This window comes from Chiloscyllium plagiosum, unplaced genomic scaffold, assembly GCF_037043375.1.
Source record: "Chiloscyllium plagiosum isolate Xiang-an unplaced genomic scaffold, Cpla_swu_hap1 HiC_scaffold_16, whole genome shotgun sequence".
NCBI classification, from domain to species: Eukaryota; Metazoa; Chordata; class Chondrichthyes; order Orectolobiformes; family Hemiscylliidae; genus Chiloscyllium; species Chiloscyllium plagiosum.
Genome location: NW_028270154.1, coordinates 10,573,546 through 10,645,634, shown reverse-complemented (window position 1 = coordinate 10,645,634; position 72,089 = coordinate 10,573,546). Strand labels below are relative to the sequence as shown.

At 46.7% G+C, this 72,089-nt stretch overlaps 1 protein-coding gene across 2 annotated transcripts; it reads right to left on the bottom strand.

Annotated features, from left to right (window-relative positions):
* Positions 1-13,478: 13,478 nt before the first annotated feature.
* Positions 13,479-50,209, bottom strand: LOC122556880 (protein NDNF-like). Of its 2 annotated transcripts, XM_087995034.1 has the most exons (5): positions 50,029-50,209; positions 36,953-37,495; positions 28,776-29,030; positions 25,211-25,335; positions 13,479-16,691 (listed from the first exon to the last, which is right to left on the bottom strand). In XM_087995034.1, the coding sequence occupies exons 3-5, from the start codon at positions 28,976-28,978 to the stop codon at positions 15,316-15,318; spliced, it is 1,704 nt and encodes a 567-aa protein (XP_087851160.1). In that variant the 5' UTR covers positions 28,979-29,030; positions 36,953-37,495; positions 50,029-50,209; the 3' UTR covers positions 13,479-15,315. The 2 variants fall into 2 exon arrangements, with proteins under 2 accessions (XP_087851160.1, XP_043560074.2); XM_043704139.2 differs by lacking the exons at positions 36,953-37,495; positions 50,029-50,209 and adding an exon at positions 33,963-34,148.
* Positions 50,210-72,089: the final 21,880 nt, after the last annotated feature.

Here is a 72,089-nt window from a genome sequence, read left to right as displayed (position 1 = left end):
GTCTGGAGGGAAGGTCTTATGAGGAAAGGCCGAGAGACTTGAATCTGTTCTCATTGGAGAGAAGAAGGCTAAGAGGGGATTTGATAGAGACATACAAGATGGTCAGAGGATTAGATAGGGTAGACAGTGAAAGTCTTTTTCCTAGGATGATGACGTCAGCTTGTACGAGGGGGCATAACTACAAATTGAGGGGCGATAGATTTAGGACAGATGTCAGAGGCAGGTTCTTTACTCAGAGAGTGGTAAGGGCGTGGAATGTAGTCAACTCAGCCACATTAAGGAGATTTAAACTATCCTTAGATAAGCACATGGATGATTTTGGGACGGGAGTGTCGGGAGACGAGCTGAGAATAGTTCACAGGTCGGCGCAACATCGAGGGCCGAAGGGCCTGTTCTGCGCTGTATTGTTCTATGTTCTATGTTCTAACCTTCCTGCCCTTAGCATGTATCCCTTGATTCCCCAACTGGTCAAGAATTTATCTATCTCAGAAGACCTCTTTATGATGTCCTTAAAGCCAAGCTCTTTGACCAGGCTCTTGGTCACCTTTTCGAATCTCCGCTCCCTTTCGGAACACAATCTAAAGATATGGGTGAAGGCCATTGAGGACTGAGACAAGGAGAACTTTCTTCATCATGAGACTGGTGAGCTGGTGGAATCCTCCACCACAGGGACATTGTGTTTTCAAGCAGGAGTTAAATATCGTTCTGAGGACTAAAGGGATCAAAGGGAATGGGGAGAAAGTGGGACTGAATTGGATGATCAGCCATGATCATATTGAATGGTGGAGCAGACTGGAAGGGCCGAATGGCCTACTCCTGTTTCTATTTCCTATGTTCTGTTTGTCCTTGTGTGGCTGTTGCTTCTCTGAAGTTAAAGGTGCTATGTGGGATGTAATAAGGTTTACAAGGATGTTGCCAGGGTTGGAGGGTTTGAGCTATAGGGAGAGGCTGAACAGGCTGGGGCTGTTTTCCCTGGAGTGTCGGAGGCTGAAGGGTGACCTTATAGAGGTTTATAACGTCATGAGGGGCATGGATAGGGTAAATAGACTAAGTCTTTTCCCTGAGGTGGGGGAGTCCAGAACTAGAGGTCATAGGTTTAGGGTGAGAGGGGAAAGATATAAAAGGGGCCTAAGGGGCAACTTTTTCACGCAGAGGGTGGTACGTGTATGGAATGAGCTGCCAGAGGAAGTGGTGGAGGCTGGTACAATTACAACATTTAAAAGGCATCTGGATGGGTATATGAATAGGAAGGATTTAGAGGGATATGGGCCAAGTGCTGGCAAATGGGACTAGATTAGGTTAAGATAGTTGGTCGGCATGGACGGGTTGGACCGAACGGTCTGTTTCCGTGCTGTACATCTCTATGACTCTAAGTGGTTGGTGTTTGTTTTGCCCCGAGTCCAGAGCCTGTCATCTGGAGAGTAGATGATTCAGTGCAGCTGGTCTAGAGCACAGGGCTGTGGTGGGGAGGAGCCAGGAGGTGAAATGAAATCCATAAGATGTTCGAAATTGATTAATGTGCATCCTTCCAGTTGCTGTAGGCTGTGGAATGGATGTAAAGTTGAAAAGATAGACAGTCCCAGCAAGCCAAGTCACTGACCCAGGGTGTCTCTGCACTGCTCTAACTGGTTTTACACTGAAACAGCGAGCGATCTGCTCACGCAGCCGTGCACATCAATTGGTGCCAGTCAGAGACCGTGAAAGGGCGATCTTACACACCTTGTTTCATGCGCTCCCGAGTAACCAAGTGTGAAAAGGAAATGAAAGCAAAGATTTCCATGGCTCTGGCGGAATGCCTTTGATCTTAACTTTCCAAACTTTGTTTTGACTTCTGTGTTCAGGAAGCTGCCAAATGATTCACCCTGAGCTGATCTCTGCAGCACCAAGACTAGAGCTCAGCAGTTCACCCCCACATCCTGCAGTGCGGGGGTTCTGATAGAATGAGGGAGGCCATTCAGTCCCATTGTCCTGCATCCCTGAACCAACTAACCAAAGTCACTGTCCCTGCTCTTATTCCACACTGGGTGCCAAATCTCTCTGCTCCGCGTGCTTATCTTTTGAAAAGCATCATTGCGTCTTCTTCCCCAGCCATTCCAAATTACTGCAATTCACTGCTTGGTTCTGTTATTAATCCCCTTCCATCCATGACCCTCTGGTGACTAATCCTCCCAGCAGTGCAAACTATTTCTTCTTTATTTATCCAGCTAAAGACCGTTGTGATTAATTTTATGCATCTCTGTTGAAAATGGCACCTGCAGCAGTGTGTCACACCCTCGATACCAATACTGGAGCGGGGTCACCCCGGACTTCTCTACTTCAGCTCTCTCTGATTGGGGGCTTGAACCTACAACTCTTTGATACTGAGGAGGCGTTTCTTAGAACATAAAATATAGAACAGTACAGGCCCTTTGGCCCTCAATGTTGTGCTGGACTTTTACCCTACTCTAAGATTAGACTAGGAATGTGTTGCTGGAAAAGCGCAGCAGGTCAGGCAGCATCCAGGGAACAGGAGAATCGACGTTTCGGGCATAAGCCCTTCTTCAGGAATGGGGAAAGTTTGTCCAGCAGGCTAAGATAAAAGGTAGGGAGGAGGGACTTGGGGGAGGGGCGTCGGAAATGTGATAGGTGGAAAGAGGTCAAGGTGAGGGTGATAGGTCAGACTGGGGTGGGGGCGGAGAGGTCGGGAAGAAGATTGCAGGTTAGGAAGGCGGTGCTGAATTTGATGGATTTGACTGAGACAGGGTGGGGGGAGGGGAAATGAGGAAACTGGTGAAATCCGAGTTCATCCCTTGTGGTTGGAGGGTTCCTAGCCGGAAGATGAGGCGTTCTTCCTCCAACTGTCATTTTGTTGTGGTCTGACGATGGAGGACTCCAAAGACCTGCATATCCTTGGTGGAGTGGGAGGGGGAATTGAAATGTTGAGCTACAGGGTGGTTGGGTTGGTTGGTCCGGGTGTCCCAGAGGTGTTCTCTGAAACGCTCCGCAAGTAGCCGGCCTGTCTTCCCAATATAGAGGAGGCCACATTGGGTGCAGAGGATGCAATAGATGATATGTGTGGAGGTGCAGGTGAATCTGTGGCGGATATGGAAGTTTCCTTTGGGGCCTTGGAGGGAGGTGAGGGGGGAGGTGTGGGCGCAAGTCTTGCACCTCCTGCGGTTGCAGGGGAAGGTGCCGGGAGTGGAGGTTGGGTTGGTGGGGGGTGTGGATCTGACGAGGGAGTCACGGAGGGAGTGGTCTTTACGGAATGCTGATAGGGGAGGGGAGGGAAATATATCCTTGGTGGTGGGGTCCGTTTGGAGGTAGCGGAAATGACGGCGGATGATGCGCTGTACATGGAGATTTGTGGGGTGATAGGTGATACGGAATGCTGATAGGGCGGCTGATAGGGGAGGGGAGGGGAGCATCTGCAGACCTCACTTTCTCCTCTAAGATTAGACTAACCTACATACCCTTCATTGTATTATCTTCCATGTGCCTCTCCAAGATCACTTAAATGTCTCTAATGTATCTGAGCTGAAAATGTGTTGCAGGAAAAGCGCAGCAGGTCAGGCAGCATCCAAGGAGCAGGAGAATCGACGTTTCGGGCATGAGCCCTTCTTCAGGAATGAGGAAAGTGTGCCAAGCAGGCTAAGATAAAAGGTAGGGAGGAGGGACTTGGGGGAGGGGCGTTGGAAATGCGATAGGTGGAAGGAGGTTAAGGTGAGGGTGATAGGCCAGAGTGGGGGTGGGGGTGGAGAAGTCAGGAAGAAGATTGAAGGTTAGGAAGGTGGTGCTGAGTTCGAGAGTTAGGACTGAGACAAGGTGGGGGGAGGGGAAATGAGGAAACTGGAGAAATCTGAGTTCATCCCTTTTGGTTGGAGGGTTCCTAGACGGAAGATGAGGCGCTCTTCCTCCAGCCGTCGTGTTGCTATGGTCTGGCGATGGAGGAGTCCAAGGACCTGCATGTCCTTGGTGGAGTGGGAGGGGGAGTTGAAGTGTTGAGCCATGGGGTGGTTGGGCTGGTTGGTCCGGGTGTCCCAGAGGTGTTCTCTGAAACGTTCCGCAAGTAGGCAGCCTGTCTCCCCAATATAGAGGAGGCCACATCGGGTGCAGCGGATGTAGTAAATGATGTGCGTGGAGGTGCAGGTGAATTTGTGGCAGATATGGAAGGATCCCTTGGGGCCTTGAAGGGAAGTAAGGGGACAGGTGTGGGCGCAAGTTCCCACTGCTGGCAGTACAAAGTTACAAATCACACAACACCAGGTTCCTGTCCAACAGGGTTATTTGGAAGCACTAGCTTTCAGAGCACTGCTCCTTCATCAAGTGCTTATGGAGAATAAGATCATAAGACACAGAATTTATAGCAAAAATTTACAGTGTGTTGTAACTGAAATTATATTTTGAAAAATACCTTAATCATTTGTTAAGTCTTTCATCTTTTAGAATGACCATGTTGGTTTCAGTTCTTTCATATGTAAATCGCAAAACTTTTTTAAAGTTACATTCTCAAGTGAACTTGAACAATTGGTGTCATGTCAGCCCAGATAATGTATTGAAGGTGTGAGCTGCCCTGTGCCACAATGGTCAGACTGATTCTAATCTAAAAAACGGATTTACAGAATCTTACATGGATTCATGCAGTTTTTGAGCAAAGTACAGTGTAACTCTGCAAATACAAATTCACCCCACAAACTTATATGTGTGTGTGAGTGTGGGGGGGTTATGAGTGTCTGTGAGAGAGTGTGTGTACCTGTGTGAGTGTGAGTGCAAAGGGGTACCCTGTTACCCAGTTGTCTTGGGTAAATTCACTTTATACCAACCTTTCTGATTGGTGTGATTCTCAGCTACTAATGCCCAGTGGAGAAGGATGCCAACTCAACAGCTCAGGCTTGGTCTTCATCAAACAGAATATCTTTACTACCTACTACTTAATGGCTAGTTACACTTGACCTGAGAGTGCTTTGGGAGATCTCAAACTCAACTTAAAGGTTTAGTACGGACCTGAGTGTCCTTATACATCAGCCAATGAAAATTGATAAGCAGGTACAGCAAGTAACTAGGAAGGCAATTGGTACAATGGCTCAGTGGTTAGCACTGCTGCCCCATAGCGCCAGGGAACCGGGTTCGACTCCAGCCTTGAGCGACTGTCTGTGTGGAGTTTGCACGTTCTCCCCGTGTCTGCATGGGTTTTCTCTGGGTGCTCCGGTTTCCTCCCACAATCCAAAGATGTGCAGGTCAGGTGAATTGGCCATGCTAAATTGCCGATTGTGTTGAGGGATATGTAGGCTAGGTACATTAGTCAGGGGAAAATGTTGAGTAAGTGGGTAGGGGGAGTCAGTCTGGATGGGATACACTTCAGGAGGTCGATGTGGACTTGTTGGGCCAAATGGCCTGTTTCCATGCTGTAGGGATTCTATGAATATGAGTTCAGGAGTAGAAATGTGTTGCTGCAGTTATACAGGGACTTGGTGAGATTATTCCTGGGGTATTTTGTGGAGCTTTGGTCTCCTTGCCATAGAAAGAATATAATTGTCACCAGGGGAGTGCTGTGGAGATTTATTTGGCTGATGGCAGGACTGTCCTATGAAGAGAGATTGGTTTCACTGGGCCTGTATTCACCAGGGTGCATAAAGATGAGAGGAAATCTAATTAAATCTTGTAAAATTCTTATAGGGCTGGGGGACTAATTATGGGGAATTTAGAACCAGGTATCACAGTCTTGTGATATGGGGTAGGTCATTGAGGACTGAGATGAGGAGAAATGTCTTCACCAGAGAGTGGTGAACCTGTGGAATTCACTACCACAGAAGGCTCTGGAGGCCGGGTCACTGAGTAAATTCAAGAAAGAGATTGATACATTTTAGTCATTAAAGACATCAATAGGTATGGAAGGAAAATGGGAATATAGCGTTGAGATCAGAGGATCAGTCATGATTGTATTGAATGGCACAGCAGGCTCGAGGGGCCGAATGGCCTACTCCTGCTCCCTGTTTCAATGTTTCTAAGTAAATGTTAAAAGGAGTAAAACATTCGAGCACACATCTTAGGGACAATTACATGACACCCTGGTTAGCTCCTCCACAGATGAGTCCTTTATGTTCTGATGGACAGAGTTTATCTCAACATGTCAGTTAACCCCTTCACACCCCACCTACTTTATACAACAATACTGCTACCTCAATACACATCATACAAAACAGACCATCCTCACATATTGCTCTTTGTGAGAGCTTGCTGTGCATGATTTGGGAACTGTGTTTTTGCACAAGGGACCACTCTCCGCTGGTTGTGAAGCATGTTTTAGGTATTTTGAGGTCATAAAAAGTGCTAGAAAAATGTAAGTCTTCCTCTACGGTAAAGAAGCAACAGTACCAGGATGTTTGTGGCACAGTGGTAGTGCCAGTATCTCTGAGCTGCAGGACTTGGGCTCAAATCAGAGGCACATTGGAACAGGTTAATTAGGAAAAAAATCTGCCAAAAGTGATTGTCTTCACTGAAGGTACATGAACCATTGTCTACCATGATCCAGCCCAGTCAACAACTTCATCTCCAGTTACAATCCGACAGCACAGAAACAGACCTTTCGGTCCAACTAGTCCATGCCAACCACGTTCCCAAACTAAACTAATCCCACCTGCCTGCACTTGGCCCTTACCCCTCCAAACCTTTCCTATTCATGCACTTATCCAAAATTATAGACAATAGACAACAGGTGCAGGAGTAGGCCATTCTGCCCTTTGAGCCTGCACCATCATTCAATATGATCATGGCTGATCATCCACAATCAGTATCCTGTTCCTGCCTTATCTCCATAACCCTTGATTCCACAATCCTTGAGAGCTCTATCCAACTCTTTCTTATATGAATCCAGAGGCTGGGCCTCCACTGCCTTCTGGGGCAGAGCATTCCACACAGCCACCACTCTCTGGGTGAAGACGTTTCTCCTCATCTCTGTCCTAAATGGCCTACCCCTTATTTTTAAGCTGTGTCCTCTGGTTCGGCACTCACTCATCAGCGGAAACATGTTTCCTGCCTCCAGAGTGTCCAATCCTTTAATAATCTTATATGTCTCAATCAGATCCCCTCTCAGTCTTCTAAACTCAAGGGTATACAAGCCCAGTCGCTCCAATCTTTCAACATAAGATAGTCCCGCCATTCCAGGAATTGATCTCGTGAACATACGCTGCACTCCCTCAATAGCCAGAATGTCTTTCCTCAAATTTGGAGACCAGAACTGCACACAATATTCCAGGTGCGGTCTCACCAGGGCCCTGTACAGCTGCAGAAGAACCTCTTTGCTTCTATACTCAATCCCTCTTGTTATGAAGGCCAGCATGCTATTAGCCTTCTTCACTACCTGCTGTACCTGCATGCTTACCTTCATTGACTGGTGTACAAGAACACCCAGATCTCTTTGTACTGCCCCTTTACCGAAATTGAATCCATTTAGGTAGTAATCTGCCTTCCTGTTCTTGCCACCAAAGTGGATAACCATACATTTATCCACATTAAACTGCATCTGCCATGCATCTGACCACTCACCTAACCTGTCCAGGTCACCCTGTAATCTCCTAACATCCTCCTCACATTTCACCCTGCCACCCAGCTTTGTATCATCAGCAAATTTGCTAATGTTACTATTAATACCATCTTCTATATCATTAATATATATTGTAAAAAGCTGCGGTCCCAGCACTGATCCCTGCGGTACCCCACTGGTCACCGTCTGCCTTTCCGAAAGGGAGCCGTTTATCACTACTCTTTGTTTCCTATCAGCCAACCAATGTTCAATCCAAGTCAATACTTTGCCCCCAATACCATGCGGCCTAATTTTGCTCACTAACCTCCTTTTAAATATTATAACTGTACCCACATCCATCACTTCCTCTGACAGTTCACTCCACAGACGAACCACCCTCTATGTAAAAATGTTGCCCCTCAGGTCCTTTTTAAATCTTTCCCCTCTCACTTTAAAAAATATCCCCCTTTGTTTTGAAATCCCTCATGCTAGGGAAAAGATCCTTGTCATTCTCCTTCTCTCTGGCCCTCACGATTTTATAAACCTCCAAAAAGTTGCCCCTCAACCTCCTACGCTCCAGTGAAAAAAAAGTCCCAGCCCGTCCAGTTTATTTTCATACCTCAAACCCTTCATTCGCAGCAAGATCAATCTCTTCTGAACCCTTTCCAATTTAATAATGTCCTTCCTATAACATGGCGACCAGAACTCCAGAAGGGGCCTCACCAACATCCTGTACAACCTCACCATAACATCTCAACTCCTGTACACAAAAGTCTGAGCAATGAAGGCAAGCCTGCTAAACGCTTTCTTAACCACCCTGTCTACCTGTGATGCAAATTCTGGATTAGTGGTGCTGGAAAAGCACAGCAGTTCAAGCAGCATCCAAGGAGCAGTAAATTCGACGTTTCGGTCAAAAGCTCTTCATCAGGAATACAGGCAGAGTGCCTGAAGGGTGGAGAGATAAATGAGAGGAGGGTGGGGGTGGGGAGAAAGTAGCATAGAGTACAATAGGTGAGTGGGGGAGGGGATGAAGGTGATAGGTCAGGGAGGAGGGTGGGGGAAGGTAGCAAAGAGTACAATGGGTGAATGGGGGTGGGGATGAAGGTAATAGGGTAGGGAGGAGGGTGGGGGAAGGTAGCAAAGAGTACAATGGGTGAATGGGGGTGGGGATGAAGGTGATAGGGCAGAGAGGAGGGTGGAATGGATAGGTGGGAAGGAAGATAGGCCGGTAGGACAGGTCATGGGGACAGTGCTGAGCTGGAAGTTTGGAACTAGGGTGAGGTGGGGGAAGGGGAAATAAGGAATGTTGGCTTACTTTGTCTTTCTAAACTAATCATTGTCTGACACAGTGGTTCCCTCCCCACAATTAACCTATCACATTACAACACAATCATCTTCAGTATTAGCTCATCTCCCAGTGATTTAACTATCACAATGCACTACCATTATCTGTTACTGGAGCCCTGTAATATGATAGGCAGAAGTGGGTACTGCAGATGCTGGAGATTGGAATCAAGATCAGAATGGTGCTGGAAAAGCACAGCAGGTCAGGCAGCATCCGAGGAGCAGGAGAATCGACGTTTTGGGCAAAAGCCCTTCATCAGGAATTTGCCTGAAACATCGACTTTCCTGCTCCTCGGATGCTGCCTGAGCTGCTGTGCTTTTCCAGCACCACTCTAATCCCTGTAATATGATCCCAACACTAAGGTAACTACATAACTACCAGAGTAACTTCCATACTACGTCGAGTTTTCTCAATCCCCTTTCGCACCTTATACACCTCCGTTAGATCTCCTCTCAAATGCTTGCCTTGCCATTGTTTTATCAGTGAGGTGGTGGCAGCAGCAGAGATGGGTACTCCTGGTTGTGGGGTGAGTGTGGGTTCAGTGGTGAAGAGATAGCCCCTGAAATGGGGCGATCCTACATAGGTGGGTCTGGCACATGTGGCAGCGTGGCAGTAAAGGAGATCCCTCTTCCAGTTAGCGGAGGCGAGGTGCCACCATGGGCTGGGTTGGAAAGGCTGTTCTTCTGGGCTTTTCGTTTCTTTATTTTTCTGATTTATTCTCCTAAGAATTTGTTCTTAAGAATCTGGTACCTTGGTACGGATATCTGGTCGGCATGGACAGGTTGGACCGAAGGGTCTGTTTCCATGCTGTACATCTCTATGACATAGAGATGGCGCCTTAGTGTGGCAACTTGTAAACCTTTCACTGTACTCACGTGACAATAAAGTTAATTCAATTTGATGCCCACATCCCATGAAAGAATGCATCTTTAGCAACCTCTCTGTGGTAGAACAGCCAGAATATATTACCCAGAATCCTTGCTGAGATGCTGTGTAACATTCCGAAGAGTTAATGTGACCCCTCTCCGGCAGTGAGTGTCCATGTCTTGGGGGGGAAAATGAAGATTAAGCACCATTTCTCCCATTGTGGAAAACATGCCTTTACATGGCAAGACATCACAAGATGAGGGGGCAAGAGGGTTATCAAATAAAATTTGACACGTCAGGAGATTGTGGATCTAGTGACCGAAGCCTTTGTCAAAGAGGGAGGTTTTTTAAGGATTTAGAAAGTGTGGCACTGGAAACACACAGCAGTATTCGAGGAGCAGGAAAGTCAATGTTTCGGGCATAAGCTCTTCTTCAGTGGTTGGGGTTGGAGATCCCATACTCACCATCAAATCAGGAGGGGTGCAATGGTAGTTTGGTGCATCGACCTCTACACCACTGAAGCCTTTTCTTTCTCAGCACCACACTTTTTGACTCTGTTAAAAATCACACAACACCAGGTTACAAACCAACAGGTTAATTTGGAAGCACTAGCTTTCGGAGCACTGCTCCTTCATCAGGTGGTTGATCTGATCTCCAGCATCTGCAGTCCTCACTTTCCCCTGGGTTATAAGGATTGTCTGAGCATTAGAGAGAGCAGCCAACCCATCTGAAACAGACCCCAGTGTGCAGCTGCCGAGAGCTGGAACAGACGTAATGACAACAGACGAAAAGGGAATTTTGTTTCTCTCTTTAAAGAACATCAAAATGTCACTCGCTGGATGGTGCTTCCAAATCAAAAGGTACTGTCGGGAGAGATTGGCCAGATGACGGAGTGAATGAATTACATTCCCCAGTTAAACAAGGCCGCCCCTATTCCCCTGTGAGTAACACACTCCTGCTTTCAGCCTGACAGGTCGAGGGGTTTGAAAGCCCTACAATTAACGGAGCCTGATTGTAAAAGGGGAACATCACCTGCAGCGCACATTAATTCTCCTGTGTTATTATCACATCATAAATCTTCACATGTCTCAATGAAGAAAGGAGTGACAGTGAAGTGGGAGTGTTTCAGCGAGTTAGGTTCAGTGGGTCAACAGCTTTGCTTCCCATTTTCCGATTCTACACTCAGCCAGTTTGGTGTTTAATCCAGCTGATAAACTTGCTCCTGATGAATGTACACACAGTCCTGGCTCAGCAGAGAACACTCTTTGAGTCATGGAGTCAATTCCCACTCCAAAGTAAAATGCCGACCTTTCCTCTGGGTCGGTTAGCTCATTTGGCTGGACAGAGAGCAGGTTCATGATGCTAAAAGGATGGGTTCAATTCCCACACCAGCTGAGGTTACCACTGAAGGACTCTCCTTCCCAAACTCTCCCCTTGACTGATGTGTGGTAACCCTCGGGCTAAACCATCTCTTGTCTTTCTCTGATAGGACTGTAGCTACTTTACCTTTTCATTTGCAAAGAACAAAATCACACAAAAAGCAATGGGATTTCTAAGCTGCATTCGTGGGATGTGGGCATCGCTGACTGGGCCAGTATTTATTGGCCATCCCTAGTTGCCCTTGAGAAGGTGGGGGGTGAGCTGCCTTCTTGAATCGCTGCTGTCTGTGATTGACCCACAATGTTGTGAGGAGGGGATAGGACTCCAGAGCCATAATGGTGTGGCTGACTCTTACCTGTGCTCTGAGCAATAGGGGGAGGGCAATAAATACCAAGTCTGTGACACCCACATCCCATGAACAAATAAGGGAATGGGTTTTGAGGATTCTGACCCAGCGACCGTGAAGAAACAGCAATATATTTCCAGATCAGGACGGTGAGTGGCTTGGGGAGGAACTTGCAGGGTGCTGGTGTTCCCATGTATCTGCTGCCCTTGTCCTTCTGGGTGGAAGTGGGTTTGGAAGGTTCCGTCTCAGGATCTTTGGTGAATTTCTGCAGTGCATCTTGTAGATAGCACATGCTGCTGCTACTGAGTGCTGGTGGTAGAGGGAGTGGATGTTGAAGGTGGTGGATACTGTGCCAAACAGTTGGGGCTGCTTCAATTATCTGACTTCCAGTTTTCGGGACAGACTGAGGTGTAAGCATTGGCTTGGGCATCAAGGAAGATCTTCCACACTTTTATTAAAATTAGTCCTTTTGAGGTCTTTTATTCACTTTTGAGACCTCATATGAAAAACAGCATTAAGACACAAAATCACAGAATTGTTCAAGCACAGATAGGGATTAAAATATGAGGACAGACAGCATTAGAGGTGGCATGGTGGCTCAGTGGTTAGTACTGCTGCCTCATAGTGCCAGGGACCTGGGTTTGAGTGCAGTGGGGTTGAGTGCTCCCTGTGTCTGCGTGGGTTTCCTTCAAGTACCCTGGTTTCTTCCCACAGCTGAAAGATGTGCAGGTTGGGGGTGTGGGGGGTAGACCATGCTCAGTCACCCATAATATCCAGACAAGGTCAGATGCCCCGTATATTTAAACAGCTGGCCAAACTCTTGCCCGGTGGCCCCAAGGGAAATATGGCACCATAATTTGTGAGTTGCCATTGATTATATCCACCTCAGAGTCTAGGGTGAAAAAGTGGCTTTGACATCGAAGAATATTACATAACATGTTTGGAGATAATTTGCAGGTGCCATTACAATTAATACCCTGCACAGAAACAGGCCATTTGGCCTGCTTAGTCCTTCTGCTCCACACAACTTTCATCCCACTCATTACATTAAATTCTCTTCCTCCCTCCCTCATCTTTACCCAGCTCCCCTTTAAACACATTCTCCTCAACCATACCATGGAGTAGGTGAGTTCCACATTCTCACCTACATTCTGGGTATTCACCCAAATTCCTTATTGGATATGTTACTGACTTTCTTATATTGATAGCCCTCAGATTTGGTTTACCTAACCACAGCCCCCACCCAATCAACTTCTTTCAAATCCCTTCATAATGTTTTCAGACCTCTACCAGGTCATTCCTCAAGGGAAGATTCCCAAGCTGTTCATCTTTCCTGATTGGAATGACCCCCTCAGTTCATAGAATGGAATCCCTGCACTGCAGAAAGAGGCCATTCAGCCCACTGACCTTCCAAAGAGTATCCCACCCAGACCCAGCTCCCCCTCAACACTACCCTAACCCCATAACTCAAAATATCCCATGGCCAGTCCACCCAGCCTGTACATCTTTGGACTATGGGAGAAATCTGGAGCACAGAGGGAACCCAGTCAGACACAGGGAGAATGCAAACTCCTTACAGACAGTCACCTGAGGGTGGAATTGAACCCAGGTCTCTAGTGCTATGAGGCAGCAGTGCTGACCACTGAGCCACAGTCCTCCCTGTCAGATAGCCTTATAATCAGAGACAAGAAGTGAAGGATAATCCTATATCCCAGTCCAAATAATGAGCTGGAGATGCTGGTGTACAAAGTTAACTGGGGTGGGGTAGGACTGGGGGAGTACAAAGTTAAAAATCACACAACACCAGGTTATAGTCCAACAGGTTTAATTGGATGCACTAGCTTTCGGAACGCTGCTCCTGCTTCCAATTAAACCTGTTGAACTATAATCTGGTGTCGTGTGATTTTTAACTTTAAACAAATAATGAGCAGTCAGTTCCTGCTCTGCAGAGGTTCAGAGTTGGTAAACTCTGTGTTAGATCTCGGGAATGTGTGACCACTGTCCCTAACAAGGCAGCAGACCATTTGTAAGCCATTTTCAGAAAGTTTATTGAGTTTGCTAAGAAGCAGCAGTTTATGTATAATGCATTATTTAATTGGACAAAGCAAGGAAATAAATGACTTGTCACAGAGAAGAATGCTTTATTACCTTGAAGCTGTTCTGTTGAATGGTTTCGGAGTGATGAAGTATTTGTCCCTGATGTCGCTCAGTCTTTAGCAATAGTCTTCGATAGTAACAATCTTTGATTCTCCCCCTGGGCTAATGTAGGGGAACTCCTGGTCTTCTCTCAAGAAGGAAGGGACTCCTTCATCTGGATCCGTGCACTCCCTGTGTCTCATTCATGTCCCTCCTCCCCTTGTTAATAAATCCTATTTTGGGGGACTGCCCATATACACTGCGTCATAGAGGGGTAATACAGCACAGAAACAGGCCCTTCAGTTCAACTCATCCATGCTGACCAAGATTCCCAATCGATTCTAGTCCCGCTTGTCTGCGTTTGGCCCAACTAACCAGCTGACTCCCTTTTGCCAATGTCCAGGGGCGCCACTCATGGTGCCAGGATGACCATTACCCCTTTGCCTGTCTTCATCTGAGGATTAGTTTAGCATTCTTTCTAAGAACAATGGCTTTTTAATTTCCCGAACAATATCCCGGATAACAGGGTAAACATAGTGCCAACATTGCTACACCAATGCAGCATCATGACTTCAGTGCCTCACACGACCTTTCCTTTTGTTTAGAATTGTTAGAAATATTGTAAAGCCGGTTACGGGCACATGATGACTGTTACCCAGAGACCCAGTTAATGTTCCGGGGATCCGGGTTCGAATCCCACCATGGCAGATGGTGGAGTTTGAATTCCTAAAAAAAAATCTGGAATTCAGAGTCTAGTGATGACCAGGAATCCATTGTCAATTGTCAGAAAAAACGCGTCTGGTCCACTAATGTCCTTGAGGGAAGGAAACTGCCATCCTTACCTGGTCTGGCCTACATGTGACTGCAGACCCACAGCAATGTGGTTGACTCTTAATTGCCCTCTGGGTAATTAGGGATGGGCAATAAATGCTGTACTAGCCGGTAACACTCTCATCCCATGAATGAATAAAAAAACTGCTGTAGGAGTAGCCATCCCAACTCTGTCGACTGATCTCTCATTAGAGACAGACAGAGAGAGAGAGAGAGGGGACTGCTGGTGAGTCTGAGCACCACCACAGCTCAGGGCAAGGGGCGAGATTGAGAAGGTGGAACCTTCAAGGTGACCTCAGCTGGTGCAGGAACTGACCCGTCGCGAATCCACTGTCCCACCCACCGAGCTGAATACCCGCTCGCCACCCCATTAACAGCACTTAAATGAAATCTCAAGCTACACAGTAAATACTAAGATAATTCAGCTTTAGCGGGACCCCAATCTCCAACACCAGCTTCAAAACTAGAACGAAAGAAAATAAATCAGGAAGGTTCATAATAAAATGTCAACTCGTTGTACACAACACCAAAGCAAGGCTCTCCTAAATTATTGCACAGTCTATTTATTTTCTGTAAACCCTTGACCAAGTGATTGAGGTGATGGGTGAACACGTCTCGTTGGAAACACTGGTGTTTCTTGAGGTTTCTCTGTTCATGTGAAATCGAGATCACTTCATGATATGGCACAATATTTGTCTCTCTTTTCCTGAACAGAGGACCCTTAGGTGACTTAACCTAAGGTGGAAGGTCACTGCCTGAATTTGAAGATAGCAGGTGATAGGACAAGATAAAGCAGATGGCTCAAGGGTCTCCTCATCAAGCCCACTAACCTTCCAAACCTGGGGTTTGAAATTCCTCAAGGTAAGAAGGGCTGAGGAAAGTACGAGGGTGAAGACCTCACTATCCTGTACATCAGCATGTCATCCTCGTTCTCACTTTCTTGCTCTGGTACTTCACTGAATGTCTCCCTTGGCCTATCACATAGACGTCGAGCTGGTAAGTTGTCCCAGGCTCCAGACCCTCAACACGTTCCGTCATCACTGCCTTCTGAGGGCTCGAGCCGCTGAAATATTGGCAGCTCACTTTCTCCGACTTGCTCCGTGTTGTTGGATCGAGGCAATGGTTTTGCAGCTCGCTAGGGTTTTCGCTAGGGTTCTCCCGGTCCGTGACCCGCTTCCTGTAGACACAGTATTTGTTTGGCTCCCGCGTGGCGAGCCAGGCGACAGTTAAAGACGAGCAGCTCCGCAGTCGGTCGAAGACTTTGAGTCGGGTGTCTCGGGGCAGGCTGGGGAAGGGCTGTTTGTCACGGTGAGTGGTCATGTGAACTTTCAGTAAGGTCCGGCCCGTTTTGTCGGCTTTGAGACGGAGCTGGTACCTGGCTTTAGGCTTGCCGACGAATTGGAAATGTTTCACTCCCTCCACATGCTGGTTTGCCACTAACCTTCGGTTCTGCCTGATTTGGACATGGACCGGCTGGTAGCAGGAATGAAGGGAGACAGTGACCGCGTAGTGAGAGGACGCTGGTCTGTATTGTAAGATTCTGGAAGCACCTGGTTTGATGGGGATCTCCATCACTCGACCACCTTTCAGCTCCAACACATTGTGTTTTACCTCATCTTTGGTCTTTACAAACGTCCCCATGTAGGCCGCACTGATGTTGGTCAGCAGATTCACAATGAAGACATCTACATAATACTGGGTGCTGGGCCTGAGCTGGGACACAGTAAAGCCATGTTTGGTCCCAGTGCAGGTTTTCCGAATTTCTCCCTGGCGACTGGCTGAGAACGTAGTGGACCGAGCACTAAAGGTTGGGTGATTGACCATAGCATTGAGGCGCAGAGACTCTGGCATCCCCCGGTCCATATCAGGCCACCACACCCTTTTGGAATGAGTGCTTTCTCTGAGTTTAGCTTCAACAGCACAGAGGCTTTTGTAATTGTGCTCCCGATTGATGACCACACAGTACTGAGCAGGCTGCTGTAAGCAGGAGATAGTTGGACTTGGCTTCCACACCAGGGACATGCTGGTGTGCCGTACAAAAGTCACACCCAGTCTCGGGTCGCTGGGTAATTTGGGGTACGCTTGATCAGATCCAGGGGTGGTTGTGGCATAGATATTGAAAATGGTGTCCCTCTCGATGGACACCAACTCCAGGCTGTAGATACCAGCCGGACTTTCAGCAGCAGCATAAGATTCAACGTCATTACCTCGATAGGAAAACAATTCCACACTTTCTCCACTGACAGGAGGCTGGGGATCCATCTGTAAGTGAAGATGCTCGGACTCACCTGTTCACAGAAGAAGGACTGAGGTTAAAAGAATGTTCATTCGGGGTCAGTTTTTGTGAATCTTGTTTCTGAGTCTGGGGTACAAAATCCAAATTCCAGATTAAAGACAAAAATCCAAGCAAACATCACAGTGCAGTACGAGGGAGTGCTGCTCTGTCGGAAGGTCAGTACTGAGGGAGTGCTTCACTGTCAGAGAGTCAGTACTGAGGGAGTGCTGCACTGTTGGAGGGTCAGTACTGAGGGAGTGCTGCACTGTCGGAGGGTCAGTACTGAGGGAGTGCTGCACTGTCGGAGGGTCAGTACTGAGGGAGTGCTTCACTGTCAGAGAGTCAGTACTGAGGGAGTGCTGCACTGTTGGAGGGTCAGTACTGAGGGAGTGCTGCACTGTCGGAGGGTCAGTACTGAGGGAGTGCTGCACTGTCAGAGGTCAGTACTGAGGGAGTGCTTCACTGTCAGAAAGTCAGTACTGAGGGAGTGCTGCACTGTTGGAGGGTCAGTGCTGAGGGGTACTGCACTGTCAGAGGTCAGTACTGAGGCAGTGCTGCACTGTCAGATGGTCAGTACTGAGGGAGTGCCGCACTGTCGGTGGGTCAGTACTGAGGGAGCGCCGCACTGTCAGTGGGTCAGTACTGAGGGAGCGCCGCACTGTCAGAGGATCAGCACTGAGGCAGTGCTGCACTGTCGGAGGGTCAGTACTGAGGGAGCGCCGCACTGTCAGTGGGTCAGTACTGAGGGAGCGCCGCACTGTCAGAGGATCAGCACTGAGGCAGTGCTGCACTGTCGGAGGGTCAGTACTGAGGGAGTACTGCACTGTCGGAGTGGCAGTACTGAGGGAGTACTGCACTGTCGGAGAGGCAGTGCTGAGGGAGTGCTGGACTGTCAGAGGGTCAGTACTGCGGGAGTGCCATACTGTCAGAGTGTCAGTACTGAGGGACAGCTGCACTGTCCGAGGATCAGTGCTGAGAGAGTGCTGCATTGTCAGAGGTTCTATCATTTGGATGAGATGTTAAATCAAAGACCATTGAGCTCTCTAAGTAATCCCCTGATGGTATTTTAAAGAAAGCCAAGGGTTCTCTCCTTCGGACCTTCAGTTACGTAAATCGATTGAAGAAGCTCAAACTGTTTATTTAATGAAGAGAAGTCTGTGAGGAACTTTAAGAGGGGGTCAAAACCTGGACTGAATCAATTGGGGGAAACTGTTTGGTCTCAGCAATGGTACCAAGTTTGAATTGGCTATCAGAGGCAGCTCAATAAATAAAGATTAGGGAATACTGAGTTTGGGGTTGACAGATATATTCTGCCAAGCAGTTATTTATTGGGATTAAACTTGAAAATTGGTTAAAAACAGACTTTTAGCTAAGACCTTTCACCTTACACTCTTTAAGACAAGTGCAAAAATCCCAAAATTTCCAAATAATCACAACAGTTCAGAAAGCAGGGGAGAGGGTGCAGAGGGACCCATTCTTTGCGGATAAAAGGAATGTGTTCAAACCTTGCATCTATTCTGAATTTCCCAGAAGTGTGGGAAACCCATTGCTTTCTCTATTGTAATGTTTCAGCCAACTGGACTTTGCCAACAAATCATCACCTTTGCTCCCTCTAGTATAAAAAGTGGGACTTGTCTGAAATTTGGCATTCTTGTGTTTGTCCTGATGAGTGCAGGTTGAGATGCATTGATAGCACGTCTCTCTTTTCAGTTACAGTCAGTTCTGCTATAGAGCGTGTTTCTTTAACACGATCGAAAAATTTAGACCAATATTTGTAGAACTTGAACTTTCCTTATCTGTATTAGTTATCACGTGATTCTGGCCCAATCGTTTACATGACGCTGCAATTATTTGATTTTATTACAACGCGAAATTGCATGAGAACTGGACTATGGTGTTATATCGGAACGACTGTATATTCTTTCAAACTTGAGGCCATGGTGTCTAATACCAGAATCACAACCCCCCCCCCTATTGGAATCGGTGCCCTTGTAATCAGTCCCAGCCTTCTCTGTGCGATTATTGTCCAATCACTCATTCAAATTTGGTGGATGGTTAGGTAATAGAAACTTCTCGGAGAAAGTGAGGACTGCAGATGCTGGAGATCAGAGCTGAAAATGCGTTGCTGGAAAAGCGCAGCAGGTCAGGCAGCATCCAAGGAACAGGAGAATCGACGTTTCGGGCATAAGCCCTTCTTCAGGAATGAGGAAGGTTTGTCCAGCAGGCTAAGATAAAAGGTAGGGAGGAAGGACTTGGGGGAGGGATGTTGGAAATGCGATAGGTGGAAGGAGGTCAAGGTGAGGGTGATAGGTCAGACAGGGGTGGGGGCGGAGAGGTCGGGAAGAAGATTGCAGATTAGGAAGGCGGTGCTGACTTCGAGGGATTTGACTGAGACAAGGTGGGGGAGGGGAAATGAGGAAACTGGAGAAATCTGAGTTCATCCCTTGTGGTTGGAGGGTTCCTAGGCGGAAGATGAGGCGCTCTTCCTCCAACCGTTGTGTTGCTATGGTCTGGTGATGGAGGAGTCCAAGGCCCCTCCCACTCCACCAAGGATATGCAGGTCCTTGGACTCCTCCATCGCCAGACCATGGCAACACGACGGTTGGAGGAAGAGCGCCTCATCTTCCGCCTAGGAACCCTCCAACCACAAGGGATGAACTCGGATTTCACCAGTTTCCTCATTTCCCCTCCCCCCACCTTGTCTCAGTCAAATCCCTCGAAGTCAGCACCACCTTCCTAACCTGCAATCTTCTTCCTGACCTCTCCGCCCCCACCCCACTCTGGCCTATCACCCTCACCTTGACCTCCTTCCACCTATCGCATTTCCAACGCCCCTCCCCCAAGTCCCTCCTCCCTACCTTTTATCTTAGCCTGCTGGGCACACTTTCCTCATTCCTGAAGAAGGGCTTATGCCCGAAACGTCGATTCTCCTGCTCCTTGGATGCTGCCCGACCTGCTGCGCTTTTCCAGCAACACATTTTCAGCAGTAATAGAAACTACTGTCTAAAGTAGTATTGTCAGATAGGTATATAGGAACAGGATCTGAGGGTGAGTTAGGAACAGAGGAACAGGAGTCGGCCATTTAGCCCCTTGAGCCTGCTCTACCATCCAATGAGATCATGGCTGATCAGTGGCCTACCTCCATATACCTGCCTTTGGCCCACATCCCTTCATGCTTCCCCTTAACAAAAGTGTATCTATCTCAGATTTAAAATGAACAACTGATTCATCATCCTCTGGAAGAGAGTTCCAAACCGTTCCCACCCTTTGTGTGTGGAAGTGCTTGCTAACATCTCTCTTCTACGGTCTGGCCCCAATTCTCACACTGTGCTTCCTAGTTCTAGAATTTCAAGTCAACATGAATTGTTTATTTTTATCTAGCGTATCTTTTGCTATTAATACATTGAAGACTTCACTCCTTAATGTTCTCTATTCTGGAGAAAACAGATCTAATTTGTATAATCTTTCTCATAACATAACCTCTCCAAGGCCCATATACCCTTCCTGAGGTCTAGTGCCCTGGTCCGCCCACAGTACTCTAAGGTTGGGCGGGGGGGGGGATCTAACCAGGATTTTGTACAACTGCAGCATAACTTCTACATCCTAGTACTCAGTGATGGTGACCATTAAACTATTGTCGATTGTCAAAGAGAGCCCATCTGCAGAGATCTGGAGAAATCCTTACCTGGTCTCCAGGCCCACAGTGGGTGTGGTTGACTATTAACTGCTCTCTGAAACAGCCTGTCAAGCCACTCAGTTTAAGAGCAATTGAGGATGGGCAACAAATTCTATATAAGACAGAAGTTCACCTGCCTCTTCTCCAACCTAGTTTACTGCATCAGGTGCTCCCGTTGTGGTCTTCTCTATATCGGGGAGAATAAATGTAAACTCAAGGTACGGTTCACCAAGCATTTCAACCGGGGCCAACTGGACCCCACAGTCACCACCCATTTTAATTCCCCTTCCCACTCCCTTTCTGACATGACCATCTTTGGCATCCTCCATTGCCACAAGGAACCAAACTGCAAATTGGAAGAAAAACATCTCACCTTCCGCCTGGGCAGCCTACAGCTCAGAGGACTCAACACTGAGTTCTCCAATTTCAAATAACCTCCCTTCCTATCCCCCTCGACCTCCTCCCACCTCCCTTCCATGGCTCCCTGCCACCAATTGGATTCATCCCTCACATTGACCAACCAGGTCATACCCTCTACCTGTCTTCACCTATTCCCACCTCACCCCCTGCCCCCACCACCCTCTTTATCTGCAGCTCCCCTTACCCCCACCCCAGCCCTGAAGAAGGGTTACACTGGAACGTTGACTTCTCCACCTCCTGATGTTGCCTGGCTTGCTGTGTTCTGCCAGCCTCCTGCCTGTCTACCTCGGATTTCAGAATCAGCAGTTATTTTGTCTCCAAACAACGCCCATGCACATTCAGATGAAAATATAAAAGCATTAAATTTGAAAATTTTAATTAAAGTTAGTTAAAAAAAATCAGCAAAGCCTAAGTTGAAACACAAACGTTGGGAATTATAGAGTCATAGAGATGTACAGTGTGGAAACAGACCCTTCGGTCCATCTCATCGATACCGGCCAGATATCCTAAATTGAATTAGTCCCATTTACCAGCATTTGGCCCACGTTCCTCTAAACCCTTCCTATTTTAATGGGAATAACAGCAGAAATGGAGAAGCTGGGGATATTTGTCGATGTTAATAGGATATTTAATGAAGCAGTTCAAAATGACAAAACAGTTTGAGGGAGCAAATTGGGAGAAAATGCTGTTCCAGTAAAGAGGCCCGGTAACTAAGGAGTCAGAGTTAAACCTGAGACAGAAGGGAAATGAGGGAGACTTTGCCACATAGAGCCTTCTTTCCGTGAGAGCTACACAACCTGAAAGGCTGGTGGGACCAGGTTCTATTGAAGTTGGATATTGACGCAAAGGAAACTAGTTTTGTCGGGTATAGGACTAACTTGAAGGCCTGCCTTTCACTTCCTGTCAGCATGTGGGCTGGTTGGGCCTGCACTGATTGCCTGTGAGTCCCCTGCTACCCTTGAACCGCTGCAGTCCATTTGATGCAGATGGTCCCACAATGCCCTGAGGGAGGGAATTCCAGGATTTTGACCCAGCGACACTGTGAGAGTTAGAAGCTCCATGTTCAAGTCCCACCCTGGGTTCTCTGACCATGAAAGGAGTATGGTTGAAGGGGTTGGTTGTCACTGCGTTAAATCCTTCCAATGTCTCCAGTGGCAAGGAATAAGAGTAGGAGAGGCTTTGGGTCAACCACCCCAAAGAGAGCAAAGGCAAACTCTGCAGCACCTTGTCCACAAGCATGCGCCAATCCAAGGAACGTCCAGGTCCCCAACCCTTGGAAATGTGGACAAGAGAAGAGATGGACCGATACCTAGAGGATAACAAGAACCTAGAGGAGGCCACTCTGCCCTTCAATCCTGTTCCACCATTCAATAAGATCACAGCCGATTTGATTTCAACCTCAATTCATCGTTTCTGCTTTTCTCAATAATCCTTCATCCCTCTGAGCAAAATAATGGACAGTTTCTTTCAAAGAGATGTCACAGGTGTGTTGGGCTGAATGGTCTTACTCTATACTGTAAAACTCTATGATTCGAAATCACTGGTGTGGAGCTTGAACTTTCTGACTCAGGTAAAAGTGATCGCAAAAAAGAAAATTTGAAATTGCCTGCTCGCTACTCCCCAGTCTTTCCACCGCTAAATATTGCCTTAAATCAGATAGAAATACAGATATTTCACCAGGACTTACAATATCTGCATCAATCACCATTTCACTCTTTGCTGGAACAAGTGTGATAATACTTACTTTTCATAAGTAATGCACCTTGACACCTCTATTGGAATCAAGCCATGAATGATTGGACTTACAAATAACACTTTGCAGGTGTGTTTGTGTTACCTGGTTGCCATAGTGTTCAGACTGACGTTGTAAATCATGCCTGGATTATGGTGTCTCTGCTACTTAGTGTCTCCTCTGGGTTCTGAATCCAAACCTTAGATCTCACTGAGTGATTTCAGCTCGGGGAGGTTCCAATTCAATGGGATTTAAAACATTAAAGACTTGTCAAGCCATTAATCAAAACCAGTTTGTAAAACATCCACGAAGTGAACTTTGGATGAGCTTGAGATCATAATGTTAGAGCAGAGGACCATAGGTTTTGTGTTCATCAGTGCCTCACTCTCTCCTCTTTGAAGTCAGTTTGAGAATCTCACTCTTTCAGCTTTGATACGGGCACAAGGTATTAATTTATTTCCTTATTGGGGCATTCTTCACAGATTGCAGGTTGGGTACCTTGAGCAGCTTGAGGTACTGATCTAGAACACGGAACAGGGAAAGGTTCTAGGGTGTTTTCTCAATCACTGGGGCTTACACACAAATAGAAACTTTCAGAAAGTTATTAGGAAAACAATCAGCTTTTTGGAATTGGTACAAAGTAAACACGGACAGCTGAGTTTTATCAACTTTTCAACTTCTAACACAAGCTCTCTGCTTCACATGATGTTTATTCACTCAATTAGCCTATAAATGACACTCACTCCCAGTGTCACACATTCCCAGCTTCATTCACTCCCAGTTCACTCACTCCCAGTGTCACTCACTCCCAGTTCACTCACTCCCAGTGTCACTCACTCCCAGTGACACAATCTCTCCCAGTGAGACTCGCTCCCCGTGACACACTGAGTACACTCACTCCCAGTTCTGAGAGATAAGATATATGCACATTTGGAAAGACAGGGTTTGATTAGAAGAGGTCAGCATGGCTTTGTGCATGGGAGATCATGCCTCACAAATTCGTTAGAGTCCTTTGATGAAGTGACCAGGAAGGTTGACGAGGGCAGGGTGGTAGACGCAGTCCATATTGATTTCAGTAAGGCTTTTGATAAGGTTCCACATTGGAGGCTGCTCTGGAAGGTTAGATTGCATGGAATCCAGGGCGAGCTAGCAAATTGGATACACAATTGGCTTGATGGTAGGAAGCAGAGGGTATTAGTGGAAGCTAGCTGGACTGGAGGCCTGTGACTAGTGGAGTGCCTCAGGGGTCGGTGCTGGGCCCATTGCTGTTTGTTATCTACATCAATAACTTGGATGAGAATGTACAAGGCATGATTAGTAAGTTTGTAGATGACACCAAAATATGCGGTATCATGGACAGTGAGGAAGGTTATCAGAAATTGCAGCAGGACCTTGGCCAGTTGGGGAAGTGGGCCGAGAAATGGCAAATGGAGTTTAATATAGATGAGTGTGATGTCTTGCATTTTGGAAAGTCAAATCAAGGCAGGAGTTTCATGGTGAATGGTCGGATTTTAAGAGTGTAGTGGAACAGAAGAACCTTGGAGTTCAGGTGCACAGTTCTCTGAAAGTGGAGTCCCAGGTAGACAGGGCAGTGAAGGAGGCTTTTGACACACTGGCCTTCATCAGTCAGGGCACTGAGTATAGAAATTGGGAAGTTATGTTGCAGTTATACAGGACATTGGTGAGGCTGCACTTGGAGTATTGTGTTCAGCTTTGGTCCCCTTTGTTGTAGGAAGGATGTTATTAAACTGGAAAGAGTGCAGAAGAAATTTACCAGGATATTGCCAGGACTCAAGCGTCTGAGTTTTAGGGAGAGGTTGGATAAACTAGGACTTTTTTCTTTAAAGCGTAGGAGACTGAGGGGTATCTTATAGAAATACATGAGATCATGAGAGGCATGGATAGGGTGAATGCACTCAGTCTTTTCCCCAGGATTGTGGAATCAGTTTAAGGTGAGAGGGGAAAGAATAAAAGGGAACCTGAGGGGCAACTTTTTTACACAGAGGGTGGTACGCATATGGAATGAGCTGTCTGCAGAAGTGGTTGATGCGGGTACATTAACAACATTTAAAAGGCATTTGGAAAAATGCACAGATAGGAAAAGTTTTGAAGGATATAGGCCAAATGCAGGGAAATGGGGTTAACGTGGATGGACATTTTGGTCAGTATGGACCAGTTTGCGCCAAAGGGCCTGTCTCTGTGCTGATCCTATAACTCTGTGACTGTATGACTCATTCCCAGCGACACTCACTCCCAGTGACACTCAATCCTAGTGTCCCTCACTCCCAGTTTCACTCACTCCCAGTGTCACTCAATCCCAGTTTCACTCAATCCAATTGGTGCTCCATCCCAGTGGCATTCAGGGGAGGTGGTGGTGTAGTCACCGGGCTATGGAATTTCAAATCCAGGGCTAATGTTCAGGGGACATGGGTTTGAGTCCTACTGTTGTAGATGGTACAGTTTGAATTCATGAAACCATCACAGTACTGTAAAACCCCATCTGGTTCATTAATGCAGTTTAGCGACGAAACTCTGCCGTCCTAACTTGGTCTGACCTACAAGTGACTCCACAACAATGTGTTGACTCTTAGTAGCCCTTTGGGCAATTAGGGATAGACAATAAACACTGAACTAGACAGTGACACACTCAGCCCACGAATGAAGGAAAGAAAGATAGTGAGACCAAATTTAACTGGTCCCTCACCTGATCCCTCTCGGCGGGGTTGGTCCGGAAGTACTTGAAGAGCGAGGGTCCATTGTAAAGGGGCTTCACATGGTGTGACTGTCACTGTCACAGGAGAGATGTCCTCCTCCACTATGAAATAATATCTTCACGGAACAAAACAGCATTAAACAGGGAAAGGAAAGTTAGTACAGTCAGCAATCAGAGTGTACTCAAATAAACCCTGAGCTTGGAGACAGCATTAGCAATCATGGTTTTACATTTACAATCTGTTCAATTCAAACACAACAGCTCTGAATGGTAAGCAGAGGGAGGGAGGTCTTAGAGGAGACTGAGAGCAGGCACTAGGAGAGAAAGCGAGGCAAGATATGAATGTACAAATGAATGGCTCTGAAAGGGTTAATACTGCAGAGTGCATTAAGCTCCACCCAAACTGATGCCATTGGGGCTTGGGTGAAGAAAGGCTGAACTACTCTCGAAGGAGACATTCCAACCATCTTGAAGTCTTCATTGTCTTAGTAACAATGCCAACTGTACTACTGTAATTTGTCCAGAATGCTATCGTGCAATAAACTACATCATGTTTATGACAAGAGTTTTATCATACTAAATGCTGGGGATCACAATGGGTCAGCATTCATGGAGAGAGAGAGAGAGAGTGAGTGAGCTAACATTTTGAGTCTGGATGACTGGGTTCGGTTAGCTCCTGGTATTCCTCTCCCCCTCAAGACCAAGCAGGCCCGGTGACAACGAAGAGGGATGGAAGTAGCTATCAATTAAACCATATGTCGGGCAGCGGTTGGCATCACATTGTCATACAATCTGGTGGTAGCAGTGTTGCTTGGAATCCAATTTTGTTGCACCGAATGAATCCCAGCGCAGCCTGAAGAAATTTCCAGTTGGAGGTGAAGACACCCGTGTCCATCTCAGATTTCGAGGTATCTCCAACACCTGATGGAGAGGGAGGACCCACGGGTTCGGGAACAATCGGAAAGGCTGTCGAGGAGCTGGGCACGTTTGCTCCCGAATCATTTGTGAGTTTGCAGCTTTCATACGGTCCACGTGCCTCTCCAGGACCATCAGACCGACACGCACATTCTACATCACGGGACCTGACCTTGCATCATCCATCCCTCTTCCCCATGCCGGGCCATTCTTGTGCTTCCTACACCAAACTTCATCCCTGAAGTTAACTATCTCTCCCCAATTTGGGGGAGTCTTGTAGCCAGCATCGACACTCCTGATTCCATTTCACCCTTCCCTAGCTCTGGGAAGATCAGATTTAACCTGGTGTGGAGTCTTCTCTCCATTAGCAACTCTGCTGGAGCTGTCTGTGTAGTTACATGAGGGCTGATCCTATAATCAAACAGGAACTGGGACAGTTTGGTATCTTGTGAAGCTGTAGGCTGTTTCTTTAAGCCTGCTTTCAAAGTTTGGACTGCTCTTTCTGCCGGACCATTGGATGATGAATGGTGTGGAGCTGGTCCTATTATGAATACCTTTTGACTTTAGGAAATACTCAGATTTCCTGCTGGTAAACGATGGCCCGTTATCTGTAACCAACATTTCCAGGAGTCTGTGTATTGGAAAAGATGCTCACAGGTTTTCTACTGTCACCCTCGTGTTTGACAAATGAGCTCTATGCATGTCCAACCACTTTAAGTGGGTGTCCATAATGACTAAGAACATTGAGCCCATGAAAGGACCTGCAAAGTCAATGTATGATTGAGTCCAGGGTTTACCCAGTCATTCCCACAAATGTGGAGGAGTTGCTGGCAGTAATCTTTGCCCCACCAATGCAGCTATGTCTGCATCCAGTCCTGGTCACCAGACATAACCTCTTTGCCAACATCTTTATTTTGGAAACCCCTGGCGGAGTTTAGTCAGTATCTGGCGAGGACCTTTGCTCGGGACAATCACTTTTGCTCCCCATAAAAATATGTCGTACTCGACTGTGATCTGGTCTGTCTGAGTCCAAAAAGGCTTCAGTTCTGGTTGTGATGGCCCTTTGGTTTCCCCATCACCACAGTTTGGCCAGGACTGGATCCTTCTGTGTCCAAAGTCTGATATTATCACCTGTCACTGGAAGAGTGTGAAGAAATTTCCATTAGAAACTCTTCCAGAGGTGGTACCTCTGGTGGTGTATGTCTTAGTGGGAGGCAGCTCAATGAATCCTCATTTGCTACTTGGCGTTCTGGATGGTGTTCCAATTTGCAAGTTCATGTGTACTCAGTATTAGAGCCCACCTCTGAATTCAGCCTGTAGCTATAGGCAGCACTGCCTGAAGGTGAGTGTCACTATATTCTAGGTCATATACCAAGATTGATACAGACCTTACAGCCAACAACAATGGCACAGGGATAGTATGTCTCAAGATTAAAGTTGAACGACAAGCAACTCTGCAACACAAAGGGTGTTAGGGAATAGAAAAAGTATACGTTCTCACAGTCAAGAATGCTCACTCTTGAACATGTGTGTGTGTGTGTGTGTCTCTGACCTTAACCTTATTGCAATGACTGAAGGAGCTTAAATAGTTACAATGTTCAATGGTGTCAAGCCATCCAAAGAAACATCAGTCAGGCAAGGAGCAGCGATTTATAGATCCACATGTTGAGGAAATGTTAGTTATTGAACTGAAAGTTGTTGAGCAACTGGTCAAAGGACAAACCTGGAGAAGATTAAACTGTGTTTCCTGGATTTATGGTGGAATCAATAAGAAAGAGAGAATCCATCCAGATTACTTCTGTTGGCAGGAGGGAGTTGTTTCTTATGGCCAACAGATTAGATACACAGGGTTGGCAGAAATGTTTTCCACTTCGATCAGCGCTGAATGATGCCAAAAGTCAGCAAAGTTTGTGAGAGGTCCAGTTTGTGGGACCAGTGGGACCAATTTGTACTCACTGAGGAATCTTTAGCAGGAGTTATTCAGACAGTGACACAGCCTGGCGAACAAAATGTGAGCACAGATTTGAATGAGGATGATAGAAGCATTTAAATTCTTTATTTTTCAAGGAAAAGTTGTAAGTGCCAATACCAGAGATTAAGCAACAATTCTCAAGTGGCATTACTGAAGAAATATACAGTCAGCTCCTCCAATAAATTAACCACAGAGGTGGGGTAGCTATGGTTAAGTCCCTGTCAAACTCGGACCCTAGTCACAAGACCATACAATATAGGAGCAAAAGGAGACCATTCAGCCCATTGAGTCTGTTCTGCTGTTCACTGAGGTCATGGCTGATCTGATCACCCTCAACTCTACTTTCATGCCTTCTCCCATGACACCTGAATACCTCACTCATTAAAATCCTACCATGGCCTGCTTTTAATTAATATCCCCGCCTGGAAAGCCCCCTGTGGTAAAGAATTCCACAGATTCACTACCCTCTGAGAGAAGAATTTCCTCCTCGTTTCTGTGTTGAATGTGTGACTCCTCAGATGATGCCCTCTGCTCAGTACCAGTATGATGGACTAAATGGTCTCCTTGTGTGCTATGTAATTCTACATGGCCTAATTCAATTGGATTCAATCACAGGTTATACACTGACCAGCCCACCAATCCCCAGTGACAATTCAGCCTCTTTGTTACCTCCTTGGGATATCTCTCATGAGAAACCCAGCAATTTCAGTTCCATCTGGGATGGCAGGCAGGTCCTGGGCTGGAAGCCGACTGTAAAGAGATTGCACAAGATTCGGGTCCCTCCCGGGTAGCTTCTGTGCTGAGGAGGTGAGGCAGAGAAACAGTATGCAGAGGATATCCCTGTAGGTTAGTGACAGCATGTTCCTCTTCATCGTCACCTCTGGAGGCTCAATCAGTCACCAAACTGCCTCTTCAGTACCTTTCCTGTGAAGTTATAGGCACATGTTTCATCAATGAATTGGCTCCTGCTTTGTTGAGGCAAAGATGAATTTAAGATTCTCACTCTCCCGTTCAAATCCCTCCCTGGTCTCATCTCCCTGTTCCTCTAATCCCATCTGGTCCCACAGCCCTCCAAGATCACTTTGCTTCACCTCATTTGGACTTGCATATTCCCAGTTTTAATCACTCCGCCATTGGATAGCTATACCTTCAGCTTCCTGCATGGAACCTAAATCCTGTCCCTAAACATTTCTCACTCTCAATTTCTGTTTTAAGAGCTATTTCTATGACAACCATTGTTATCATCGAATCCCTACAGTGCAGAAGAGGCCATTTGGCCCATTGAGTCCACACCAAACTTCTGAACAGCATCCCACCCAGACTCAGCCCCCCGACCCTATCCCTGTAACCCCACATTTCCCATGGCTAACCCAAATAGCCTGCACATCCCTGGACACTTTGGGCAATCTAGCATGGCCAATCCACCTAACCTGTACATCTTTGGACTGTGGGAAGAAATCCACACAGACAGACACCCAAGAGTGGAATGAACGCAGGTCCCTGGCACTGTGAAGCAGCAAGTGCTTACCACTGAGCCACCATGCCCCCCCCCCATTGTTATTTTGAATAAATACATCACTCAAGGAAACAATAGAGTCATAGAAATGTACAGCACAGAAACAGATCCTTCGGTCCAACTCGTCCATGCTGACCAGACATCCCAATCTAATCTAGTCCCATTTGTCAGCACTTGGCACATATCCCTCTAAACTCTTCCGATTCATATACCCATCCAGATGCCTTTTAAATGTTGCAATTGTACCATCCTCCACCACTTCCTCTGGCAGCTCATTCCATACACGTACCACCCTCCCTGTGAAAAAGTTGCCCCTTTATATCTTTATATTTTTCTCTACTCACCCTAAACCTATGCCCTCTAATCTGGACTCCCCACCCCAGGGAAAAGACTTTGTCTATTTATTCTATCCATGCCCCTCATAATTTTATAAACCTCTATAAGGTCACCTCTCAGCCTCTGATGCTCCAGGGAAAATGCCCCCAGTCTACTCAGCCTCTCCCTATAGTTCAAAGCTTTCAAACCTGGCAACGTACTTGTAATTCTTTTCTGAACCCTTTCAAGTTTCACAACATCCTTCCAATAGGAAGGAGACCAGAATTGCACACAATATTCCAAAAGTGGCCTGATCAATGTCCTGTATAGTTGCAACATGATATCCCAACTCCTATACTCAATGCCCTGACCAATAAAGGCAAGCATATCAAACACCTTCTTTTATGTATTTATTTTCCTGCATTCACATTACCACAGAGTCATATATTTTAATTCCTGAGTCCCTGTATTCCAATTCCCTTTAATGTCTACTGACCATGAATCTAGTGTTCTGTTGCTCATTGTTTGATTCTGTGTGTCTGTTACCTGTGGACTACTTGCTAAATATGATTAGTTATACCTGGCTGCAGTCACTTAAAAATTCACATTTATATTGCATTTCATGACGCCCAGAACTCTCAAAGTGCTTTACAGCCATCTCAGTGTTTTTAAAGTGACCCACAAGGAATACAGGAAGCACTGTAGTGAATTTGCACTGAGCAAGCTCCCACAACAATAATGTGATTGGTGATCAGCTCATCGGGTTCTTTTTGTTGTTGAGTGAGACATGAATGTTAACTCGGACACAACTCCTCTGTAGTTCTTCACAATAATGACATGGGGTCTTTTCCACCTACCTGATCAGACTGTTGCGACCTCAGTTTGATATTTCACAGGAGAGTGCTCTCCCGCCAATAGTTAGCAAGAACATCGCAAAAACCAACTATCTCGTCATTGTGATATTGCCATTGGTAGCAGAGGGCTGTGCACAAATTGTCTGCCAGTATCGCCTGTTTCACAACAGTGACTACACTTTAAATCACTTCATTGAAATTCACTAAGGATCATAAGAGGATTTGAGCAGAGGATTAGTGAAATCTTGCTTCAATTGCATAGGGGCTTCATAAGACTGTACCTGGAGTACTGTGTGCGGTTTTGGTTTCCTTAATTGGGGAAAGATATTACCATAGAGGGAGCGCAACAAATTTATTCCTGGGGTAGTGGGACTGTCATAGAGTCATATAGCACAGAAACAGACCCATCGGTCCAACCAGTCCGTGCCAACCATAATCCCAAACTAAACTAGTCCCACCTGCCTGCTCCTGGCCCATATCCCTCCAAACCTTTCCTCTTCATGTACCTATCCAAACATCTTTTCCACATCCACCACTTCCTCAGGAAGCTTATTCCATACATGAACCACCCTCTGTGTAAAAAAATGATCCCTTATGTCTCTCTCCTCTCACCTTAAAAAATGTGCCCCCTATTCTTGAAATCCCCCATCCTAGGGAAAAGACAACTATCATTGGAGAGATTGGGCAAACTGGATCCATGGAATTTTGAAGAATGAGGGGTAATCGCATTGAAATTTACAGAATTCTTAAAAGGCTAGTCAGATTAGATGCAGATTAGATGTTTCGTGTGGTTGTGCAGTCAGGAACCGGGGTGCCATTTATAAATTACGTGGAAACCACTTTAGATCTGAGATGAGGAGAGGTTTATTTTCCCTTCCAAAGATTGTGAACCTTTGGAATTCTCCACCACGTAATAACATGGAAGCTCAGTCTTTGAGTAATGTTTAAGGTACAGATCGATAGATTTCCAATTACCAAAGGGTTGTGGGGATACAGAATTTGCAATCGGCCATGGTCATATTGACTGACAGCTGACAGTGACATACTCCTGTTCCTGGGTTCCTGAGAGACTTTCCAGTCAGTTAGCATTTGCCCTTGAATCAGCAAGTTGTGAGTTCATAGCACCATCACAGGAAAATGGGCATGGATTCCAGGCAGATATTCCTGTGCAGTCCTTGGGGACACAGAGATGCTGCCTTTCAGGTGAGATGTTAAGCTGAGATCCTGACTCCGATCTCAGTGGAACCAGGAAGATCCCATTACTGTATCGAAGAAGAATAGATGAATTCTTGCCAAGTGTCCTGGCTAGTGTAATCCTTCAAACAACATCCCCTGAAACAGATTATCTGATCATTTTCACCTTGCTGGTTGTGGGAGTGTCTCAGTGCACATATTAGCTGCTCCATTTCCCTTGTGCATGAATCACAAAAAACTAGCATCTAAGTTCAGTGGGTGAAAGCACAGGGAATGCTGGCCTTTACTTCAAAGAGAAAAATAGAACAGACAAGAACATAGGGACATTTCAACCACATTACTGCGGATCTGGGATCACACCAGACTAATGCCATTTACAAGTTCGCTGATGACACCACCATTGTCGGTTGATCTCAGATGGCAACGAAACAGGCTACAGACGGGAAGTGGAAGACTTGGAAAAGAACAACCTAGCTCTCAATGCTGGCAAATTATTGACTTTCGGCGGGATGTTACTCATGCCCCCCTTACACATTAACAGCACAGAGGTGGAACGAGTGGAGAGTGTCAAGCTCCTGGGAGTGGTCATCCACAACAAGCTTTCTTGGACTCTTCATGTGGACGCACTGGTTACAAAGGCCCAACAATGTTTCTTCTTCCTCGGGCAGCTGAGGAAATCTGGCATGACGGCGAATACCCTTGCCAACTTTTATAGGTGCACCATCGAGAGCATTCTGTCTGGATGTATCACTACCTGGGATGGCAACTGTACCATTCAAGATCGGAGACAGTTACAGAGAGTGGTGAACTCGGCCTGGACAATCACAAAGACAAACCTCTCATCTACAGAATCCATCTACCAGGCCCGCTGTCAAGGAAAGGCCGCCAGCATTCTCAAAGATCCATCCCACCCTGGCAATGTTTTTCTATAACTTCTACCATCGGGGAGAAGGTACAGAAGCCTGAACACACGCACCAGCCGGTTTCAAAACAGTTTCTACCCTACTGGAATGCTGAATGGACTCACAAACTCTGAACATTTGCCTGTACCTGTGTTTTTGTTTTTGCCGCTGTTTATCTATTATTTACAATCTGTGCTACGTAACTCAGTATTGCTCACAAGACAAAGCTTTTCACTGTGCCTCGGTACACGTGACAATCAATTCAATTCAATTCTGGGATCACATGTCAGTCAGAAACAGATTCCTTTCTGTAAGAGACACTCGTGAACCAGACGGAACTTTTCAATAATTGTTACATGCTCACCAATAGGCCAGATCTTTGGTGAATTTAAATATCACTATCTACCATGGCATTTGAACCCACTGCCTCAGAACAATACTCTAGAATTGAGAAGGTTAAGAGGTTGACCTGACCAGGTCTTCAAGACATTAACAGGAAACAACGGGGCAGATAAAGATCAACTATTCCCGTTGATTGGGAATTCTAGAGCAAGGGGCACAGTCTGAGAATTAGGGCCAGACTGTTCAGGAGAGATGCAAGGAAGCACTTCCACACACAAAGGATGGGAGAGATTTGGAACTCTCTTCCACAAACGGTAGTGAATGCTGGATCAGTTGTTAATTTTAAATCTGAGATAGATACATTTTTGTTAAGTGAAGGTACATATAGGCCAAAGGCAGGTATATGGAGTTAGGCCACAGATCAGCCATGATCTCACTGAATGGTGGAATAGGTTCGAGGGGCTGAATGGCCTACCCCTGTTCTTATGATAAGCTGATGTGTTGGATTACTAGCACATTGACGTTGCCGCTACAGCACCACCTGATACCTCTATCCCGAGGGCTGCAGAGAGTGATAAACGTGTCACCTTTTCCAGGGCAATTAGGGACAGACAATGCATGCTGGTCTAGCCAGCAATGCCCACATCCTTTCAATGAGACAAAAAAAGGCACAAATTACTGTGTCACTGGGAAACAAGTTGATCGGAGTTAGGGCCTCAGTTTAACATCTTACCTGAAAGGCAGCTCCTCTGTGACCCCAAGGGCTGCACAAGCTGGCCTTTATCTGACGGAGGGGCTAGTACACCAAACCGCAGATGTGAAGGGCCTTGGTCACAGCCCATCTACAGTAACAACAATGAGATCTGAGCTGGAAGGAAATACAGGCCTCAGAGGGTGGGCAGTGCAGAATGTTACTGGAGCTGAAAGGGTTAACTCATCAGGTTTGCTTGCAGAGATTCAGGCTTGTGTTCCTCTGAGCTGAGGAGGCTGAGCAAAAATCTGGTTGAGATGTTTACAACGATAAAAGGATATGATAGGATGGAATTGATCAATTGTTCCCTCTGCTGGGCACAATTTGAAATGATCTGGTACAACTCCAAATGGAGCACAACTTTGGAGTGAAGTGAGAAAACAGGCTTTCACCTAAAGGCTAAGGAAATGTTTTATTCACTCGTGGGACATGGGTGTCACTGGCTGGGCCAGCATTTTATTGCCCGCCCCTAGTTGCCCCTTGAGAAGGTGTGGCTGAGCTGCCTTCTTGAGCTGCTGCAGTCCATGTGCTGTAGGTTGACCCACCATGACTTTAGGGAGGGAATTCCAGGATTTTGACCCAGCAACATATTTCCAAGTCCGGATGAAATGCTAAACCTAATGAGATGTTGGGGCCCATCATCGGTTGAAATGTTCAAACTGAGATCGATTTTTATTGGGTTGGAAGAGGAAGGAGTTGAAGTACAGCTCAGTAATGATCTAAATAGGTTCTGTATGCTGAAGGGATCAAGGGTTGAGATGGTACAGTCCCAGATAAAATGGAACAGAATCGAGGGGCTGAATGGTCACTGCTGTTTCAGTACTCATCCCAAAAACTCTCAAGTTCTAAACTTTCAACTCAGGCTGATCCCTCTCTCCCAGTCCAATATCCGATCCCTCTCTCTCAGTCCAGTATCCAGTCAGTCTGATCCCAGTCTAGCATCTGGTTAGTCCAATCCCTCTCTCCCAATCCTGAATCTGGTCAGTCTGCTCCCTTTCTCCCTGTCCAATATTAAATCATTCCAATCCTCTCTCACAGCCCAATGTCCAGTCAGTCCAATCCCTTTTTCCCAGTCCAATATCCAGTAAATCCAATACCTCTCCCTGTCCAATATTAAATCATTCTAATCCTCTCTCCCAGTCCAATATTCGGTCTGGCCAAACCCCCTTTTCCAGTCCAATATCCAATCTATCTGTGTCAGTCCAATATCCAGTCAGTCCAATTCCCCTCTCCCAGTCCAATATCCAGTCTGTCCACATCCAATCATACTGCTCCTCAAACACCCCCTCCCTCCCAATCCATAATCGGATCAGTCCAATCCCAGTCTAGTTTCAGATTAATGTGCTCCTTTTATATCTGTGTGATATCCAGTCAGTCCGATCTCTCTCCCAATTTTATATCCAGTCAGTCCGATCTCTCTCCCAGTGTAATATCCAGTCAGTTCGATCTCTCTCCCAATTTTATATCCAGTCAGTCCGATCTCTCTCCTAGTGTAATATCCAGTCAGTCCGATCCCTCTCCCAGTGTAATATCCAGTCAGTGCGATCCCTCTCCCAGCGTAATATCCAGTCAGTCCGATCCCTCTACAGCGTAATATCCAGTCAGTCCGATCCCTCTCCCAGTGTAATATCCAGTCAGTCCGATCTCTCTCCCAGTGTAATACCCAGTCAGTCTGATCCCTCTCCCAGTGTAATATCCAGTCAGTCCGATCCCTCTCCCAGTGTAATATCCAGTCAGTGCGATCCCTCTCCCAGCGTAATATCCAGTCAGTCCGATCTCTCCCTCAGCGTAATATCCAGTCAGTCCGATCCCTCTCCCAGTGTAATATCCAGTCAGTCCGATCTCTCTCCCAGTGTAATACCCAGTCAGTCTGATCCCTCTCCCAGTGTAATATCCAGTCAGTCCGATCCCTCTCCCAGTGAAATACCTAGTCAGTCCGATCTCTCTCCCAGTGTAATATCCAGTCAGTGCGATCTCTCTCCCAATGTAATATCCAGTCAGTCCGATCTCTCCCTCAGCGTAATATCCAGTCAGTCCGATCCCTCTACAGCGTAATATCCAGTCAGTCCGATCCCTCTCCCAGTGTAATATCCAGTCAGTCCGATCTCTCTCCCAGTGTAATACCCAGTCAGTCTGATCCCTCTCCCAGTGTAATATCCAGTCAGTGCGATCTCTCTCCCAGTGAAATATCCAGTCAGTCCGATCTCTGTCTCGGTGTAATATCCACTCAGTCCAATCCCTCTCCCAGTTAAATACCTAGTCAGTCCGATCTCTCTCCCAGTGTAATATCCAGTCAGTCCGATCTCTCTCCCAGTGTAATATCCAGTCAGTCCGATCCCTCTCCCAGTGTAATATCCAGTCAGTCCAATCCCTCTTCTTAGTCACTGACATGTTGCTACTTTCTAAATTTGGGAAAACCAAGCTATTGACTAAATTGATTGAGAAAGTGATTGTTCTCGGGAATACTTCACAGATTCATGTTTTTGCATTTTGACACTTCTATTGGTTTTCCTATTTAGCCTTTTGCTGTGTGTGCACTGAAGCCCCAGTAAATATCCCCCTTGTCAAACTTCGGGATTGTGCCAATCGGTCAGCAATGCCCCCTCCCAAATAGATTTTGTGAGAAAATTTAATACCTTTTAATAAAACCCCAAAACACTCCACTCTACCTCTTTAATCTGTGGTTTACGGAGTTATCGGGCTGTTAACTGCTGAGTGTCTGTACAGCAGGAGACTGTCGGATTACTTTCACGTCGCTTTTCGAGAGATCCTGTTCTTTTCACCTGGACTGATGCGGGGTGTCACCCAGTTGTAAACCGGGAGAGAAATGGCAAGGTACCATACATCTGTTTAGACCGCTACACCGAGTGCTAGCCAGGACTGGGAGAAAGGGTTAAGACTGCACCGCCGAGAGAAATGAACAAGACCCTGATGATAAGATTTGCAGTTATTGAAATGAAAAGTGATCTTACCTCAGTCTCACAGCCTTATCCCAGCCGATTTGATCAAGATTTCGGAGCCCCTGTCACAGTGAGCTCGCTTCCCGGAATGAATGAATTGAGATGTGGTGGACTGCGTGGGGGTGGGGTGGGGGGGAGGCGGGGGGAGAAAAACTGAGAGAGAGTTCCCTTGCGAGCCCCCTCCGATGAATTACTGTGTGGTGCGAAGGGTGAACAGACTTCGCCAAAGTGGGGTTGGACCAGATTCTGTTGCTGTGATCCTTCACCTCGGTCAATGTGTCAGTGAACAAGGTGGATTAGCGTTACTACACACACACACATAGACACACCGATATATTCACACACACACAGATATATACACACACACAGATTTATACACACAGATATATATACACACACACTCACACACGGCAGTGATTACAAACTGACTGTGCCTCCAGCCATTCACTCACTTTGGAACTGGGCTGTGGACGTTCCCAGCATTTAAAACAAGGCAATGGGGGGAAATAACGTAGTGAACCGGCAAATCTTACTACATGGAGAGATAGAAACCACCTGCAATGTCAGAGAAGGAACATTAGCCATTGCCCCTCGTCGCAATGATGCATTAATCACCCCTGTTTGTGGATCAAATCAAACAAGTTCCTTCCTTGAGTACAATTACAAACTCCTTAGCTTGGTAACGCCTTGCTCAGTAAGTTGTGCTCAGACTGACCCGGACAGGAAAACTGCTGTCTCTGAACTAAAAGCAAATCTTCCATTTCGGCAGGAATCCCAGAGCAACCCATTGGGATAGGGAGGTTTTCAGGCTGGAGGGGGTTTCACTGGGATAGGGAGGTTTTGAGGCTGGAAGAGGTTACACTGGGATAGGGAGGTTTTGAGGTTGGAGGAGGTTATACTGGGATAGGAAGGTTTTGAGGCTGGAGAGGGTTACACTGGGATAGGGAGGTTTTGAGGCTGGAGGGGGTTACACTGGGATAGGGAGGTTTTGAGGCTGGAGGGGGTTTCACTGGGATAGGGAGGTTTTGAGGCTGGAGGGGGCTACACCGGGATAGGGAGGTTTTGAGGCTGGAGGGGGTTTCACTGGGATAGGGAGGTTTCGAAGCTGGAGGGGGTTACACTGGGATAGGGCGGTTTTGAGGCTGGAGGAGGTTACACTGGGATAGGGAGGTTTTGAGGCTGGAGGAGGGTACACTGGGATAGGGAGGTTTTGAGGCTGGAGGGGGTTACACTGGGATAGGGAGGTTTTGAGGCTGGAGGAGGTTACACTGGGATAGCAAGGTTTTGAGGCCTGGAGGAGGTTACACTGGGATAGGGAGGTTTTGAGGCTGGAGGGGGTTACACTGGGATAGGGAGGTTTCGAGGCTGGAGGGGTTCCACCGGGATAGGGAGGTTTTGAGGCTGGAGGGGGTTCCACAGGAATAGGGAGGTTTCGAGGCTGGAGGGGTTTACACTGGGATAGGGAGGTTTTGAGGTTGGAGGGAGTTCCACCGGGATAGGGAGGTTTTGAGGCTGGAGAGGGTTACACTGGGATAGGGAGGTTTCGAAGCTGGAGGGGGTTACACTGGGATAGGGCGGTTTTGAGGCTGGGAAGGGTTACACCGGGATAGGGCGGTTTTGAGGCTGGAGGAAGTTACACTGGGATAGGGAGGTTTTGAGGCTGGAGGGGGTTACACTGGGATAGGGAGGTTTTGAGGCTGGAGGGGGTTACACTGGGATAGGGAGGTTTTGAGGCTGGAGGGGGTTACACTGGGATAGGGAGGTTTTGAGGCTGGTGGGGGTTCCACCGGGATAGGGAGGTTTTGAGGCTGGAGGAGTTTACACTGGGATAGGGAGGTTTTGAGGCTGGAGGAGGTTACACTGGGATAGGGAGGTTTTGAGGCCTGGAGGGGTTCCACCGGGATAGGGAGGTTTTGAGGCTGGAGGAGGTTATACTGGGATAGGGAGATTTTGAGGCTGGAGGGGGTTACACTGGGATAGGGAGGTTTTGAGGTTGGAGGAGATTACACTGGGATAGGGAGGTTTTGAGGCTGGAGCGGGTTACACTGGGATAGGGAGGTTTTGAGGCTGGAGGGGGTTTCACTGGACAGGGAGGTTTTGAGGCTGGAGGGGGTTACACCGGGATAGGGAGGTTTTGAGGCCTGGAGGAGGTTACACTGGGATAGGGTGGTTTTGAGGCTGGAGGGGGTTACACTGGGATAGGGAGGTTTTGAGGCTGGAGGCGGTTACACTGGGATAGGGAGATTTTGAGGCTGGAGGGGGTTACACTGGGATAGGGAGGTTTTGAGGCTGGAGGAGGTTATACTGGGATAGGGAGGTTTTGAGGCTGGAGGAGGTTACACTGGGATAGGGAGTTTTTGAGGCTGGAGGGGGTTATACTGGGATAGGGAGGTTTTGAGGCTGGGAAGGGTTACACTGGGATAGGAAGGTTTTGAGGCTGGAGGGGGTTACACCGGGATAGGGAGGTTTTGAGGCTGGAGTGGGTTACACTGGGATAGGGAGGTTTTGAGGCCTGGAGGAGGTTACACTGGGATAGGGAGATTTTGAGGCCTGGAGGAGGTTACACTGGGATAGGGAGATTTTGAGGCTGGAGGGGGTTACACCGGGATAGGGAGGTTTTGAGGCCTGGAGTAGGTTACACTGGGTTAGGGAGGTTTTGAGGCTGGAGGTGTTTACACTGAGATAGGGAGGTTTTGAGGTTGGAGGGGGTTATACTGGGATAGGGAGGTTTTGAGGCTGGAGGAGGTTACACCGGGATAGGGAGGTTTTGAGGCTGGAAAGGGTTACACTGGGTTAGGGAGCTTTTGAGGCTGGAGGGGGTTACACCGGGATAGGGAGGTTTTGGGGCTGGAGGAGGTTACACTGGGATAGGGAGTTTTTCATGCTTTGCGGGGTTACACTGGGAGAGGGAGGTTTTGAGGTTGGAGGGGGTTACACTGGGATAGGGAGGTTTTGAGGCTGGAGGAGGTTACACTGGGATGGGGAGGTTTTGAGGCCTGGAGGAGGTTATACTGGGATAGGGACGTTTTGAGGCTGGAAAGGGTTACACTGGGATAGGGAGCTTTTGAGGCTGGAGGTGGTTACACCGGGATAGGGAGGTTTTGAGGCCTGGAGGGGGTTACACTGGGATAGGGAGATTTTGAGGCCTGGAGGAGGTTACACCGGGATAGGGAGGTTTTGAGGCTGGAGGGGGTTATACTGGGATAGGGAGGTTTTCAGGCTGGAGGGGGTTACACTGGGATAGGGAGGTTTTGAGGCTGGAGGAGGATACACCGGGATAGGGAGGTTTAGAGGCTGGTGGGGGTTACACCGGGATAGGGAGGTTTTGATGCCTGGAGGAGGTTACACTGGGATAGGGTGGTTTTGAGGCTGGAGGGGGTTACACTGGGATAGGGAGGTTTTGAGGCTGGAGGCGGTTACACTGGGATAGGGAGATTTTGAGGCTGGAGGGGGTTACACTGGGATAGGGAGGTTTTGAGGCTGGAGGAGGTTATACTGGGATAGGGAGGTTTTGAGGCTGGAGGAGGTTACACTGGGATAGGGAGGTTTTGAGGCTGGAGGGGGTTATACTGGGATCGGGAGGTTTTGAGGCTGGAAAGGGTTACACTGGGATAGGGAGGTTTTGAGGCTGGAGGGGGTTACACCGGGATAGGGAGGTTTTGAGGCTGGAGGAGCTTACACTGGGATAGGGAGGTTTTGAGGCTGGAGGGGGTTACACTGGGATAGGGAGGTTTTGAGGCCTGGAGGAGGTTACACTGCGATAGGGAGGTTTTGAGGCCTGGAGGAGGTTACACTGGGATAGGGAGGTTTTAAGGCTGGAGGGGGTTACACTGGGATAGGGAGGTTTTGAGGCATGGAGGAGGTTACACTGGGATAGGGAGGTTTTGAGGCTGGAGGCGGTTACACTGGGATAGGGAGGTTTTGAGGTTGGAGGGGGTTATACTAGGATTGGGAGGTTTTGAGGCTGGAGTAGGTTACACCGGGATAGGGAGGTTTTGAGGCTGGTGGGGGTTATACTGGGATAGGGAGGTTTTGGGGCTGGAGGAGGTTACACTGGGATAGGGAGCTTTTGAGGCTTTGCGGGGTTACACTGGGATAGGGAGGTTTTGAGGTTGGAGGGGGTTACACTGGGATAGGGAGGTTTTGAGGTTGGAGGAGATTAAACTGGGATAGGGAGGTTTTGAGGTTGGAGGAGATTAAACTGGGATAGGGAGGTTTTGAGGCGGGAAAGGGTTACACTGGGAAAGGGAGGTTTTGAGGCTGGAGGAGGTTACACCGGGATATGGAGGTTTTGAGGCTGGAGGAGCTTACACTGGGATAGGGAGGTTTTGAGGCTGGAGGGGTTTATACTGGGATAGAGAGGTTTTGAGGCTGTAGGGGGTTACACCGGGATAGGGAGGTTTTGAGGCCTGGAGGAGGTTACACCGGGATAGGGAGGTTTTGAGGCTTGAGGAGGTTACACCGGGATAGGGAGGTTTTGAGGCTGGAGGGGTTTATACTGGGATAGGGAGGTTTTGAGGCTGGAGGGGGTTACACCAGGATAGGGAGGTTTTGAGGCCTGGAGGAGGTTACACTGAGATCGCGAGGTTTTGAGGCTGGAGGAGGTTACACCGGGATAGTGCTTGTTCTGGCTTTGTGAAAGAAGCTACCAAATGAATTCCATTGCCCTTACTCCCTCCCCATATGTAAATGTATATGTACCCTGAAGTACTGAACTACCCTGCTGAAAGTTATGACTGTATGTGCTCCATCACTCTTCCCGGCAGCACATTCCTGATGAGGAGAACATGCTGGATAAAAATCATTGTTCACGTCCTCCCCTCAGGCACATTTGGCAATTCCACATCCACATCTCTCTTGTTAATGACTCTCCTGTCATTGTAAATTGTTTCTCCTCAACTGAAGTTTCGAACCCATCAGTGAGATCTCCTCTGAGGACCAGAGGATATAATCTCAGAATAAGGGGTCACCCATTGAAGATGAAGATGAGGAGGAATTTCTTCTCGCTGAGGGGAGTGCATCTGGAATTCTTTACTGCAGAGGGCTGTTCAGGATGGATTGTTAAGCATATTCAAGGCTCTGCTGGTAGCATAACGGCATGGTGGCTCAGTGGTTAGCACTACTGCCTCACAGTGCCACGGTCCCAGGTTCAAGTCCAGCCTCAGGTGACTGTCTGCATGAGTTTGCATGTTCTCCTTGTGCCTGGGTGCTCCAGTTTCTTCCCATATGTGCAGGTCAGGTGAATTGGCTATGCTAAATTGCCCAGCGTGTTAGTTGGAGGGAAATGGGTCTGAGTGGGTTACTCTTCAGCGGGCCTATTTCCACACTTGAGGAAATCTAATCTATTAGTTAAGGGGGAAAGTGGAGTTGAGGATTATCAGGTCAGCCATGATTCGATTGAACAGCAGGGCAAACTGAATGGCCTCTTCTTCTCCTACACCTTATGGTTTTGTGGTTCTAATGACAAAGCAGACACTATGGACTGAATGGCCTTCATCTATCCGATGCCTATGGTCTTAAGGGGAATGGACCCAATTTCTCCACTCTCCACAAAACTGCAGGCCCTCATGGTCATCCCATCCAATAAATCCCTCTCACACTCAGCTTATTCTTGCTCCTGTATGAGTTTGGAATTGGACACTGCTGAAGCCTAACCGGGTTCCTTAAAAAGATTTTGCATCATTTCCATTCTCATCGACACCATGGACCCAAATTGATTTCTGCCCAAGTCGAACGGTTCAGGTTGAGTTAAAGTGTAATACCCTGCACTGGGGCGAGCTGGGAACGTGGTGTGGTGGGGTGGGGTGAGCAGGAAGGGGGTTATCTCATTGCATTTGCAGAGGATCTGCCACTCACGTCTCTCTGCCGTCTGAAATGAGGAGACTCGTGACCAACATTCCCACCATGACACCAGCTCAGCCCCTTGAGGAGGCATCAAACCCATTAACAAAATAAGGGATATAAAGTCAATCTCCGTGAGATTGCTCATCTCAGTGATGGGAAACCGTGAAACCATCATTGGTTGTTGTTAAATTCCTGGTGAGAAGGAAATGAGCCGTCCTCACTTGGTCTGGCCTACACGTTAATCCAGACCCATGGCAATGTGGTTGCCTTTTAATTACCCCCAAAAGTAGCTGAGCAAGCCAATCATCTCAGGGGCAATTAGGGATGGGCCACAAATGTTTCATTTGCCAGTGACACCCACATCCCATTGGACAAAATGGCAGCCTCTTCAAATTGGGGCAACATTTCTTGCCTCCCCTTGTTCTTCCAACCATCAAATCTCTGTCGTAAATTCCATTTGTTGCTCAATTCACCAATGCATCTCTGTCTGCCTCACCACTTAATACGATTCTGAGTGTCTTGGTATCTCCAAAGTTTGGATTTGTGTCTTACATACCAAACTCCAGGTCATTATAGTTCATCATAAGAGCCCCTCATCCTTTTCTTCACATTAGAGATAACCATGGTTGCGAATGAAACACGGATAGAAAATGCTTTTTCACACAGTAAGTCATTCTGCACTACCTGGAAATGTGGTGGTTCAACTGAGGCATTCCAGAGGGGCATTGGATGGTTATTTTGATGTGCAGGTACATGGGGGAAAGGCAAAAGATTGGCACTAGGGGATAGAATGGGTGCAGGAGCAATGGACCAAACGGTCTCCTTCTGCACCTTAACAATGCTGTGATTCTGCAGCTCTGTGATGTTGACAATACACTTGGAAGTTCAGCCATAACCTCCAGGAAAGGAGGAGCAGGCTTCAGCGGGTTGAATGGCCATACTGTTGCCCTGATTGACTCTGAGCTTGCATTTCCTTTGAGCCTTTAACACGAGGCATTCTGTTGTAGCATGGATGTAGGTTTGCTCGCTGAGCTGGAAGGTTCATTTTCAGACATTTCGTCACCATACTAGGTAACATCTTCAGTGAGCCTCCAATGAAGCTTCATCCGGAGGCTCACTGAAGATGTTACCTAGTATGGTGACGAAATATCTGAAAATGAACCTTCCAGCTCAGTGAGCAAATCTACATCCAGAACCTCAACCTGACTACAAATCTTCTCGAAACTCGCTCTGTTGTAGCATAATCAGGTGAAATTTGACATGCGAAGAGATACCAGCTTGAGTGCTCACAGGTTTTCACGAAGAGCTAAGATTATAGAGAGTCTCGCAGGAGGAGAGAGGCAGAGAGTTTTAGGGAGAGAGTTAGAGAGCATGGGGCAGCAGCAACATGGCTGCCACTGGTGGAACAATGGGCATTGGGAAATGTTCAAACGGCTGCATCCCAAAGGCCTTTAGCTAAGGAAAGATAGATTGAAATTGGAGGCAGTCCAGAGAAGGTTGCCTGATATCAGGTGTAGAGGCATTGTCCTACTAGGAGAGGCTCAGGAGGTTGGACCTGTACTCACTGGAATTCAGAAACATGAGAGGTGACCTTATTGAAATGTACAAGGGTCTTAGGGGACTTAACAGGGTAGATATTGAATGGTTGCATCCCGTTGTGGGAAAGTTGAGGACCAGAGGGTATAATCTCACAGTTGCCGGGGGGGTGCAGGGAACACATTTAAGACCGAGCTGAGGAGGAATTTCTTCTCTCCGAGGGGAGTGAGTCTGTGGAATTGTTTACCACAGAGGACTGACCAGGTTGGAACGTTTAGTATATTTAAGACTGAAATAGACATCTTTAATCAGTAAGGGAGTCAAGGTTTAGGAAAAATGTAGTAAAGTGGGTGTTGAGGATTACTGCGTCAGCCACGATCTCAGTGAATAGTGGAGCAGACTCGATGGGCTGAGTGGGCTCTTTCTACTTGTGATTCTGACACAGGGTCAGAGAGGGCCAGTTAACAGTTCAGAGTTGACACTGAAAGAATAAACAGGAGATTACATGGCCAGACAGTGTAATAATGGAAAGCACTTGCATCAATTTCATCGCTAATTGAAGACATACATTGTTTATTGAGAGTTTGATACTGTAGATGTTTTGCTACACTTCACCCCGATATATTGCAAACAGAGGGGTAAAAAAATCCCCAACTGATTGAAAACAGCCGCTACACAGGCACTTTGCTGGATTGCTGTTCACCAAACAACCAGGAAAAATGTGCTTTTCAAAAAGTAAGATATTAGGATTTCAGTCTTAGATTGGGCGGGTTGAGATTCTCTCCTGACTGCTCATCTCGAGAGTGGCCCATGTACATCAAGAACACCCACATACGATGTCTGAGGTGACGTTGGTCTGCTGTGCTCAATATCCTCAAGTCAGCGCTGGTGTGGGAGAGGAGGGGTGCAAATTATCCAGAGAGTCTCCAGCCCCCACCCATCTCAACCTGTTCCCCAGCACATCACGGTCTCTGATCAATGTGCTGCAGCTGTAGGAGTTAATGGAGCCAAATGGGGAAGGTGGTGTGTGGAAGGGATGGTGAGAGACAGGGAGAGGCAGACAGAGATAGAGTCAGAGACAGAGAGACAGAGTGAAGGATGGAGAGATACAGAGAGGGTGGATAACAGGAGCAATAGTGTCAAGGGAAGAGGCTGTACCAGAGACAGACAGAGAGAAAGAGAGATCGAGAGACGATAAATAGATCCTAAGTCAGATGCTGAATTATAAAATAAGACATAAATCCCTTTCTGATAATTGTTTAATTTACAGAATGCATTGTTATATTATTTGCTTCCTAAATCCCAACCCAATGTGAGAGACAGAGAAAGAGAGCCAGAGAGAGAGGGAGAGAGAGAGAGAGAGAGAGAGAGAGGGAGAGACGGAGACAGAGAAAGAGAGAGAGAGAGAAAGAGAGCCAGAGAGAGAGAGAGAGAGAGAGAGACGGAGACAGAGAAAGAGTCAGAGAGAGAGAGAAAAACAAAGACAGAGAAAGAGAGCCAGAGAGAGAGAGACAGAGAGAGGGAGAGACAGAGAAAGAGAGCCAGAGAGAGAGAGAGAGAGAGACGGAGACAGAGAAAGAGTCAGAGAGAGAGAGAAAAACAAAGACAGAGAAAGAGAGCCAGACGGGGGAGACGGGGCAAGGAGAGGGGGAGGGAGCTGGGGAGTGGCGGGGGGGGGGAAAGAGGTGGTGAGAAGGGGGAGGGGGGGGATAGAAGGAAAATGAGACAGAGAGAGAGAAAATGGGAAGGAGATGCAGAGACAGGAGAGGGAGAGAGAGAGAAAAGCAGAACACCTCTTCTGTATTCTATTCCCCCCAATGGTTGCCTGGCTTTGTTTTGCAGCTCATGGTGGACTGTCAGTCCACAGATGCTCTGTGACCTGGTGAGCTATTCCAATCGGTTTGGATTTTATTTCATCTTGCTGCAACTGCAGTAGTTTATCTGGAGCATTCTTAAGGTCATATTGCAGATGTGGATAACTTTTGTCAATCTAGTATTAAATGTCCACTCCCAGTTACTGCAGAGCAGGACCAGTGACGATGTGGACCAGAATGGGTGGAGACAGGAGGTGGTTCCTCTTTGAGAAATGACAGTGCTGTTTGGGCAAAAGTCCAGCGGTTGCCTGATGTCAACAACCAAAAGGACTGCAGAGGCTGTAAATCAGAAACAAAAACAGAAATTGCTGGCCGTTACCCAGTGCTGTCTGTCCAACTGTTCTCTCTCTCGTTGGGCTCTATCCCTACCTATTGTTTAACCCCTTACCACTTCCCCCCCATCCTATCTTTGCATAAAAAAACTTTTTCCGAGCTACAGTACCATCAGTTCTGAGGAAGGGTCACTCAATCTAAAACGCTAACTCTGATTTCTCTCTCCACAGATGCTGCCGAGCTATTCCAGCAATTTCTGTTTTAGCGCCTGGTTTCTGTTGTTGGCTCATTTATGTGGGCAAATGGAATTTTAAAAGGAATGGAGTATAAAAGTAGAGAGGTGATGTAATTGCATTAGGGAGACAGCGCTAGGAGTGCCCTGTACAGTTTCAGTCTCCTTACATGAGGAATTGCCTAGGAGGCAGTTCAGAGAAGGTTCATTAGATTAATTCCAGATTGAAAGGTTTGTCTTTATCGGAGAGGTTGAGCAGTTTGGCCTGATCATGTTAGAGTTTAGAAGGATAAAGGAGATCTGACAACGTTAGACTTGGATCAACCTAGAACAAGGGGTCATTGTTTTAGGATAAGGGGTAACTGATCTAGCTTAAGTTACATCCCCTACATTATGGAAACAGGCCCTTCAGCCCAACAAGCCTGCACCGACTCTCTGAAGAGTAACCCAGCCAGACCCATTCCCCTCCCCTATATTTACCCCTGACTGATGCCCCTAACACTATGGGCAATTTAGCATGGCCAATTCACCTGAACAGCACATCTTTGGACTACGTGAGGAAACTGGAGCACCGAGAGGAAACCCACGCAGACACAGGGAGAATGCGCAACCAAGGTCCCTGGCACAGTGAGCTACTGTGCCGCCCATTTAAAGTAAAGCTGAGGAGGAATGACATCTCTCAAAGGATGGTGAATCTGTGGTATTCACTCCCCCTGACTGCAGCGGACACAGGACACTGAGCAAATCTAAAGATGAGACGAACAGATTTTTAATCAGTCATGTGTTGAAGGGTTATGGAGAGTGGGTGGGAACGTGGTGTTGAGGCCAAGATGGGATCAGCCAGGATCATATTGAATAATGGAGCAGGCTTGAGGGGCTGAATGGCCTAGACCTTATGTTCTTAAATAACTTTATAAAAATTGAAACAGTTTCACTTGTCTTGTGCCAGGAAAGGAATGTACAGTTTTGAACCAGTAGGTGCAGATGGACATGGAAAGATGTGAAATGCAGGCAAAATAAAGCTGACCCAGAGGACAAGGAACAGAGGGAGTGCCGCACTGTCGGAGATGCTGTTTTTGCATTGACAATCCAGCTCCTTTCAGACCCCACAACTGTATTAGAGAGCATATTGCTTTATTATTGAGATACTGACCAGTAACATTCCTTGAAATCAGTAGTTGGGGAATTTAAACATCGTTCTTTACCTAAACCTGGAATAAAACTATTGTCAGTAATTGGGACAAGCTACTAGTTTGTAGTTTAAAAAAATCCCATCTGGTTCATTAATGTTCTAAAGAACATCCCTGCAACCCTGCATTTCCCATGGCTAACCCATCTAACCTGCACATCTTAAGACTGTGGGAGAAACCGAAGCAGCCAGAGCAAACCCACGCAGACACGGGGAGAATGCACAAACTCCATACAGTCGCCCAAGGCAGGAATCTAATCTGGGTCCCTGGTGCTGTGAGGCAGCAGTGCTAACCACTGAGCCACCGTGCTGCCCCTTTTTGCTGAGTTGCATTTGTTTCTTCAGTGATTGTGTTCCGTGGTAAGGAATAGGCCCAGCTCAGAGGTTCTGAAAGGTGTGTTAGAAATTTTCTGGCGATTGAAATGAATGTCGCAGGTAATTCAGATGCCCTCTTCATCATCAGCACTGACTCCACACTCAACCTATCCCAATGACGAATGGACCACGTATCTCCTGAGAGATAGGATTCTCTCATTATAATGGAAAGTGATATAATCCTCACTAACAACCTGCCTTTATTTAGCACCTTTAACACTTTTACATTCTATACAGGGAGTACGAAATGATGCTTGACGCCAAATTACACAAGAAAATTATCAAACATTTGGCCAAAGGAGTAAGTTTTAAGGAGCCATGTGTAGAGAGGAGAAAGGGAGCTGAGATGTTTAGGGAGGGGTTTCCTGAGTTTAAAGTTGAGACGGTTGAAGAGTCAACAGCTGATAGTGCTGGTGAGGTGGAAATCAAGTTGCCTGAAAGGCCAGAGATTAACCAAATAGATACAATATGTTATGACATGGGAACAGGAGAAGGCCTTTCAACCAATCATGTGGTCAGTAAAATTATGATTGCTCTAATGAGACCTTGAGTCTTTTCCTCATCTTGTCTATCTCCCAGAAACCTTCACACCTTTGTCAATCAGAAGTCTGTCCACCCTCAGATACTGACTGACCCAGGCCTCCGCTCCTCGTAATGGGATTAGTGACCACTTTGAGAAGTAATTCCTTCTCCTCACAATCAAATGGGAAATCCCTTATTTTTGAACCTGAGTTTCTGCTCTGGTGGGGAAACATCTCTTAGCGTCAACTCTGTCAAGCCTCCTCTGAATCCTAAAATCAGTCCCAGGGTAGGCCCAACGTTCGCTCACAATACACCCCTTTATTTCAGGAATTGAAATGAGTGAAAATTGAAGGCTTTAAGGAGATTATAGGGAAAGATTTGTATTTATTCATCCACTTGATGTGGGTGTTACTGGCTAGGCCATCATTTATTACCCATAGGGCAGTTAAAAGTCAACCACATTACGGTAGATCTGGAGTCACGTATAGGCCAGACCAGGTAAGGATGGCAGTTTCCTTCTCTCAAGGACATGAGGGAAACAGATGGGATTTGTGAGTATATGTGGTCATCCTTACCATCTTAATTCCAGATTTTTGTTGAATTCAAGTTCTGCCATCTGTCAAGAGTGGGACTATACACCTGACACCTCAGGGATCTCTGGAACTATAGTCCAGCAATAACAGCACTCACCTGTCATCTCCCTCATTGAACATGAGGCCGTCCACTCTCTCATTAAGCATGAGGATGAGCCACTGGAGGTCAGTGTGGATGCTGGCTGCAACCCAACACAGTTCCATTCTCCACAGTAAATGGCTCCAATCAGAGAATCGCAATCACTGTCTCAGTGCAATCAATGACCTCAGGACAGCCTTCACGTGATTGCATGTCAGGATATAGTACATCGACAAGGCACAAGGCAGGGATGTGATGGAATACTCCCCACTTGTCTAGATGGGCACAGCTCCAACAATACTCAAGAAGCTTGACACCATCCAGGGCAAAGCAGCCCACTTGATTGACACCACATCCACAAGCATCCACTCTCTCCACCATCAAAGCTCAGTAGCAGCAGTGTGGACTATCTACAAGATTCACTGCAGAAATTCACCAAAGATCCTCAGACACCACGCTGTACATCTCTATGACTCTATCACCTTCCAAACCCACAACATCCGTCTAGAAGGACAAGGGCAGCAGATACATGGAACAGCACCAATTGCAAGCTTCCTTCCAAGCCACTTACCATCCTGACTTGGAAATGTGTCACTGTTTCTTCACTGTCGCCAGGTCTTAATCCTGGAATTCCCTAAGGGCATTGTGGGTCAGGTGACAGTGCCTGGATTGGAGTGGTTCAAGAAGGCAGCTCACCACCATCTTCTCAAGTGGACACCTAGGGATGGGCAATAAATGCTGGCTACACTGCTCACTTTGCCTGACTGAATAAAACAATTAGAAAAATCAGTTAAATTTTTAAAAGTTCAAAATTTAAATAATGTTTTAATGATTCCAGACACCCTGTGTTCCTCTTCAATTATTTTTATTGAGAAATTAAAAGGGTTTCCTATTTATATATTATTTAATCAGACAAAACATGTCTTTATTAGCAATGGAATCTTCTGGATTTATATGTTTAAAAATGTGTAATAGAGTCATGGAGATTTATAGCATGGAAACAGACCCTTGAATCCAACTTGTCCATGCTGACCAGATATCCTAACCTAAGCTAGTCCCACTTGCCAGCACTTGGCCCATATCCCTCTAAACCCGTCCTGTTCATATACCCATCCAGATGCCTTTTAAATGTTGTAATTGTACCAGCCTCCACCACTTCCTCTGGCAGCTCATTCCATGCACGCACCACCCTCTGTGTGAAAATGTGGCCCCTCAGGTCTCTTTTAAATCTTTCCCCTCTCACCCTAAACCTATGCCCTCTAGTTTTGGACTCCCCTTCCCCAGGGAAAAGACTTTGGCTGTTCACCCTATCCACGCCTCTCATGATTTCACAAACTTCTAAGTGGAAGAGACAGCTAGAGGAAGGAGGGAAAGAGAAAGGGAAGTGTGAGAGAGAAAGAAAAGGAGAGATGAAATTATTTGGGTAGAGACTGAGAGGAAAGGGAGGGAGGGACAGAGAGAGACCAAGGACAAAGGGATGAGAAGAATTGATTAATAAAGAGCAAAAGAGAAAGGAAGAAAGAGAGGAAACACAAAGTGAGAAAGGTGGAGTACAGAAATAGAATGAAATATAGATGTCAGTAAAAGCAGATAGAATGAAAATAAAAGATGTAAGAAAATTACAAGGAGGAAAAGGGGAGATAGACAACAACTGTCTAAGAAAGTGAAAACTGAGGAAAATGGGGAAACGGACCCAGAAAATTCAGAGAATCTGAGGAAAGAGAAACAGTATTAGCAGGACGGGGTCTGTTGGTGGTACAGGTACACAATTCTTTATCCAAAATCCTGGGGAGGAGGTGGGTGGGTGGGGCAGTTGTTTTTCAGATTTTGGAATTTTTTGAATTTCAGAGTAAATGACATTTTCACAGTGAAATAAAAAAATTTTACTGAACACCAGACCCATCTGAGTGATGTGGGTTGAGTGAGTGTGGAGTTGGGTCACCTGTTCGCACGCCAAACAACCTTGTTATGCAGAAAAAAACTTCACAATAAAATCTTCAAATTTCAGCTAAAGGATTGTGTACCTTTACAGGGCTGGAGACTCCAGATTTGGGATTTGTGAGAGATGGAATATCAAATTTCTATCCTGGGAATGGGGGAAGGCGATGTGGGTTGATGGTGCCATCTGATGTTCAAGCAAGAGAGTGCAGTACATGCTGCGCTAGGTAGAAGCTGCAGCATGTAGCAATCCTTCAATATCTACAAGGAGGTCTCACCTCTCCATATTACAGAAATATAACAAGCTGGATGGTGCTGCCTCAGTGAGGATCAGGCTCACATCAGCTTCAGAATTGTTAGCTCTGATTACTCTCCACAGATGCTGCCAGACCTGCTGCGCTTCTCCAGCAATTTGTTTCTGTTTTTGGTAAGGATGGCAGATTTATGGGCAGCACGGTGCCACAGTGGTTAGCACTGCTGTCTCACAGCGCCAGAGACCCGGGTTCAATTCCCGACTCAGGCGACTGACTGTGTGGAGTTTGCACATTCTCCCCGTGTCTGCGTGGGTTTCCTCCGGGTGCTCCGGTTTCCTCCCACAATCCAAAAATGGGTGGGTCAGGTGAATTGGCCATGTTAAATTGCCCGTAGTGTTAGGTTAAAGGGGTAAATGTAGGGGTATGGGTGGGTTGCGCTTCGGCGGGTCGGTGTGGACTTGTTGGGCCGAAGGGCCTGTTTCCACACTGTAAGTAATCTAATCTAATCTAATCTAATTTGTGTCCTGAAGGACCTTTGCAATGGAATTTTTATAGTAATCGTCAGTGGTCATTACTAGACTTTTAATTGCAGAGTTTTGTTTTAACTGACTTCAAATTCCGCTACCTATCATGACAGGATTCAAACCTGGGTCCCCTGTACATACTCTGGGTCTCTAAATTAATGATCCAGTGATAATACAATGAGGGAATTGTCTCCCCTTGTTATGTCTAAATGATTCTGAATGCCTGTCTTTCTTGTTCTAACTTGTGTGCCTTAAAAGGTCTCTGCCCTTTGCATTTGCTGTGCCCCTAAAGGTTCATCTAATTGTTCTTACAGTGTTAGTAATTCCTGTCATCCACAGTTTGGAAATTTTGTCCTGTACTTCCAAGCCTCGGTCATTATTGCACTGTTGAGAAAATCAGCAATGCTTGTTGCGAGTTGTTTGGGAGATTGTGGGTGGCTGTTGGCACTTGAGCACTCTGTGGGACAGATATGATGCTGCAGGTTTGTGTGCACATTTCAAATCCCAGTGAGATATTGTCCTCTGTTTTGGTGAGTAAAATGACCTATTGCCGCTAGGACACAAAGTTCTAGGAAAGAATATAGGTAAACATCAGTCCACAGGCTTCCTGACTCATATCTGAGTGACCAGCAGTTGACCCCCCAAGAGTTTTATCAAAGACTGTGGAAAGTGCCACACTGACAGAGGAGCTGTTTTACAACTGAGATGTGAAACCAGCTTCCTTCTCAAAACGGCGTCAAAGACACAATAGCTTCAAGGCTGAGAGAAACATTTTTAATCAGGAAAGGAATTGAAGATTATGGCGTACAGCAGGAACGTGGTTTTAAAGATTAGGATTAGCCATGACCTCATTGAAGCAGACTTGATGGGCTAAATGGCCTACCTAGAGTAAGAGATGTCCAGCATGGAAATAGACCCTTCGGTCCAATTCGTCCATGCCGACCAGATATCCTAAGCTAATCTAGCTCATTTGCCAACACTTGCCCCATATCCCTCCAAACCATTCCTAAGTATATACCCACCAAAATTCCTTTTAAATGTTGCAATTGTACCAGCCTCCACCACTTCCTCTGGCAGCTCATTCCATACACACACCACCCTCAGCGAGAAAATGCTGCCCCTTAGGTCCCTTTTAAATCTTTTCCCTTCACCTTAAACCTATGCCCTCTAGTTCTGGACTCCCCCACCCCAGGGAAAAGACCTTGTCTATTTACCCTATCCATGCCCCTCATGATTTTATAAACCTCTATGAGCTCACCCGTCAGCCTTCAACGCTCCAGGGTAAACAATCTCTCCCGATAGCTCAAATCCTCCAACCCTGGCAACATCCTTATAAATCTTTTCTGAACCCTTTCAAGTTTCAAAACATCCTTCCGATAGGAAGGAGACCAGAACTGCACGCAATATTCCAAAAGTGGCCTAACCAATGTCCTCTACAGCTGTAACATGACCTCCCACCTCCTGTACTCAATGCACTAACCAATAAAGGAAAGGATACCAAACACCTTCTTCACTATCCTATCTACCTGCAACTCCACTTTCAAGGAACTTTCTGCTCTGAGATCATATGGTCTTATATTGAAGACATTCACAGAAACTCCCTCGCTGGTGCCAATTTATTCCTCCAGTGATATCAGTGAAGCAGATTATCAGGTTGCTTGTGGGAGCTTGCTGTGCTTACAGAGAGAGAGAGACAGCAATAGAGCGAGAACAAGAGCAAGGCAGCACGAGAACAAGAGAGCACGCAGAAAGCAAGCGAGTAGGACAGCAAGTGTCTGGCGCCAGAAAGAGAGACAGAGAGAAGAGAACCTCCTCACCCAGAGGTAGGGACACTAACCCTGCAAAACAAGAACCCTCCCCTTAACCTTCAATACTTAGGTCAAGCGAATCTATGCCTTTCACTCCCCAACGTAAATCTGGCAAATCCAGTGTAAGACAGCTTTAAAATTCAACACAAACATTGAGATTACAGTCAGAATGTTGTGGAAACAAAGTGAAATGATGGGATTGGCAGGGTTAGCCCAAATACAGGCTGAATCTGATCACAGGAATAATGTTAGTCATTCATCAGCCAATGGAGAAGCAGAGTACTAGTTAGCTGTTTGATTCATGACCCACATCACAATACAACTGAATTTTTATCCTTGGGTCAGAATGAGCAGACAGGCAGAGAGACTGCTGTGTGTGGATAAACTGGGTGGTGGACAAAATGCTGTGATTCCTCCCTCCATGGCTCTCATGCCAATGTATCCCTCTTTCACCACACCTCCTGGCCTCACAACTCTGAGTAAATCCATTCTCCTCCCTTCCTGCACCATCAGCCCAAGGGGTTTAATGTAGACAAAGCCTCATTAATATATTGTACTGCATACTGCCGATGGGCCGAGCATCCTCCTAATGCACTGAAACCCCTCCAAATCTGTGTTTGAAATTACACTGCCTCTTGGATCATCGCCCAGTGGCTTCCAGGAAACTGAGAGACCAAATAAACTGCAGCTGATCACAGTGCTCGCTGTGTAAATACTGAGGACAAACACACAGAAACATCTCACCAGCAACAGGGGTGAGCCATTAGAAAATGAAGAATCAAACAACTGATCCAGTGTGTATAAACCCCACCAGCAGACACAGATAATCTCCATTCCCAACTACATATAATCCCACATCCAGAAATGTATAAACCTCACCATTAGACATGTATAGTTCCCAACTCCAACTACATATATCCTGCACTCCCAGCTCTGTACCATTGCCATGCCCAGTTACATATAATCCCCACCTCAAGAAATGTATCAACTCCACCATTAGACACACAAAATCCCCACCCTTAGAAATGTATAATTCCCCATCCTCAGATACATGTAATCCCCACCTCTAGCCAGAAAGGGTTCAGAAAAGATTTACAAGGATGTTGCCAGGATTGGAGGATTTGAGCTATAGGGAGAGGTTGAATAGGCTAGGGCTGTTTTCCCTGTAGTGTCAGAGGCTGAGGGGTGACCTTATAGAGATTTATAAAATCATGAGGGGAATGGATAGGATAAGTAGACAAAGTCTTTTCCCTGGGGTGGGGGAGTCCAGAACTAGAAGGCATAGATTTAGGGTGAGAGGGGAATGATATAAAAGAGACCAGAGGAGCAACTTTTTCACGCAAAGAGTGGTGCGTGTATGGAATGAGCTGCCAGAGGAAGTGGTGGAGGTTGGCATAATTACAACATTTAAAAGGCATCTGGATGGGTGTAGGAATAGGAAGGGTTTAGAGGGATACGGGCCAGTGCTGGCTAATGGGACTACATTGGGTTGGGATACCTGGTCAGCATGGACGGGTTGGACCGAAGGGTCTGATTTCCATGACTCAATCACTATGACATGTACACCACTACCCTCAACCATTTATAGACACCACGCCCAGACCTATATAATCTCCACAATCAGTCAGGAATAAACCCCACCTCCAGCCACATTTAATCCCCACAACCAGCAATCTGTAATCGCCATCCCTGGGTGGTACAACCCCCTGGGTTGGGTATAATCCCCACCCCTGGATTGGGTATAATCCCCACCCCTGGGTTGGGTACGACCCCCAATCCCACCCCTGGGTGCATATAACCCCACCCCTGGTTTGGGTAATACCCCTGGGTTGGGTGTAACCCGCACCCCTAGCCAGGCCTAATGTCCCCCGCAAACCAATATAATACACACCCCAAGCTGGGTATACTGCCCTCCCTCACCCCACCCCGGGGGTGCCGCACTGCCGCTGGGGCCTTCCTTCAGACGCCACGCCCCTTTCCGTTACTCCAAGGCGACTGGAACAGAAGGATCTAGAAGGAGCAGGGGTGGTCGCCCGAAATCGGAGAAAACCCCGCGTCTGTGGGATCGTGCTGTGCACTAACCGGTTGCCCTGTTTCCCGAGGGAAGCGCTGCAGGGGTTGGCTGGAGGACCTGGGGGACCTCCAACGCCAAAGATCACAAAGGCGGCAAGAGGGCAGAGGGTCTGCAACCCCTCGCGCCCCCGCCCTCGGGCCAGGCCGGTCCTCCAAGTGAGGGATTGTGGGATACAGGAGGAGCTGGACATCGCAGGGCGGCTGGACGTTACCCCGGTAACCAGATAAATACCAGAATAAGCCAAGGCCTGGGCCACCATTTGTCAATTAGACGAGGAGTTATGACAATAATTTACTCTTTATTGTTGAAGGTTGCTGCTTGGATTGGTTTGATGATGAGAGGTCATCAGTCCATTTGGCCCATCCACTTGGTGCTGGCGATTGGTCTCCCAGGGAGCAGCTGTGCTAACAGTATGCCATGCTGCCCAGATCCCTCCCTACTGCAACCCCCCGTACTGACTGGGACATGTCAGCCGGCACTCAGGGAGTTGTGCTTTCTCTCGACTTGGCAATTGGGTTTTCACCCTCCTTGGAGGAGGGGGGGGGGGGGGGAGGTGAGGAAGAAACTGTGCCACCGTGGGTGGCACAGTGGTTAGCACTGCTGCCTCACAGCGCCAGAGACCCGGGTTCATTTCCCGACTCAGGCGACTAACTGTGTGGAGTTTGCACGTTCTCCCCGTGTCTGCGTGGGTTTCCTCCGGGTGCTCCGGTTTCCTCCCACAGTCCAAAGATGTGCAGGTCAGGTGAATTGGCCACGCTAAATTGTCCGTAGTGTTAGGTCAAGGGGTAAAATGTAGGGGAATGGGTGGGTTGCGCTTCGGCGGGTCGGTGTGGACTTGTTGGGCCGAAGGGCCTGTTTCCACACTGTAAGTAATCTAATCTAATCTAAGTAATCTAATCTAATCTAAAACAAAATGGTTAACCACTTCCGGGATGGTAAAACCACTGGATTCCAAACTCCAGAGCTCCAGGGTGATACACTGGGGAGGCTGGAGAAGCCCTGCAGAGTTAATGTTTCGGGTCCAGTGACTCCTCCTCCTCAGGGCCGAATATATTGGGGATGTGGTTTCCCACACACACACACCATCACACCAGCTTGTGGAGCTTAAATTCAGTTCATAAATCTGGAATAGAATGTTAGTCTCAGTCACGGTAATCATGAAATTACCTACAATTGCTGTAAAAACCCATCTGGTCCTCTAGGGAAGGAAACTGCCATCCTTCCCTGGTCAGTAGATAGGCAGGAAGCTGGAAGAACACGGCAAGCCAGGCAGCATCAGAAGGTGGAGAAGTCGATGTTTCAGGTGTAACCCTTCTTCAGGACTTCCTTCCCTGGTCTGGCCTACACATGACTCTAGACCCACAGCAATGTGATTGACTCTTAACTGCCCCTGATATAACTGAGAAAGCCACTCCCTTTCAAAGGCACTTATGGATGGGCAATGAATGCTGGTCTTGCCTGTGATACCCACATCCCATTAAAAAACCATATTCCAACTCTGAAAGCTTTTCCCCTCATGGGAATCACAGATGACTATACAGTTGGTTCTGCTTTAACATGGTAGTTCCGTTCTTGTGCAATCCCATGTTATAAGAACACTGCGTAAAAGCAACACCATTTAAACTGATGGGACTGGAATCGTGTTACAACCAATACACACTTTAAAAGTTTGTGCTTTAGAAACAGTGTCCCCAATGTGTCAATCTTATTATATTAAATTTGCATTAGCAAAACTCATATTGTAGCAGAACAATCTGTATTTTATATGTGAGTTCAGAAAGGAGCGAGTAGCGAAAGAGATTTCTGTCCCAAATTACATCGCCCTTGACAAATGCAAAGAAATATTTGTCTTAGAGTCGCGGGCATTGTTAGAGGGCCATTTGAAGGTGGGGAAAGTTGATTCAAAGTGAATGCCAAAACTGTTATCAGTTTGTCAAAGTTAGCCGGGTAGCAGTTTACGAAATTCAGGCCTGGCACCTGGGAGAGGCTCAGAGGGAGGGAAAAGTGTTGTGTCAACTCAGGCACTGTAGCAGTAATGGGCAGCTGAGTAGGTGTACCAACCAAGGAGGGAAAATTGTACATCTCTGATACTGCAGCTCCCTTAACACCCGGGTTATCAATACCGGCTAATGACAGGGGAGCGGGATGGTCTAGTGAATTTATCTCTCAATTATTGACCCAGAGATCCAGCTATTATCCTGGGATGGGGAGGTTCCTAGATTCAAATCCCGCTATGACTCAGCAGGTCTGACAGCATCTCTGGAGAGAACAACAGAGTTCACGTTTTGAGTATGGTGTTTTGTTTTCTTCACTTATGGGACTTGGGTATCAGTGGCTGGGCCAGAATTTATTGCCCGACCTTAGTTGCCCCTTGAGAAGGTGGTGATGAGCTGCCTTCTTGAACTGTAATAGTCCACATGCTGTCAGTAGACCGACAGTGCCCTTTGGGAGGGAGTTCCAGGATTGTGACCCAGTGACACTGAAGAAACAGCGACATATTTCCAAACCAAAAGGTGACTGGCTTGGAGGGGAACTTAAAGGTGGTGGTGTTCCCATGTATCAGCTGCTCTGTCCTTTTAGGTGGAAGTGGTTGGGGGTTTGGAATGTGCTGTCTGAGGAATATTGATGAATTTCTGCAGTGTGTGTTGTGGATAGTACACACTGCTGCTACTGAATGTCATTGGTGGAGGGAATGGATATTTGTGGATGTAGTGCCAATTAAGCCGGGGCTGCTTTGTCCTGGATGCCATCGCGGATGGTCAAATTTGAGTTAAAAACTAAGTCTGGAAGTTTAATGATGACGTGCAGCTATTGTCAATTGGCAGAGAAACCCATCTAGTTCACTAATATCCCTTCAGGGTGGGAAATATACCAGTCTAGTCTGGCCTACATGTGACTCCAGACCCACAGCAATATGGTTGATTTCTAACTGCCCTCTGGGTAATTAAAAATGGGTAATGGCATATCAAAGATCATTTGTCCTATGAACCAATTAAAGAAAATGGAGTCTCCTGGGCATCAAGAGATGAAATTGGGAAGGGCCGTGTGTGTTTGGTGATTGACATGGGGCTTAGTTTTCTGGACATGTCAGAGTGCCAGTGTAAGAGAAGGCTGAGGATGCCCAGCAGTGATCACAGGTACCTGTGCCCCATTATGCAGGTTAGGATGCCACCTCAACCCAGCAGGCACTGCCCGCCATGGACAAAGTTACCGTAGTCCGAAGGTTTTTCCTTTTGATTACATTGCGTTTGTTTCAGAGCTGTGCAAAAGTTCCTGAGCAGCAACACACAGCTGCATAATCTCTGTTACAAATGTCCTTTCTCCTTGGTGGGTGGCACTCAGAGGTCTGGGCGCAGATCATCCCCCTCCAATCCCAGTAATTCAACCTACACTAGAACAGACTGAGAGATTCTCCATCATCATCCACTTGTGAGATCCCAGGAACGTATTCCTGCCTGTGTGTCCCCTGATCCTCTGAGCATCATCACTGTTGTATAAGTTAATGGATATGAAAGGGTTAATGGGACCTGAACTGAACCTCCCCCATTCTGCTATGTAATAGCAGCTGGTTATATGCATCAGGCAGCTTTTAGGAGACTTGGAGCATTTTCTGAGCATTGTAAACTGGAGATTGTATTCTCTTCTGCAGTCACCAGTACACTGTAACCTGTTACAAAGATAGAATAAACCTTACCTTGTTACTGGAAAAAACCTGTCTCCTGCTGAGACATAGCAGGCTTCATCCTTTACCACCAACCAAGAGAGAGCCCCTGGACTGGCACAGAAAGTAGGCCTGGCACCAGCATTCAGTATAACTTACCCAGACCCTGACGCCATCATCATACTGTTGCCTGTCCCAATGATTCCATCCCCACGCAGATGGTAAGACACTCAGTAGGCATGATACTTAGGGTGGCATGATGGCTCAGAGGTTAGAACTGCTGCCTCACAGCGCCAGGGACCTACGGGTTTGATTCCAGCCTCGGGTGACTGTCTGTATGGACTCTGCACATTCTCCCCGTGCCTGTGTGGGTTTCCTCCAGGTGCTCCGGTTTCCTCCAAGTCCAAAGATGTGCAGGTCAGGTGGGTTAGCCATGGGAAATAGCCCACACTGTCCAGAGATGTGTAGGCTAGGTGGGTTAGCCAAGGGGAATGCAGGGTTACAGGGAAAGTGAAGGGGGCTGGGTGTGGGTGTGGGTGGGCTGCTCTTCAGCAGGTTGGTGTGGACTCAATGGGGTAAATGGTCTCTTTCAATAACATAGGGATTTTATGAAACCATGATTCTACTTAGCCTTTCAAGAGGAGCCACCTTAGCCACCTGACAGTCTATCAGGACTGGGCCTAACGCCACCATATTGAGGCCCTGACATTATCACACACTCGGCCTGACTGTTTATGACGCACCCTTCAGTGGTTTGCTTTCTTCGCAGATGCCCAAAATGATTCAACAACCAGGGGCCTGGGGCACAGAGAAGAGGAGAATAAAGGGGGAAGGACAGGCAGCAGTTAGTTCTTTTATTAGATTCATTCATATGACATGGGCATTGCTGGCTTGACCAGCATTTATTGCCCGTCCCTAATTGCCCAGGTGGCATTTAAGAGTCAACCGTATTGCTATAAGGTTGGAGTCACACATAGGCCAGACCAGGTAAGGATGGCAGTTTCCTGCCCACAAGGACATTAGTGAACCTGATGGGTTTTCCCCCACAATCAACAACAGATTCATAGCCATCACGAGATTCCTAATCCCAGATTTTTATTGAATTCAAATTCCACCCTATGCCACGATGAGATTCGAACCCAGGTCCCCACAGCATGACCTGGGACTCTGGATTAACAGTCTAGTGATAATACTACTCAGCCATTACCACCCCATCAAATTTCCCACCACATCCTGTCCGACTGCAAAGGGATTGTTCTGGTGCAAGCTTTGTCTGAGGTGGAAAGAGATACTCAAGGCAAAATCAAGCAATGGCTAGAAATCTGATTTATATACAGCAATTGTTGGATAAACGCAGCAGGGCTGCAGCTTCAGTGGAGAGTTATCATTTTGAGTCTGGCATTTTGTTTGTATTCAATCATGGGATGTAAGTGTCGCTGGCTGAGCCCAGCATTATTACCCGTCCCTAGTTGCACCTTGAGAAGGTGGGGGTGAGCTATCTTCCTAAACCGCTGCAGTCCCTGTGCTGTCCACAATGCCTTTGGGAAGGGAACTCTCAGATTTTGACCCAGTGAAGGAGCGGCAATATATTTCCAACTCAGGATGGTAAGTGGCTTGCAGGGGAACTTGCAGATGGTAGTATTCCCACGTATAAAAGCAAATTACTGCGGATGCTGGAATCTGAAACCAAAAGAGAAAATTCTGGAAAATCTCAGCAGGTCTGACTGTCAAAGCAGTCAGTTAGACTCGAAACATCAGGTCTTTTCTCTCTTTACAGATGCTGCCAGACCTGCTGAGATTTTCCAGCATTTTCTCTTTGGTTTCAGTATTCCCATGTATCTGCTGCCATTGTCCTTCCAGATGGATCATGGGTTTGGAAGGTGTTGTCTAAGGATCTTTGGTGATTTTCTGCAGTGCGTCTTGTAGATTGTACACACTGCTGCTACTGAGCATCGGTCATGGAGGGAGTGGATGTGATAGGAGAAAGTGAGGACTGCAGATGCTGGAGTACCAGAGTTGAAAAATGTGGTGCTGGAAAAACACAACAGGCCAGGCAGCGTCCGAGGAGCAGGAGAATCGACGTTTCGGGCATAAGCCCTTCTTAAGGAGTGGATGTGATGCCAATCAAACAGGCTGCTTTGTCCTGGATGGTGTTGAGTTCCTTGAGTGTTGTTGGAACTGCACTCTTCCAGGGAAGTGGGGAAGTTTTCCATCACACTCCTGACTTGTGCCTTGTGGATAATGGACAGACTTTGGGGAATCAGGAGGTGTAGGAAACGTTTGAACTTTTGTTCTGCTCAAACCAGGGGTGCTGGAACCAAATGAAACTGAGCACAGCCAGTAGAGAAGCTGAAGTAAGGCCTTTTGAATTGGAAATTGCACCAAATAGATTGACTTAGTTCCAAACTCCAGTTGAGCCAATCAACTTTAAAAACGTTCAGGTTGTAAGTTTGCTCGCTGAGCTGGAAGATATGTTCTCAGATGTTTTGTCACCAGGCTAGGTAACATCATCAGTGAAGCACTGGTGTCCTGTTTCGCTTTCTATTTATGTGTCTTGGTCTGTTACGGTGGGTGATATCACTTCCGGTTCTGTTTCTGAGAGGTTGGTAAATGGCGTCCAAATTGATGTGTTTGTTAATGGAGTTCCGGTTTGAATGCCAGGCCTTTAAGAATTCCTATATGTGTCTTAGTTTAGCCTGTCCCAATATGGATGTATTGTCCCAGTCGAACTGGTGTCCCTTGTTGTCTGTGTGTAAGGATAGTTGGTCATGTCTTTTGGTGGCTAGTTGGTGTTCCTGTATTCTGGTGGCTAGTTTCCTGCCTGTCCGTCCGATGTAATGTTTGTTGCAGTTCTTGCGGGGTATTCTCTAGTTTCTGCACAGGCTGAGGAAAGCCCACCTCCCACGTCCCATCCTCACCATATTCTATAGAGGGTTTATTGAGAGTACCCTGAGCTGCTGCATCACTGCCTGGTTTGGGAATTGCACTGTCTCGGATGGTAAGACCCTACAGCGGATACTGAGGACAGCTGAGAAGATCATGGGGGTCTCTCTTCCCTCCATCACGGACATTTATACTACACTCCATTCAAAAGGCTGAGAGCATTGTGGAAGACACCACACACCCCTCACTCAAACTCTTCTCCCTCCTGCCATCTGGCAGGAGATACCGGAGCATTCGGTCTTTCACGGCCAGACTGCAACAGCTTCTTCCCCAAGCCATCAGGATCCTTATCACAGTATGATCAGACTCTTTCCCATCTGAAATTCTTTGCACGATTGAATTGCTGCTAGAGAAATGTCTTTTATTTATCATTCTTCTGTTATACTGGAACTTGCGTGTTTTGCACTTCTTATGCACTTTATGCTGTGTACAATTGTGTAGTTTGTGCTGTCCATGTAGGTCCTGGAGGAATGCTGTGTTATGGGCTAGGCCAGACAACTCAAACCATTCTTAAGTGGGCAGCCCAGACCATAACTTTGCAATTTGTTTCTCTAAGTGTACAGTGAAAATTACCCCGAGTAAGTTAGTGAGGTTGACTACCAGATTTAAAACAGACAAAAAACTTATTCACAAAATTACCCAATGAAACACAAAGAACAGAATAAGGAGCCCCCTGCAGAACTCAGTCTATCCAATCTAGACTTAAGTACGCTGTTCCATAAGTAACAGCCCCAATAAGCAAACCCTCTTTAAAACACAGTACAAAACAAGTCAGGTGCTTACAGGTTGAAGTTAGAAGGGCAGAAGAGAGAGTTTCCACACAGCTCACTGTTAAACTCCCAACCAGTTCTGGACTGAACTAAACTGCCCAGATAGAGAGCTGACCACTCCCCTTTCATTATACAGGTCCCTTCTAAAACATGATCACTTTGGCCTGAAGTCTCATCTGTTTGCATATAAACAAAAGGCCGCTCAAAATCCTTTTCATCTCTATAACAAACCAGACTGATCGGAGCCCGGCCTGGTTTATTATCCCTCTGAAAAAAATCAAGGACGGAGAATCCTTGAGCCAAGGAACAGCTTTTAGAAAAAAAAGGACTAGCTTTGTGATAGCTATTTACTGTATCAGCTGTATATGATAGGAATGAAAAATAAAAACTACTCATACTCATTTTGTATATGAAGGTACAGGGTCCTTTAGGTTCATCAAGAGCTGTTTCAGTGTGTTGGTAGGTTTGTGGGCTACCATGATGCCCATGGTCGTCATCTCCGAGATGCCTTTAATGTACGGTAGGAGAAAGTGAGGTCTGCAGATGCTGGAGATCAGAGCTGAAAATGTGTTGCTGGAAAAGCGCAGCAGGTCAGGCAGCATCCAGGGAACAGGAGAATCGACGTTTCGGGCATAAGCCCTTCTTCAGGAATTTTAATGTACGGTAGTGTGGCGAGAGTCTCTGGGTGTGTTGTGTCTTCTTGTTTGGGTTTGTTGTGTAAGAATTGGCGGACTGTGCTTATCGGATAGCCGTTGTTCTTGAATTCTTTCAAAATATTGCCTGTGTGAGAGAACTATTTGATGGTTTGTGTTGCTGCAGGGCAGTGTCACAGCTTTTCGTTTTGTGCAATAATTGGTTCTTGCTGCTGAATAGCAACAGATCTGCAACCCCAGGGTAATTATGAGGGCTGGAAAACTACCACTTCATGGAAAGGCAACTCTGGTGGAGGCACTCCTGTTTGTTGTCCCAGTTTTAAAACCTTTATGCCAAGAAACAAAATTACACGAGGTGAAATGAAACGAAACAGAGATTGAAATTGTTTGAGATTTACACAAGAACACTTAGTTACGGGGTGATGTGTCATTATAGTGTTGTTTCGGATGTTTCAAAAGCGTAAAGGGTTATTTCAAACACGTATCACTTTTCTAAAGGTATACAGGATGCGACAAGAACAGTAACTATTAATCATTCCTGATTGCTGCTGAGAAACGTGTGGTGAGCTACTCTCGTGAACAAGTTTGACCTGTTTCAGAGGTGTGTGGTGACATCTTTGAACAGCTTGGGTAGGAAAAATAGATTAAAGTTGACATGCCTTTGGGGAACTACTTTGTATTGTACCCAATATGTTTCCAACTAATGAAGTCATATGAAGATAATGGTAAATGATCAAGAACATTGTTGCTGAAGCCACTTAAATTAAACTCAGTCCCCTATCCCTCAGGCTGGGCTTTCCTTCATGTCACTCGACTGGGGACATTTTGAGTTATAGAGTCCTACAGCACAAAGAGAGGCCCTTCGACCCAAACTGGTCCATGCCAATCAATTCTGAAGGCAATGTCATTATTGAATCCTGAAGAACATGAAGCCACGTTCCTTAGTTCTCTTTTCGATTGAGTGATATAGCACCGCACTAGGATGAGGTGATTAAATATTTGCATTACTCACAGAAACCAGGGCCCAGGTTTTAAAGAGCGGATTTGGGTATCTCACACGCAGGTTGACTCCACCCTGAGCCTGAACTACATTGCCTTAGGCACACTATTTCTAAACCATAGAGAGGCTGATTAGTCGAGGGGTGGGATCAGGTTGCTCTTGGCACTCTGTTAGAGGTGCTAGGTCTCTGCAGGAAGTAGGAACTGCCAGTCTGGTGTCAGTGGTAAAGGCAAGCAGCAGCCATGATGGGGACTGCTGTTGATTTCGAACAGGCGTCTCATGAGATTGTAAGGAACATAAAGATAGAACAAGAGTAGCCAAAGTATTTTTCCCAGAGGGTGAGGGAGTCCAAAACTAGAGGGCAAAGGCTTAAGGTAAGAGGGGAAAGATTTAACACGGACCCAAGGGGCAACGCTTCCACACAGAGGATGGTGCGTGTATGGAATGAGCCGCCAGAGAAAATGGTAGAGGCGGGTACAATTACAACATTAAAAGACGTTTGGAAAGGTTTAGAGGGATATGGGCCAAATGCAGGCAAATGGGACTAGAACAGTTTAGGAAACCTGGTTGGCATGGACAAGTTGGACCCTAGGGTCGGTTTCTGTGCTGTATGCTCTATTTGGGGCGGCACGGTGGCACAATGGTTAGCACTGCTGCCTCACAGCACCAGAGACCCGGGTTCAATTCCCGCCTCAGGCGACTGTCTGTGTGGAGTTTGCACATTCTCCCCATGTCTGCGTGGGTTTCCTCCGGGTGCTCCGGTTTCCTCTCACAATCCAAAAATGTGCAGGTCAGGTGAATTGGCCATGCTAAATTGCCCGTAGTGTTAGGTGAAGGGGTAAATGTAGGGGAATGGGTCTGGGTGGGTTACGCTTTGGCGGGTCAGTGTGGACTTGTTGGGCCGAAGGGCCTGTTTCCGCACTGTAGGTAATCTAATCTAATGACTCCCACACAAGGTACAATGTCTAACCAAGCATTAGTTAGATGCTCGCCCTCCCCCCCCGCCACACACACACACAGACAAATTTCAGGGAAAAACACAGATGGACCCATGGTAACAGTTGTGCAATAACCTGAACCATTCTGTTTGACTTTATCAGGAGAAATGATCGAAGATCCCAATCTGTTCTGTCCCTCACCAACTTACTTTTCATTTTGAGGTGAAAGGCAGGGAGGTTTAGAGGGGAATTGAGGAAAACATTTTTCACCCAGATGGGGGTGTGGGCTCAGGATGCCCTCATGGGAGGGTAGTTGAGGTAGTAAACCTCATAACCTTTAAAAGGGACTTGGACAAGCATCTCACAAGACCACAAGACATAGGAGTGGATGTAAAGCCATTTGGCCCATTGAGTCCAGTCTGTCTTTTAATCATGGCTGATGGGCATTTCAACTCCACTTACCCACACACTCCCCGTAGCTCTTAATTCCTTGTGAGATTAAGCATTTATCAATCTCTGCCTTGAAGACATTTAACGTCCCAGCCTCCACTGCACTCCATGGCAATTAATTCCACAGGCCCACGACTCTCTGCCTGAAGAAATGTCTCCTCATTTCTGTTCTAAATTGACCCCCTCTAATTCTAAGGCTGTGCCCACAGGTCATAGTCTCCCCGCCTAACGGAGACAACTTGCCAGCGCCCACCCTTTCTAAGCCATGCATTATCTTGTAAGTTTCTATTAGATCTCCCTTCAACCTTCTATACTCTAATGAATACAATCCCAGGATCCTCAGCCGTTCATCGTATATTAGGCCTACCATTCCAGGAATCATCCTTGTGAATCTTCACTTGTAACGCTCCAGTGCCAGTGTGTCCTTCCTGAGGTGTGGGGCCCAAAACTGGACACAGTATTCTAAATGGGGCCTAACTAGAGCTTTATAAAGTCTTAGAAGCACATCACTGCTTTTGTATTCCAACCGTCTTGAGATAAATGACAATATTACATTCGCTTTCTTAATCACAGACTCAATCTGCAAGTTAATCTTTAGAGAATCCTGGACTAGCACTCCCAGATCCCTTTGTACTTTGGCTTTATGAATTTTCTCACTGTTTAGAAAATAGTCCATGCCTGTATTCTTTTTTGCCAAAGTGCAAGACCTCGCATTTGCTCACATTGAATTTCATCAGCCATTTCCTGAACCCAAATTGTCTAAATCTTTCTGCAGCCTCCCCACTTCCTCAGTACTACCTGCCTGTCCATCTAACTTTGTATCATCAGCGAACTTCACCAGACTGCTCCCAGTCCCTTCATCCAGATCATTAATATATAAAGTGAACAGCTGCGGCCCAACACTGAACCCTGTAGGACCCCACTTGTCACTGGCTCTACTCTGAAAAAGAATCTTTTATCCCAATGCTCTGCCTTCTGTCAGACAGCCAATCTCAATCCATGCCAGTAGCTCACCTTGAACACCATGCACCCTCACCTTACTCAGAAGCCTCCCATGAAGCACCTTATCAAAGGCCTTTTGGAAGTCTAGATAGATAACATCCATTGGGTTTCCCTGGTCTAATCTACTAGTTACCTCTTCAAAGAATTCTAACAGGTTTGTTAGGCACACCCACCCTTACTTAATCCATGCTAATTTGTTCTAATCCGACCCTGAACCTAAGTGTCATAACATTCAAGGCTATGGGGCCTAGTGCAGGAAAGTGGGACTGATGTACATTTTGGGCCACTTTGGCAGATTCACGTGACCAAAGGAAATCTTCTGTACTGTATGATTCTTTGATTTTAAGTTCTTCAAGGAGCATAAATGGTCACCAGATCAATAGGCCAATAATTTCAGCCTCGGCAAAACTCTTCAAGATCCCAGGGATCATAAAACTAAGCAAGCAGTATGGGCGGGATGTCCACCATTTTGAAATGTCATTGGCATCTGAGGAAAAGAGTGAGTATGCCGTAAATTCATCTTCACAAGGAAGGTAAATAATGCCTACGTTTGTGAGGTGAAAATTGAGGCTATTAATCAGATGGCAGCATGTCATTGATGAAAAATGCAGTCATCTAGTATGTTAAGTTTATTTACAGTCCATGACTGACAGTGGTTGAGTGGCAATTGCACTTCATGTTCCTTTGTTCCTTCCACTCCCCAGGATCTTGAAAATGGCAGGAATTTGAGGCATCCTGTGGGAATGTATTCTTAGATCATGACTGCAGCCCACAGGCGGTTTGACATCCAGCCCTGGGTTAAATAAAGTGAGGTGTCAAAATAATGAGATGTAGATTCCAGCATTGTTCACACTGTCAGCTGTGGGGTCAGGATGAGTCAGGATGTTAGTTCTGAAAAAACGTTATTTTGGACCCAAAACATTAACACTGTTGTTCTCTCCACGGATGCTGCCAGACCTGCTGAGTTTCTCCAGCACTCTCTGTGTTTGTTTCCGGCATCTGCAGTGCCTTGCCTTTGTTCAAATGTTAGTTACATCTTGCAGCAAGGAGTCAAAGAGGGTGTGCCTTAAAAAAAGGTGATGTCTCGTATCCAAGGTCTGAAAGAAAACTGACTCTTGTCTGACCCCCCAGCATTGTGTTGAACTTCACTTGTTTAAGCACTCGATACACAGACTAGGCTGATGCTACTATGCTGACTTGAGGGGTAATGACTTTCTAATTCTCCTCTATGAACAAAGGATACCCTTTGTCAAGTCATGGGCATTTGTTTTTTCAGTATTGATTCATAGGAAATTAGTTGGCTTGCTGGAAACTGGGATCTGCCTTTGATATTCAATGCTGTTACCGGCTTTGAATTACCCACTATCATCACCTGGGGTTACCATTGACCAAAAGCCCAACTGGACTAGCCAGATAAACACAATGGCTACAAGAATAGGACTGAGGCTAGAAATCCTGTAGTGAGTTAGTCAACCTCCTGACTCCCCAAAGCCTATCTACCATTTCCAAGGCACAAGTCAGGAGTGCGATGGAATACTTTCCACTTCCCACAAGATGCAGCAACTCTCCAAGGCTCCTTAAAGCACCACACAAACATGAATTTTACCATCCAGAGGACAAGGGACCATGGGAACATCACCCTCTGCAACTTCCCCTCCAAGCCCCTCACCGTCCTGACTTGGAAATATATTGCCGTTGCTTCGCTGTCACTGGGTCAATATCCTGGAATTCCCTCTCTAATAGCATTGTAGTTTTACCTATAGCACATGGACTGCAGTGGTTCCAGTAGGCAGCTCACCACCGCCTTCTCAAATACAATTAGCGACCTGCAAGAAATTCTGGCTTAGCCATAAGACCATAAGAAATAGGGACAAGAGTAGGCCATTTGGCCCCTCAAACCTGCTCTGCTGTTCAATAGGACCATGGCTAATCCAACACTCTTCACATCCACTTTCCTGCCTTTTCTCCATAACCTTTGATTCCCCGACTGATCAAGAATCTATCTATCTCAGCCTTAAATATATATGAGGACTCTGCATCCACATCGCTCTGTGGCAAGGAGTTCCAAAGATTCACAACCCTCTGAGAGAAGAAATTCCTCCTCATTTCTGTCTTAAATTGATGCCGCTTTATTTTGAGACGCTGCCCTCTGGTCCCAGACTCTCCCATGAGTCATAGAGATGAAGCATGGAAACAGACCATTCGGTCCAACATGTCCATGCCGACCAGATATCCCAACCCAATCTAGTCCCACCTGCCAGCACCCAGCCCATATCCCTCCAAACCCTTCCTATTCATATACCCATCCAAACGCCTCTTAAATGTTGCAATTGTACCAGTTGTTGTGGTTCTGTTCGCCGAGCTGGGAATTTGTGTTGCAGACGTTTCGTCCCCTGTCTTGGTGAAAACGGATACCTGCGCAATTTCATCAACAGATGCCTAAGGGAAAGACAATGGAATGAGGACATGCTGCAACCCAAAGGACTAGCCACACTACTATACATCAAGACCATTTCCGAACTGACAGCCAGACTACTGCGACCACTAGGACTCATAACAGCACACAAACCAACAGCCACTCTCAGACAACAACTCACCAGAACGAAGGACCCAATACCCAACATGAGCAAAACCAATGTAGTGTACAAAATCCCCTGCAAGGACGGCACAAAACACTACATAGGACAAACAGGAAGACAGCTAACGATCCGCATCCATGAACACCAACTAGCCACGAAACAACACGACCAGCTATCCTTAGTAGCCACACACTCAGATGACAAGCAACATGAATTCGACTGGGACAACAATACTATTATAGGACAAGCCAAACAGAGAACAGCCAGGGAATTCCTAGAGGCATGGCACTCATCCACAGATTCAATCAATAAGCACATCGATCTGGACCCAATATATCGACCACTGCAGCGGACAGCTGGAACTGACAACCAGAAGCGGCAGATACAAACCACTATAAATGCTGGAGGAAAGATCACAGAAGCGCTTCACAGGAGGCTCCCCAAGCACTGAGGATGTCACCTAGAAAGGGGACGAAACGTCTGCAACACAAATTCCCAGCTCGGCGAACAGAACCACAACAACGAGCACCCGAGCTACAAATCTTCTCCCAAACTTTGAATTGTACCAGTCTCCACCACTTCCTCTGGCAGCTCATTCCATACCCATACCACCCTCTGCGTGAAAAAGTTACCTCTTAGGTCTCTTTTATATCTTTCCCACTCATCATAAACCTATGCCCTCTAGTTCTGGACTCCCCCACCCTAGGGAAAAGAGTTTGCCTATTTATCCTATCCAAGCCACTCATAATTTTGTAAACATCTATAAGGTCACCCCTCAGCCTCCGACGCTCCAGGGAAAACAGCCCCAGCCTATTCAGCCTGTCCCTATAGCTCAAATCCTCCAACCCTGGCAATATCCTTGTAAATCTTTTCTGAACCCTTTCAAGTTTCACAACATCTTTCCGATAGGAGTGAGAGAGGAAACATTCTCTCAGCATTTGCCCTGTCAAGCCTTGTAAGAATCCAAAATGTTTCAGTGAGATCACCTCTCATTCTTCAGAACTCCAGTGAGTAGAGTCTTGCCCATTAGACAATCCCTCCACACCAGGGATCATCCAAATGAACCTTCTCTGAACTGCCTCCAGGGAAACAATATCTTTTCATAAATAAGGGGGCCAAAACTGCTCACAGTACTCTAGATGTGGTCTGGCAGCACCTTGAACAGTTGCAGTAAGATTTCCATACTCTTATAGTCCAATCTCCTTACAATAAGAGCCAATGTTCTATCCTGTTTAGTCAGCAACACCCACAGCTAACAAATGGATATGTAGCAAGTTGGTGCAATTTAGAATAACATTATTAGTCCAGCGGCTTAACCTCCACAATCGCATCCTCCGCAGTATCCTGTCTGTCATCAAAGAAGTGGCAAGAGAAGGGAAGAGTTAAAGTCAGCAGCTTCTTCACTGGTTGTGCACAAGACAGCTGAGTCCAGGCCTGAGGAAGAAAGCAATGAAGGAACGGAGACATTCAGACAAGGAAAGGAATTATCTCAGCCTTTAAGGTGGGAATGCTGACTTTTTTGGGAATTCTCACTCCTGATAGTTCTCTTCATTAGCTGCAATAGACAAATAAAATGAAAGACTTGCATTTACTCCGCACCTTTCATAAGGGTATCCATGTAAAACATTTTTGAAATGTTGTCAACCCTGATTTGTTCAAACATTTACTCTGTTAATCCCTCACAGTTCAGTTGCTAACTCATTCACTATCCTGCAGACTTAGTCCGTGGTATGACAAGCAATATATCGCGTTTCTGCACGGGACAGTTATATTCGCCATTTGCCTCTTAGGTCTCTTTTATATCTTTCCCACTCACCCTAAACCTATGCCCTCTAGTTCTGGACTCCCCCACCCCAGGAAAAGACTTTGCCTATTTATCCTATCCATGCCCCTCATAATTTTATAAACCTTTATAAGGTCACCCCTCAGCCTCCAACACTCCAGGGAAAACAGAATGCATTTAGCAACCCACTGAGACAGCAACATCCAAACCTGCAAACACTACCATCTAGAAGGACAGGGGTGGCAGGTAATTTGG

What these genes read in the sequence shown, in the direction of transcription:
- LOC122556880 (XM_087995034.1), bottom strand. Translation starts at nt 28,978, where the DNA reads ATGAAGAGGAACATGCTGTCACTAACCTACAGGGATATCCTCTGCATA. An exon ending in ATGAGAGATATCCCAAGGAG is followed by an intron (nt 25,336 to 28,775) that starts GTAACAAAGAGG and finishes TGTTCCGTGAAG; the next exon opens with ATATTATTTCATAGTGGAGG. An exon ending in ACCCCGCCGAGAGGGATCAG is followed by an intron (nt 16,692 to 25,210) that starts GTGAGGGACCAG and finishes TTCTGTGAACAG; the next exon opens with GTGAGTCCGAGCATCTTCAC.